The sequence below is a fragment of the Helianthus annuus genome, chromosome 13, assembly GCF_002127325.2.
Source record: "Helianthus annuus cultivar XRQ/B chromosome 13, HanXRQr2.0-SUNRISE, whole genome shotgun sequence".
Classification (NCBI taxonomy): Eukaryota; Viridiplantae; Streptophyta; class Magnoliopsida; order Asterales; family Asteraceae; genus Helianthus; species Helianthus annuus.
Window position 1 is genome coordinate 1,962,879 of NC_035445.2, and position 72,089 is coordinate 2,034,967.

The window sequence follows — 72,089 nt, forward strand, 5'->3', positions numbered from 1 at the left end:
ACGGGCACGGGGGCGTGTCCAGCGGACACGGGGCCGTGCCCAGCCTTCTGTTCAGCCTATAAATAGGAGTGCTTGGTTTCATTCCAATCTATCCCTTGGGACACCACCTCTCTCACACTTCATCCACCACCCACCACCACCATAACACCATCATCCACCACCATCATCCATTGTCCATCGTAGAGTGTGTGAGTCGTCTCGGGATCCAAGATTGATAGTAAGAGTTCTTGACAATCAAGGCCATGTTTGCCTAAGTCTCTTACATCACTTGGTGAAGACAAGTGTTTAGTATAATACTTTTTATTTTTAATCTTTTGCACTTTTTATTTGGTTTTGTATTAATGACTTTAATAACTAGTTGCTTATATTGAAGGTGATCTTTCCTTATCGTTTGTCCGTGGTGTCTTGGCATTATTTTACTGTCTATATAAAATAAAAGATTTTCACCATTCATATCTCCACGGTCTATATGGAGGTATGTTGGCTACCTGGTCGGGGGTTAAGGGAACGGTTTGGTAAGGGTCTTGCCCTTGTTCAGCATTTAGAGGTCCTGCTAGGGACCTGGGTCAAATTTAGTAGGATCTCTTTCAATGCCCATAGGTATTGGATGGCGGGGATCCAAACTCTTTGACCCCCTCATAAGTTAACTACTATTAATACTATAACCCGGCTATTTAGGACTGTATCCCTGCTGACTCAGACTACTTAGCCGAGGGAAACGTCACCGCCAAAAGCGGGGCCTACCATAATTTGCATTAATAACTTAATTCATTATCTTCCAATAATCCAACCCTTTAGGATTGTATCCTTGCTGACTCAAACTACTGGGTTGAGGGTAACGTCGCCTTCAAAAGAGGGGCCTGCTACAATAACTAAGATAATCTCTTAAACAAGTGCAAAAGTGCGAAAATAATCAAAGGTTATACTAATACACGTGTCGGAACCAAGTGATTCATCTTGTCTATCTGTTTTTATTTTATTTTTATTTTTCAGCATTTACTTAGTTTTTATTTTCTTTGTTTAAAAACATTTTTTCTAACTTTTTGATTTGATTAGACGTTAAGGATAAACCGGTACTAAAAGCTCTTGTGTCCTTGGACGACCTCGGTATCTTACCAACACTATACTACGTCCACGATGGGTGCACTTGCCCATATGTGTGTTTAGTTTTAGTGAATATCGTGTTTTATAAATTTAAAACTTGGCTAAAGGTGTAAAAAAAGGGCTTAATTATATATCTAAATTATATTACACTACACACGCATCAAATGCCATCGCTAGATTTGATTCATTGGGGGTCGAAGCAGACTGAAGGAGCTGTGGGGCTACTTCGATGGTTTGAAAAAGCTGAGTCAGTGTTCGCTATGTGTAACTGTCCTGTGGGGGACCGGGTGAAGTATGCTACTGGCAAGTTGGAGGATGGTGCCATAACCTGGTGGAATGCCCAAGTGCAGATGTTGGGTATCGAAATAGCTAATGCAACCACTTGGGATGACTTCAAGGAGTTGATGCGGGAGGAGTATTGTCCTCATGACGAGATTCAGAAACTTGAGAACGAATACTACAATCTGAAGATGGAGGGGTCCGAGATCGAGGCTTACACGAAATGATCTCATGAGCTAGCAAATATGTGCCCTAACTTGTCTCGACCCCCACCTCGACGAATTGAACTGTACATCAAGGGCTTAGCACCAGCAGTAAAGAGTTTGGTCACTGCTGCAAATCTTAAGAACCTACCTTAGATCATCCATCTAGCACACAAGATTACTGACCAGGAGGTCGAGCGTGGTTCGCTACCGCCACGTCTTTCAGCTACTACCCCTACTGCTACAGCTACCACACCTGCCAGCAATAACAAGCGTAATTGGAACGATGCTGACAAAGCGACCAGTGCAAGCCAATCGCAAAAAAGGCCTGACAACAGCAATAACCGTAGTTTCAGTCAGTCATCCTCAGTTAACCAAGGCTAGAACAGCAGTCAGAGCCAAGGCTCCTATGTTGGTAGGAAGCCAAAGTGCAATAAGTGTGGGTATCACCATCATGGACCGTGTGTTCGAGCTTGCCATAGGTGTGATAAGGTTGGCCATATGGCAAAAGACTGTAGAGCTCCGTTCCCAAAACAACATCAGCAGCAGAATTAGCAGCATCAGCAGCAGCAAAGGCAGCAGCCTCATCAGAATCAGGGCAATAGGAAGGGGTGTTTCCAGTGTGGGGACGAGGGCCACCTTAGACGGGATTGCCCTCAGCTGAATCAGAATGCCAACGATAACAACAACCGCCAGAACAACAATAACAATGCTGGGAACAACAATAACGACAGCAATGGGGGCAACGGTGCTCGTGGAAGGGTATTTACGATCGGTGCTGGTGATGCTAGGAATGACGGCAATGTCGTGACTGGTACGTTTTCTGTGAATAATCTCTTTGCTTCTGTGTTATTCGATTCCGGTGCCGATTGGAGCTATGTGTCCTTAGAGTTCAGTCGACAATTAGGGTTAACTCCAACACCTCTAGAAACTAAGCATGTAGTAGAATTAACTGATGGCAAAACGATTGAAGCTTCACATGTTCTTTCTGGGTGTAAACCAGATCTTGTGGGTCAAGTATTTGACATTGACCTCCTTCCTGTTACCCTCGGTAGTTTTGACGTGGTGGTTGGTATGGACTGGTTGTCCAAGCACTGTGCTGACATTCTTTGTAAAGAAAAAATTGTGCGTATTCGTCTCCCTAGCGGAGAGTCTTTATCGCTTCAAGGGCATTGCAGTGGTGCGATGGTTGGTATCATCTCAGCTATGAAAGCTCAGAAGTGTTTATGGAAGGGGTACCCTGCTATCTTAGCACTTGTTACTGATCCTCAGCCTGAAGAGAGGAAGATCGAAGACCTGCCAGTTGTTCGTGAATTTGCTGATGTGTTTCCTGAGGAGCTTCCTGTTTACCTCCTCACCGTTAACTGGAATTTCAGATTGATCTTACACCGGGAGCAGCCCCAATTGCTCGAGCTCCTTATCGTCTTGCACCTGGGGAGTTGCAAGAGTTATCCAATCAACTTCAAGAACTGTTGGATAAAGGTTTCATCCGACCCAGTTCTTCGCCTTGGGGAGCCCCAGTTCTGTTTGTGAAGAAGAAAGACGGGTCTTTCAGTATGTGTATTGATTATCGGGAACTCAACAAGGTGACTGTTAAGAACCGCTATCCTTTGCCACGCATCGACGATCTGTTTGACCAGTTGCAAGGGTCAATTTTTACTCGAAGATCGATTTAAGATCGGGCTATCATCAGATGAGGGTCCGAGAGGAGGATGTCCCAAAAACGGCTTTTCGAACGCGGTATGGACATTATGAGTTTCTGGTTATGCCGTTTGGGTTGACGAACGCACCAGCGGTCTTCATGGATCTCATGAACCGTGTATGCAAACCTTATCTTGACGATTTTGTTATCGTGTTTATCGACGATATTCTGATCTATTCAAAGAGCAAGGAGGATCACGAGCGACACCTGCGTCTTATCTTGGAGCTTCTGAGAAAGGAGCAACTTTACACGAAATTCTCTAAGTATGACTTCTGGATTCGAGAGGTACACTTCCTTGGCCACATTGTGAATGAATTGGGGATACACGTAGATCCTGCTAAGATTGATGCTATCAGAAATTGGGCGACACCAAAGAATCCTTCTGAGGTGCGGCAATTTCTTTGTCTCGTGGGATACTATCGCAGATTTATTAAAGACTACTCGAGGATTGCTCAACTTCTTACCTCGTTAACACAGAAAGGCGTTGCATACTCATGGGGAACGAAACAAGAGGATGTTTTCCAGTTACTAAAACAAAAACTCTGCAGTGCGCCGATTTTGTCTTTACCTCAAGGTACCGAAGATTTTGCGGTATATTGTGATGCTTCTATTCAAGGCCTCGGTTGCATGCTGATGCAACGCGAGAAAGTGATAGCTTACGCTTCTCGGTAGTTGAAGGTTCATGAGAAGAATTACACGACTCATGACTTGGAGTTGGGAGCCGTGGTATTTGCGCTCAAAATCTGGAGGCACTACTTGTACGGTACTAAATGCACTATTTATACCGACCACAAGAGCCTTCAGCATATCTTTGACCAGAAAGAAATGAATATGCGACAGCGTCGCTGGGTAGAACTCTTAAACGACTACGACTGTATAATCAAGTATCATCCGGGTAAGGCTAACGTTGTGGCTGATGACCTGAGTCGGAAGGAAACAAAACCCAAACGTGTTCGCGCCTTACAACTCACCATCCATTCTAACTTTCCTGACCAGATCCGTTCGGCTCAAACTGAGGCGTTGGAAGAGGAAAACATTGAAGCAGAGTACTTGCGGGGCATGGAAAACGACTTGTAGAGAGATCTGATGGTATTCTCTATTTCATGGAACGTGTATGGGTCCCTTTGTTTGGTAATCTTCGAGAGCTTGTGATGGACGAAGCGCACAAGTCTCGATACTCTGTCCATCCGGGTTCGGATAAGATGTACCAGGACCTCAAAGTTTTATACTGGTGGCCGAAGATGCAAGCTCACATCGTGACTTATGTGAGTAAGTGTATGAGTTGTGCTAAAGTTAGAGTGGAATATCAGAAACCGTCTGGATTGCTTCAACAACCAGAAATACCCATGTGGAAATGGGAGCAGATTGCCATGGATTTTGTCACTGGGCTACCTAGAACTCAAAACGGAAACGATACCATCTGGGTAATCGTTGACCATCTCAAGAAGTCATCGCATTTTCTAGCAATCAAGGAAACGGATAAGTTCTCACAACTTGCAGCTGTTTATCTGAAGGAAGTGGTTTCTAGGCACGGGGTGCCGACCTCTATTATCTCTGATCGTGACCCGCATTTCATTTCGTATTTATGGCAGTCGATGCACAAATCGTTTGGTTTGCGTCTCGACATGAGCACTGCTTATCACCCACATACGGATGGTCAAAGTGAACGAACCATCCAGACACTTGAAGACATGCTGCAAGCGTGCGTGATCGATTTTGGCAAGGGTTGGGAGAAGCACTTGCCTTTGATAGAGTTTTCTTATAACAATAGTTACCATACCATTATCCAGGTAGCTCCATTTGAAGCATTGTACAGGCGGAAATGTCGTTCACCTCTCTGTTGGGCTGAGGTGGGTGACAGCCAGATCACTGGCCCGAAACTTGTGCTTGAAACTTCAGAAAAGATTGTTCAGATCAGGAATCGTATGGCAGCACCGTCAGAAAAGCTACGCTGACAAGCGTAGGAAACCCTTGGAGTTCGTTGTAGGTGATCAAGTCATGTTGAAAGTTTCACCCTGGAAGGGTGTGGTACGGTTTGGGAAACGCGGTAAGCTTAATCCTCGTTATGTAGGGCCTTTCAGAATTCTGGAATGAATCGGTAAAGTTGCCTACAAGCTAGAGTTACCTGCTGAGTTGGGTAATGTTCATGATGTCTTCCACGTATCGCAACTAAAGAAGTGTTTGTCCGATGAAAATTGACGACAAGTTGAAGTTTGTCGAAGAACTTATCGAAATTATGGATCGGGAAGTCAAGGTCCGTAAACATAGTCGAATTCCGATCGTGAGAGTTCGTTGGAACTCAAGACGTGGACCGGAATTTACGTGGGAACGCGAAGATCAGATGAAGCTCAAGTATCCTCATCTTTTCCCAACTGAACAGTCTAGTCCTGATGCAACTGAGGAATTTCGGGAAGAAATTCCCTTTCAAGTTGGGGATGATGTGGCACCCGCGGAAAATATACAGTCATCCTAATCTAACACTGTGCTATTTTGAACTGCTTATCAAATTTCGGTGGGAAATTTCTTTCAAGTTGGAGATGATGTGACAATCTGAGATTTCAAGGTCCTTCCTTTACGCGATACTTCTTTTACAATTCGGTTTTCATGGTTAGTTTTGAGTTGTAACTTGTACATGATTAGTATCTAATTGAATAATTATGATGTGTGCTTGTTTATTGAATAAGTTAGGGATTGTTTATAATTCATAACCCCACAATTAAGGTTCTTCACCGGCAGTCCTTCGTCAAACAAAATCCCATGACGAAGTATAGTCTTCATCATCAATGGTGCGACGAACTTTGACTCTTCGTCGAGACGGTTCTTCGTCGAAGGGCATTCTTCGCCAAAACAGGCCTCCAGGCCAGGTGCTTTAAGGCCCAGCTCATGCACAACAAATGTGTACTCGTATACATTCGTTTTCTCATAGCATTAGTAACCCTAATCTCCTTTCAAACTCACACAAGCAACGGCAGTTTTCGAACGCGATAAACCTTTCTCCTTCGAAGCCCTTCCTTCGTAGCGATCCGAGTATTTGCAGTATATCTCGAGGTTAGTGTAATATAATAACTCTAAGTTAACTTGGTCTCTTGTTGTTGTTTGGTTTCGATTCCGTGATTTGAGGGCTTGATGATCTTGTGTTGTTAAAGTTCTGTGAATGATAATCTGAATTCACGAGTAATGCTTGGTACCTAGGGCCTTAATGACAAGTGCGACTTTATCTGATTAATATGAACCGAGGATCGTACAATGTAATGATTTGATGATTATTGTGTAGTACGATTATAACTACTATAATGATATTAATTAATTGATTGAATGATTAACGTGGACACGATTCGGCGATACAAAACAATGATGATTGATAATTGGTATGTTTGGTGATTATGGTAATTAGGGTTCTATAGCATGATTAGGATATGTTGTTTGATCTGACTTAGGAACTGTTAACTCATTAGAAACGGTTATCGTTTGGAATTAAGGAATTGTAATCATCTGCACTGCGTGGCGACGAAGTTCGTCCCCGACGAAGAATCTGGGTCGACGAAGGTTGGATCTTCGTCGACTGAAATGTGACGAACCACATGATCTTTCGTCGACTCTCCCATGACGAAGGTTATTCTTCGTCCACTAGAGTTCGACGAACCTCTCTTTGATCCTTCGTCGCATATATGAAATGAACGGGTTATGTGATTTATGATGTTGACACTGGTGTGTGTTACATGGTTATAATATTAACTGGAAATGAAGGTTTTGACTCGACAAATGTGAACAAGTCATCTGTTGAATGTTATCATATAGTATGCATATGAGTTGTGGACTTGTGTTGGATTGAGTAACTATTTTGTGAAATATGGCGATCCTTAATGCGTGAATGAACTGTGAAAATGTGTGGCTTAATTTGTTATGCAACTGACTTCATTTGGTAAACCACGGTAGGGTTGGTTGATTAACTGGAAATGGTAACTAACTAAACCGAGCAAATCTAAGGTGAGTTCACTGCTCTTCTTTTCCAAGCATGCGTTTCGGGGAGGGACACCTGGTAAACGTTCTGGGGAGGAATGTCGGGTAATTGGGTTTGACTGGAATGTTAAACCTGGGATGTCGGTTAATACACTCAATTCTATCATTAAGTCCCATCATATACCGATTGGTTGCCGGGGAGGCAACTGGGTTATTAGTTGATAGAGCTATTAGGTTTGGCACTCTCACACCGTACCGGGGAGGACGGTTGTGAACTAATTACCTTAACCGCTTGACCAATGTTTGATAGAGCATTGAGGTTTGGGCAAATAATCTGGAGCCATCTGCGGTAATCGAGTTATTAGCAACATCAATCTCTGAAATGTTTTAAACTCATATCTGGTAACTAAACGTGTTAACAAACTTTGAACTCACCAGCATTGTCTGACACACTTGTCTGCATGCTTGCAGGTCGTTAGATTCATGGATGGGACTTGCTATCTGGGAGTGCTGGAGTGGTCATGGGCCGTAGCTCTTCGATACCTGTTTATTGGTTTTGCTCAATTGTTTGAAATACATGAATAACTATTTACATTATGCTTCCGCTAAAGTTTTGGATTATGTTTTGGTTTGAAACTATATTTTGAAATAAATGGAATCTTTTGTTTAATATATTGCTATAGTCCAGTGTGATTGGTGGCTGATTCCTGGTACGTCACACGTCCCGCGGTGTTTCCGCATGTGGTATTTTGGGGGTGTGATAGGGGGAGGGGGGTTGCGGGGTAAAGAGCGGTGAACCCCTTTACCGTGCAGGGAGCATCGTCGCCGCTCCCCTTCACCGTGCACGGTGGGTGTAATTCAGTGACTCTTCACCGCGTACATGATATGACCGTTGGAGGATCCATATGACCATTAGGAGGGTAACGGCTTCATAGTCGTTTCATTTAAAAAAACAAATAAATACATTATATATATTACCATTTTACATTTCATTTTTCACCCAATTCACATACTCTCAAAGTAAACTATAAATAGACAAAACAAGGGTGATGGTAAGAAAAACGTTTCGGGTTCTGGTTCGAATGCGAGGGGGCGCGGCTCGCAAAGTAGACGAGACGGATCGAGTGGTCCAAGTGTTCCATTTCAATCACAACACGGTTATTCCCCACACTCTCAACCTCCATACTTTTACGCCCAAAATACACAACCAGGTTTTTACAACACCCAACCCCAACCCAATTATCCACCACAATTTTTTTCATTACCACAAGATCCCACGATGGTTGCACTGGGTGTGTACGAGTATCATATGGATACCCAAAACACTTTTGACCCGTTTACTTATCGGAGACTACCTGACTCAATCTTCAAGAGATAATGTTGAACATATGCTTCCAATATACGATGATGACGAAGATGAAGAATTTGTAGCCGAGACTCAAGACTTAGATGAAGACGAATATGAAGAAGCCGAAGAAGAGGAAGAACATAAAGTCGAAGAAGAAGCCGAAGATAAACCGAAAGGAAAGTGGGGTAAGGCGGATCCGCAAAGATGGACGAAAAAACAAGAAGAGGCGTTAGCGATGGCATATGTACATTGTAGTTTAAACAAGAAAAAGGTAATCAACAAAAATCAGAAGGTTTTCGGAAAAAAGTTCTCACACATTACAGTGCAACTGTTGGAGGAAGTTCCTCGACCGTTCATCAAGTCCGTCCAAAATATAAAGCTATGCAAGGAAAGCTGAACTTATTCAACGGCTTTTGGCATTAAACAGTATAATTTTTTATGTTTACATACTTTTTACTTTTTACCTTTATATATTGTTATTTTTTACCTTATATATTTTTATTATAGGATCGTTTATGTCCTAGCAGGAGTGACGATGTTCATGTTATGAAACAAGCGCTAAAAGATTACAAAAAAAACATCCGGGTGGCTTTCCTCACATTGAGGCGTGGGGGTAGTTAGAAAACATGAGAAATGAGCCCTGGTACCATTGTTGGGTGAGGAGAGTGATAGTTCGGGGCAAAAAAGAAAGTCATCGGATTTGGGTAACTACCAAGTGGGTACACCGAATACCGAATTCACTAGTGATATACCCGACATAAACATAGACCCCTCTCTAAGAAGGCAAAAAACGAAAGAGAAAAAAGATAAAGGACCTGCAAAGTCGACCGAAAAGTCAGTTGGTATGTCCGACAAGCTCCAAAATACAAATTTATGAAACAAGAGTTGGTGGACATTAAAAAGAAACGAGAGGAAAAATTTATGGCGTTGGCGTATGGACATTGAGAGACGTTGAGATCGATTAGGTTTGATAAGGATATTGAAACGTTTAACAGACCACACGACAATGTTCCACCGAAAATGTTGGAAATTACACTAGCCCAAAAACACGAGATCCCAAAAAGTATAATTGGCCATGTAGTTTTTAAATTTTTTATGGTTTTATTTTTTAGTAGGTTTAATTTTATGTATTTTCTTTTTTTTTTAAATTAGTTTAATGTAATTTTAGTTTGTTTAAAATAAAATAATATGTTTTTTTAATTTAATTTACCTTTATTCTATTAAAAATATATTTCATTTATTAATTAATAGTTTATAAAAAAAGGAAAAAAATTAATTTACCCCATCTCAAGAGTGGTGACCATCCCTTATGGTTAGGGCATGTGTAGTCATAAAGCCCTCAAAGGGGCGTTATGCGACATGTGGCATGCCACGTCAGCAAGGGGCTTTATGGAGCGTTATGCAATTTGAGGCCGTAGTCATAAAGCCCCTGTGTAATCATTACTCAATTAATTTAATTTTCAATTTTTTAAATAATTTAAAAGTTTTATAAAATAAAAAAAACATTACATTAAATAAAAAACACTACATTAAAATTAAAAAAAAAGTTACACTAAAAAAAAATTACACCTAAAAAATAAATTTATTCTTCGGTGTCATCTTCGTTCTCTCCTTCTTCCTCTTCGTTTTCTCCAGCATCCAAACCTACGTCTTCAAAGTTCCCGTCTTCGAATTCCTCAACCACTTCTTCCTCGGAATCTTCGTCGTGATCATTGTTGAATCGAATTGGGCGAATCGCCCAAGCATGCTCAACCAAATCCGCCTTCAATGTGTTATGTATTTCTCTAGATCGCAGTAGTTGAGCATTTGCGAGTCTCTCTTCCGTTGTCGCTTGGGCTACTTCGACCAAATCTTCGGGAATATAGTTTTGGCATATCGCTTTTCCATCATCCTCAATGATCATATTATGCAAAATGATGCAAGCATACATGGCCATTCGTATTTTATCCTTATGCCACATGCGACAAGGATTTCTGATAAAATGCCATCGTTGCTGTAGAACCCCAAAACACCTCTCGATGTCCTTTCTCGAAGACTCTTGTAATTTTTTAAAATACTTTCTTTTTTCATCGAAAGTTTCAGAAAACGTTTTAACAATAATCGAATACTCAGGGTAGATACCATCGGCCAAGTAGTAGCCATGCTCGTAATCGTTCCCGTTTGCATGGAAACCGGCCTTTGGTATAGTTCCAGAAATGTAGCCCTCTATTAATGGTGAAGCCTCTAACGTATTAATATCGTTAAAACACCCGGCTACACCAAAGAAGGCCGACCAAACCCAAAGGTCGTATGACGCAACACCTTGTAATACCAAAGTTGGCCCTTTTTGATCACCCCGTGTATGTTGACCTCGCCATGCGGTTGGACAATTATACCAACGCCATTGACGACAATCCAAGCTACCAATCATGCCGGGTATTCCATGCTTTTCTAGATGCACCTCATATATTTTTTGAAGGTCGTTCCAAGTGGGGTTTCTCAAATAACGTTTTCCATATAACTGGCATATTCCTAAAATATAATTTAATATACAAAAGTTTTACTAATAAGTTACGAAAAAATAAATATATAAAAGTAAATAAATAAAAGACAATAAAAATTACCATAGCAAAAATGTTCCAAGGTATCTCGGGTTGTTTTCTCCGCCATCTTCAAATACTCGTCGTTGATGTCGTACGTGTTTCCGTATGATAATACGCGTAAGGCGGATGTGACCTTTTGAATTGAGGTGAAGCCTAGATATCCTCGTGCGTCCATTCTTTGCTTAAAGAAATCATACGTATTTTCCAAGTCATTATTAATGCGCAAAAATAAACTTTGGCTCATCCGAAAACGTCGTCTAAAAACATTCGGTCCGTGGACCGGTGCCGCATCAAAATAGTCTTTCATCAAACGCTCGTTCGCGGCTTCACGATCTCGCAAGATATAGGTGCGTCGCAAGATGGGTCGTGGAGGGGGAGTAGGCCGAATGTGCTCAAATGCTTGTACCACAAAAGTACATGCACTCGTAACCGCTTCTTCCTCGGCCGCGTCTTCGTCGGGCGAAAAATATCTTCGGTAAATTTCGGTGAAAGACTCTTCCGACGGGGAACCCATTTTTTTATAAGGTGACACTAGGTTTTTTAAAAATATATAGAGAATGAGAATGAGAATGTATTGAGTTGTAAAAAAAAATGGAAGAATATGAGGGTATTTATAGTGTGAAAAGTAAAAAAAATTGATTTTTTTTTTTAATATATGACCGTTATCAAACGGTCAAAAATTCAAAATTAACATCTCCTCGCGCCGCGAAATTTTTAACGCCATTTGTTTTTTTTTTTGATCATAGCGCCGGGGGGGCGGTGTGGGCGGCGCCATAGCGGCGCTATGGCCCATGGTCGCGCCCCACTACGTTTAACCTTAGAGAGAGGAATTGAGATGCAAATAGATGATTGGGTGGATGAAAAATTTACCCCATCTCATGAGAGGAGCACCCTTTCATCTTTATGCATCTACGCATAACTTTTATTATTTTCACCATGGAACCATTAGTTTTACATGTTATATATTTGTATCCTCATGTTTTTATGACAATTTCTGAGTTTTGTAAAATTTGTTTATTTAATGAGTAATTGTCTTTTAAAATATTATGATGTACTTATTGATGTAAAAATAGAAGGAATCATTTTGTGTTTGCACACCGGGTTCTCGTGTTTTTTTTTCAAAGAAATGGCACAGATTGTTATAACATATTACAATTGTTTTTTCCGGCTCACTCATTTATCTATCTTTCAAGTGCCAAAGATAAAAATAAGCTATTGAACTTGACACAAATGATTTAAGTCTATGCATTAAACCAGGTTAGAACAATGATTTAAAACTTTAAATGTTTGATGCACCGTTTAATGAACTAATACACAATTATATATCAGTTCATTAGATTAGAACAAATTATAAAGTCACTCAGAGCATGCCATGAAGGAGTAGGAGGCGTGGTAACACAGCCGCAACCCCCATCACGGTAGTGGTGGTGATTTCTTTGGTGATTATCACGGTAGTGGTGAATGTCGTGCAACGGAAATATTACCGTTAAATGCTTTAAAAACAATTGTTTCCCCCCAAAATAATCCAACTTTTAACCATTTTTTCAAACACAAATTTTCTTTCTATACAACTGAAAGGGTATGGTCCATGATCTCGCGTCAGCATGACCGCGAGTGACCATTACCCTTATCAAAACCCCCACCAGCTAAAGACTTATCTGTGTCCGTGCGGGCACGCGCGGACACAGAGGTCGAATCCAATCTGCCCAATGATGGAAGAGGACTTACCTGGAGTATGAGAACGGTATAGAAATGCGGTATGGCACCGCATCTGGCGTATGAAAACGGTGTACACATAGCGATGCGGCCTAGCACCGCATCCTGTGAACACTTCTATCAATACAAGGGATCTGGGTAACAGCATCAGTCACCACAAGTGGCGATGCGGCCTGGCACCGCATCCCACAATCTTTGCCATAAGGACAACGCGGGAACAACGACAGTTACCGCAGGTAGCGATGCGGCGCGGCACCGCATCCGGACCACAAGGCAAGTGGGACTGTACAGTACAGAGCAAGTGGTACCAATAACTGTCGCCTGTCAGGCCATACGTAAGCAACAGACTGACACTGCAGTAGGACGTGGCTTCACCTCCACAACCGACAAGCCTAACACACCTGCATAAGGGCTGCACGTCGTCAGTCCGTCCTTTCGACTCCTCCTTCACTCCTCGGCTATAAATACCAACCCCAAACTAGGTTTGAGGTATCTCTTCACATCTCTCTCACTACTACTACTATCATACTTTACTTCCCAAGCAAATTACTGATTCTCACACTGGAGAGTGGCAACAAGGAGCACCCCCCACCCCATCCTCCTTGTTACGAGTCACGGCTTGTTTCTTTGTGCAGGAGATCAACCGGAGGACGATCCAGCTAGCGATCCTCGAGAGGAAGGGAGTAACCCTTCTTGACGAGACCAGTGAGTTAACCCTGACCGGTTAACCATTGTTTCATCATTGGCGCCCACCGTTACTCTTAGCACTTTTTTAACCATCCCTCTCACTCTCAAAAGATCATGTCTGATCGTCTAAACAACACTACCGGGGATAACCTAAACCTCGCAAACCCAGGGCCTGCGGGGACCACTCCTCCAGTCCCAAATCCTGGCCACATTGGCACATCAACGCAAGGGGGCGCATCCCTTACGTTTGGACACGATCTTTCACAGTACACATCTGTGATCCCTCCAGACATGAACCTTCGTGCCTGGTACAACCAGCAAACAGCTCTGCTGGCCGCAACATACAACAGAGCCTGCGGATGCGCAGGTACCGGTCGGTCCTACCCCGGCACCACATACCCCTGCGAGTCATATTTTACAATACGATGGCAGGGCTCACACACGCCCAACCTCCCGGAGAAGGCGTGAAGATCGCGAATCCTCTTACTGTGAGGTCCGCACAATCGATGAGGATGATTCCTCACATGGGTCCCGTGCCAGAGTCCTAGTACACAGCCGCCTAGGCCCTCAAGGCGAAAACAGGCGGGAATCCACAGCCCACCGCGGCTCCGGCATTCAAAGCCGGCTGGGACCGCAGTCCCATCACGAAGTATATGGCCGTAAAGAATCTCTTGAGTCGTTTTTCGTCCGCTTCAATAAAGAATGCCTGGAGATAGGTGGCGTGGCAGACCAAATGGCACGCAACCATTTCATCGTAGCCGTTAAAGATGAACAAATGTTATGACTATCTCCGGCGAAGAAGGCTTGCCGAAAAAATGGGAAGACGTCATGGCTGCAGTCAAGACGTACGCCCAGACTTAGCGGTCCCTCAAACCGCATATGGCAAAGGCACAGCCGCAAGCGGAAGGCCAGTCCTCCCGCCAAGAGCCTAAGCGCAATAACAAGCGCAACCGGAACACATGGAATCGCGACAGCGATCCCAAGCCATATGTCCCGCGTAACACCCAGCCCGATGCGAGGGCAACAATCAACGCCCAGCGTGAAAACCGGGCGTCAAAGAAAGAATCTCGAGACCGCAACTGGACCGAGATTACCCAGTCACCAAGCGACGTCCTCCTTACGGACGCGCAGTATCTGCGACCGGCCCAGGCGATGAAGTCCAAGAAAAACCAGGATCTCACACTCTATTGTGAGTACCACAAGGACTCGGGCCACACAAAAAACAACTGCATCAGTCTTCGGCTGGAGATTGAGTGGGCCTTAAAGGAGGGGAAGCTGCAATATTTGTTCCCCGGCGCGCAAAAGCCAACCAAGCGCATCACCCCCCACAACGAGGGCACCTCCACGTGTATGAGGACCATGTACGTGGCCTCAACACACATGATCAACGGAGGCAAAGGAAGGCCGCGTAAGGCGGCGAGAAGATCGGACAATGACTGGAAAGATGAGCAAGTCGTCTTTCCAAAAGTCCGAGGCGGTCCGCGCGACATGCGCGCCGTCGTTATTACAGGCCACCTGGCTCACTACTGCACCGAGCGATTATCATCGACCCGTGTAGTACTTCCGACATCATATACGAGCAGTGCTTCAACCAGTTCGATCAGGAAGACAAGGATCGGTTGCAAGCGGTGGACTACCCTTTGGCCGGATTCGCAGGGGAAACTGTTTTCCCCCTAGGCCAAATTACTTTTCCGGTGCGCCTCACCAACGGAAGGCACACAAGAACGGAGGAGGTGAACTTCATGGTTTTACCTCACGCCTCTAAATATGACGTGCTTCTCGGGAGGGAGTCCCAAGGCGACTTCAACATGATTACATCGGTACCCCACTCTGCGGTCGGTTTCCCAACCGAAACGGGGGTCGCGATAATCTATGCACGCAGAGAAGTCATGTCGTCGGACAAGCTGCGTCCGACCAAGATGGCAACGCCTACACTCAAAGCAAACGGTCACGTTGGGCCACGCCTTGTCACCCAACACCAGAGCGCACCTGAAGTAGCTACTCTTCAGGAACCAGGATATTTTCGCGTGGACGCCCGCAGACATGACAGGAATCCCACGCGAAATTGCGCAACATTTCTTGAATACCTTGTCAGGTATCAAACCAGTGATCCAAGGCCAACGCCACCTTGGATCCGCAAAAAATGAGGCGATGCATGAGTAGGTCAAGGAACTGCTCTTCGCAGGCATACTGCGGGAAGTCCAATACCAGACTTGGTTGTCCAACCCAGTCATGGTAGAAAAACCATCCGGGGGCTGGCGCATGTGCGTCGATTATAAAGATCTCAACAAAGCTTGCCCAAAGAATTGTTACACACTTCCAGAGAACGATGAAAAAGTCGATAACCTCACACCATTTCGATGGAAGTGTTTCCTCGATTGTTACAAAGGCTACCACCAGGTACAAATGGCAATTGAACACGAAGATAAAACGGCATTCCGCACACCCACCGGAAATTACTGCTACACAAAAATGTCGTTCGGGTTGCGCCTGCCAAAAATTGATGAATGACACTTTCCGCGGCCAAATCAGCAAAAGTGTCGAAATCTACATGGACGACCTGGTCGTCATGAGCATGGAGGAAGATACCATGCTCACCGATATTGAAAGAACATTCCAACCTCTGCGAAGTGTCAATATGAAGCTCAATTCAGGGAAATGCTTGTTTGTAATGGAGGAAGGCAAGTTCCTTGGATTCATCGTAGCAAAAGATGGAATCAGTGTGAACTCGAAAAAAGTTCAGGCGATCGAGCGCATGCCATCGCCTTCCACGATGAAAGAAATGCAGCGACTAGCTGGCAGGCTAGCCGCACTGAATAGGTTCTTAGCCAATCATGCAGCTAAGTCCTATCCTTTCATCAAGACCCTGCGAAACTGTTTAAAAAAGGAACAATTCCAATGGACCGCAGAGGCCGAAAACGCTTTCCGGGAAATGAAAGAGTGTTTGATATAACTCCCAACCCTAACCGCACCACGCAAGAAAGAACCACTTATCTTGTACCTATCCACCGCAGACAACGCGGTAGGCGCGGTACTCATAGTGGAGCTAGAGGGAGTTCAAACACCCAGCTACTACATCAGCAAAATGCTCAACGACCCAGAGACAAGATACTCCATCATGGAGAAGTTGGTGATACACGCGTCAAGACGGTTGCGACGTTACTTCGCAAACCACGTCATCACGGTGCTAACCAACTATAGGATCGGCACGATCCTATCAAAACCTAACATCTCTGGAAGATTAGCAAAATGGGCAATCGAACTGGGCGCACACACGCTGAACTATAAGCCGTGCCCCGCAATCAAAGGCCAAGTTCTGGCTGACTTCGTTGCCGAGGTACCGGCAAATCGCATCCAAGAATGCGAAGAAGAACAACACCCTGCACCACCACCATCCTCTTCAGAAACTTGGGCACTATATACCGATGGTGCATCCAACGAGGAAGGTGCAGGCGCGGGTCTGCGACTCGTCAGCCCAGACGGCCAAGAGCTTACCTATGCAATCCGCCTCGATTTCAAAAGCACAAATAACGAGGCAGAATATGAGGCTCTATTGGCAGGGCTACGTCTGGCAGTCAAGCTCGGCGTACAACATCTGGAAGCACACGTCGACTCCTTGTTAGTTGCAGGGCAGGTGCGCGGTGACTATGCCGCAAAAGGGGATATCATGATCCTCTACCTCGAGCAAGCCTTGCAACTGAAATCAAAATTCACTTCCTTCAATATCCGCCATATCAATAGAAGTGAAAACAAATCCGCGGATGCACTGTCAAAACTCGCATCCACCAGCTTCCAACACCTAGCAAAGGAGATACGCATTGAGATTCTGCAAAATCCCTCAGTACCCCTGCGCCAAGTCAATGTCATCTAGTACGGTACAACATCCTGGATGACACCAATCATTGCATACTTGCAATCAGGTGTTACTCCCGAAAGCAAGTCAGAGGCACGTAAGTTGCAATACAAAACGTGCCATTATCAAATGGGAGACGGTATCCTATACCGTAAATCATACCTGGGCCCACTCCTACGCTGCGTCGATCCCCAAGATGCTACATACCTTATCAGAGAGATACACGAGGGAATATGTGGCATACACGCGGGTCCACGCATGGTAGTGGCCAAGATTATGAATGTTGGGTATTACTGGCCCGGCATGCACCTGGATGCAGTCAAAGTCTTGCGCAAGTGTTTCAATTATCAGCAACATGCTCCCAAGACCTTGCGCCCTAAGAACAACTTGATCCCTGTCACCACCGCATGGCCCTTCCAGAAATGGGCAATTGACGTGGTAGGAATATTCCTAGACGCACCAGGTGCGGTGAAATTTATCATAGTGGCCGTCGATTACTTCACAAAATGGGTAGAGGCAAAACCACTCGCCTCAACCACCGCTATGATAACAAGGAAATTCATTTGAGAACACATCATCTGCCGTTTCGGTCTACAGATGTGCATCGTTACCGACAACAGCACCAACTTTGCTGCCGACGACTTTCAAAAATGGCTAGAAGAACTACACATTGAACACATATTCTCCTCAGTGGCACATCCGCAAGTGAATGGCTAAGTCGAGAATATCAATAAAAGTCTAGTAGAAGGCATCAAAGCACGATTGGGAACTGCCAGACGCGGCTGGGTCAATGAACTCCCGAGTATCTTATGGGCCCACAGGACAAGCCCAAAGACAAGTCACGGCGAGACACCCTTTAGCCTGGTTTATGGCTCAGAAACGGTGATCCCCGCGGAAGTAGGTCTTCCCTCACCCCGGATGTTGGATATCAACAAGATAGCCAACAATGAGGCACGCAGGCTTGACTTAGACCTCCTAGAAGAAAGGCGTGAAAACGCTGCCATCAACAAGGCCAAGTACAAAACCAAGCTTGAAAAGTATTACAATTCGCGCGTGCGCGTTTCTACCTTTAACCCGGGAGACTACGTCCTTCGCGATAATAAGCATCTAACGTTGAACGCCCAGGAAAACTTGCCCCCAAGTGGGAAGGACCCTACCTCATCCAGGAGGTCCTGGGCAAAGGCGCATATAAACTACAAACGTTAGAGGGCGAAACTATCGTACGCACATGGAATGCACAACAGCTTCGACGCTGTTATATGAAAGCCATGTTTTTACATTTTCCATGTAACCTATCGGGCCGCGGGCCACTTGCAAATAAATAAATGAGCGATTCAATGCAATATTGTTTATTACTACTATTACAAATGCGTGTTCCACTTTGCGGTATCTGCAAAAACAGATTGGCAAAATCTTCATTCGCGATACCCGCACAAAGTGGTGACCACACACAAATATTGTAATAGGCCAGCAAAGGCAAAACATTAAGTGTCTATCCGGCCGGATACACACATACGATTTTTACAAACCTACACATTTCCTAAACCCTAACGGGACAAAAACAGGAATTGACTAATACTCATACGACAAAGGTATATACTCAACAGCGCTTCACAGCGGGTAGAATTCATCATACTTGCATATCACCTAGATATGCAAAGGGCAAATTCAGACTTAGTGTTATTCACAGTGTTATTCACAATAACATTAACTTATACACGTTCAAACATGCAAGTAATAAAAACGCTTGTACAAATTGAACAAAAACGGTTAAACTTTATATTCAAAAAATTTCTACACCCACGCGGTGTACAAGAGATTTACATAAAATCTTAACATTTACATCAAGAAAACAAAAAAGGGCACGCATGCCAACCTAGTCCTTCTTTGTATTGCTGGTACCCGCGCCACCTTGGCCCTCACCAGCAGTCTCTTCCTTTTCCGACTCTTCAGCATCAGCATACAACATCCGTAAACGGTCTACATAGTCTTCCGCATCCAAACATTCGTCAAGCTTCTCAAGGGCGGGAATAGACATGTTATGGTATGCTGCAAGAGCAGCAGCAAAACGCCCTTCGGTATCCACGCCATGGAACCCAAACCTTTCATCGGTGTATTCGCCTTGGGCCAGAATATTCATACGGCTGATGCAGCGGCTGTAGCCAGCTTTGAAACCAGCATCCCGAGCACGCACCCTAATCAGATCTACACCCGTTGCGTTCTCAAGGGCGTCCAGGATAGCCTTAACAATCTGCAAAACACAAGCAACAAGGTTACCAAAGGCAAACCTATACAAAGGAAAGGGCACCGGATACTTACGTGCCCAATGTCGTGATCACGCATCCAATCGCGATCGTCCTTGAGCTGATTAAATGAAGAAACAAGGCTATCTCTAGCCTCGGCAACCTCCCTTGCCCGCGCTTCAGCTTCGGCCACGCGGGCAGTGACCTCAGCAATAATGGTCACCTGGTTCTACACTTCAGCCTTTCAACAAACAAAGAACACAAGCATATAAAGATAAACATACTTGTGAAAGCAATTTACAAATTCAACAGAAAAAGCAACTCATACTTGAAGGCCCACAATGGTCTGGTTTAAGTGGGTGCGATCAGCATTCGCTTCTTCAAGGGCCTTGGCAACACGAGCCCCCGCTTCTTTGGCCTCTTCAAGAGCTTTTGCAGTCTGGGCGTCCGCCTCCTTGGCCTTACCAGGAACCGCTTCAGTCGCGGCCTTCTCCTTGCCCAAAGTAGCATTCATTGCCTTGACATTAGTCAGCTCCTGACGAACACGAAACAGTGTTTCATTCTGTTTGGGCCAAGATTCTTTCCAGCTCTTGCGCTCATTAGAAATTATTTCTTTCCAACTCTTGCGCTCATCAGAAAGTAACTTGGCGAGAGTACGAACCTTTTTAAGGCCAGAAGTTACGGCCCACTCCTCGGTCTGCTTATGCTGCTCAAAGGCAGCCTTATCCCTTTCGAGCTGCTCCGCACCCTCACGAGCAGCCTTCACCAACTTTTCTGCCTCAGCCCGCAAGCGAGCAGTTTCCTCCTCTCTGCGCCCCAGCACCTTGTAATCTTCCATAATGGCATTCGCCACTATGGAACTCCCCACAAGCATGGAGGAGAGTTGGTTGATACGGAGCTCACGGGGCAAGGCACGGGCACGCTTAACTTCAAACAGAGTGCCCAAGCCACCCAAAATCTCCTTACAAGCAGAAGGATCACTTAAAATGTCATCCCCCTGCATAACACTCTAGGGGGGTCGGTGGTAGGTCGTACTCCGATCCTCCGTATAGGTGCGAAAATAAAACTCCAATTCAGACTCTCCAGGTTAAATAGGAGGTCCTTCATAACCCGCACCCCCAGACGCGGAACTAGAAGCCTTCTCGGTAGCAGGAGTCTTGTGCTTTTCAGCATCAGACTGTTGCTTCTCCCCATCAGCAAACTTAAGGTTCAGATCACCAGTATCCTCCGGGGAGATCAGATTGTCGAAGGAATCAACTGTGTCAAAAATCTGAGCCGCAGTCTTCTTCACAATATCCTCTGCCCGCGCAGAGGGCTCGCTTACCACCTTGACAAAAGGGCAGGTAAATTCTTTATTAACCTCCGCATCCGCAGCCGTGTCATGTGGGGGAGAAAGGGGAGCATCAAACAAAGAGGAGAAGTCTCCTTGTTGCGGTTCTGCAAACAAAAAAGCAATAACCATCAAAAAACAAGTTGCAATGGCAAATACTTTCAAAGGTTATAAATCACTTACCGGCCGCAACCACAGGCTTTGCTTGAGAAGAAGCAGTTGTCCGCTTGGTCTGTATCCGCGAACGCTTTTTTTCACCAACATCAACAACCTTCTCTGGTTTTCTCTTCCTCTCATTAGCAGGCTTGGAACCCGCAGAGGTCCCACTTACAGCCGCAGCACCACCTGGAACACCCAAACCCTCAAGGGTGTCAGATACTACCACGTAATCGGTATATCTGCGGTAACAAGAACGAGAGATACCTGCCGCATGCGACACCAAAGAAGGCACGACAGTAGCCTCAAGTTTTTTCTTCTGGCGACCCCGCACAAGTTTCTCTGCATGTTTCTTCTCCGCATGCTTCTTGGGGACGGTCTTCGCTTCAAACCTTCCCATAGCCCCAAGATTACATGCGTTTACACAACCAAGCATCAAATCACAAGGGGAACTTCTTTACAAAGCAGTTACGAAGGTTATGGATTATACCTTTGCCTTGCGGCAGGGGTGCATTCAACACATCACGCGTAAGAACGCGAAAGTTGCCAACAATGTCCAGATTAAAACCTTCACATTCCGCCCATGAAGTAACTCAACCTTGCATTTGAAGTCCGGATCAAACATCCTCCATAGGTCAGCATCCTCTGATGATACATTTGCATTTCAGTAACATACAAAGGAATAAGAAAACCCGAACAAAACAGAAAGTACTTACCACCACTCTTTTCCCGCACAACGGGCCTTGCCCTCCTATCAGGCCTGGTCAGCATCATCCGCAGCACCCACAGCTCATTGTTGTCTAGTTTTCTGAGTTCAATAGGTCTCAGCCTGGGAAACCAATCCACCGTCTTTGCGGTAGGAAGAGCAATATCCTCCGCAGGAATGCCCTCATTCACATTCCGCAAGGTCATGTTAGCATGGACCGCAACAGCTTTAACGTAGAAAAACTTCTTCTTCCACTTCGTGATACCCTTGGGAGGGGTCATCAGCTTGGTGCTCCCATACCGTTGATTGAAGGAAAAGAATCCGGTGTTCACCGTCAGCTGGTAGAACCGCCGGAAATTTTCAACAGAAATCTCCAAACCAAGAGCACGAAAGGTGTACTCAAAATTTCTGATCCGAAACATCCCGAACGGACTCAGTTGGGAGATATGAATATGATAGTACTCCAACACCTCAGCAACAAACACCGTCAATGGCAGTCGGAGGTTGCCATCATAGAAGAAGTCAGCCCACAGGGTGATGAATCCCGCCGGAGCATCAGCACCGGTGTCACCCTCTTGTGGGTATGAAGCCCCAAACTCTCTGGGCATTTGAATACTGGTCATCAGGGTCTCAAACTAACCCTTCGACCACTTCAGATCTGGTAGACCACCGTCGGATGCACCACCATCATCTTGATCTTCCTCTGCCGCCGCCGGCGATGAATGTTCGGGGTTTTCACCCTCCACATTATGAGGATTAGATGGTTTAGCCATAACACTGATATAAACAGAGAATAGAAAACGAGTTCTCGAAGAACTTGGAAATCTCAACGGAAACTTCAAGCAATTGATCGGAGAAGACGAAGGAACTTTCTTTCTCTCACCGGGAAATTTTTGAAATTTTGAACAAGTGAGGGGAAACCACGAACGGTTTCCCCTTATATACTCATCGCAATAAATGCGGAGGGGTAACTGAATCATCACGATCAAAAAGAACGAGTTACGCGGCGACACGTGTCTAGCGACAGTTCCGCTGACGGTTACCACACACGCGTGGCCGCCCACGCGCCTGACAAAGGAAACGTTTACACTCCTGCTACAGTGCATTAATGACCTTGGGCACTGCAAACGTCCTTTCGTTTCAGCACATGCAGAAAATACCACCAACTTTCTCCAACTCACACGTGCGTTCAGCCACGTATGCAACAAAAAAGCGACAACATTACCGAAATATAAGCGGCATGCGGTTTCTCTGGTATAACCGCGCCATAACCCAAACCGCATGTCGTTTTTTACATACCCCTCAAAAAAGGCAAAAAAAGTATATATCTCTACATATGTAAAGGGGTATAAATAATATCCTCACATTCCCATGAGCACACGTGGAATATGCGGAGATGACACACACGAGCCCGCACAGGTGTGTCAGATACTCAGAACCAGCGTTGTTCTTTGGACTGCGAGAACCGCATCTCAGGAACAGGTAAACCACATCACCTTGAAGTTCTTCAAGCTTCAAATCCCTCATGTCCGGTTCACAACCATAGAGGGTGCGCAAACAGTTTCTCCGTAGGGAAAAAGGATGGGAATGTACGCGACCGCACATCAGCAACCCTGACTCCTGATCCTTCAAGAGCTACATCAAAGAGAAACCTCCCTTCAAAGCGAGTATTCTGAAAGAAACCGCAGACACTCATGAGTCACTGTGGTCATATATCCAGCTACGCGAATGGTAGCTACTGAAGAGCCACAACTAAGTCATCACACAGATGAACGAACCTACTTCAAGGAAAACTGATTCCCATTGAAGCGTGAAGGAAAATGGCTACAAAACGAGCGCGAACGAGATATCCAATCATCTCGAGAGCCCTCGTTGTGCAACAAGCGAATAAATAGTGGTAACAAGTCCGCTTATGACTTTGTTTGCCCGCTTGTGAGATGGATAAAATAAACAATGGTGGGCATAACCATGCCTATGACCATGTTTATTTGACCATTATCCAGATTCAAATTGTTCGACCAAACATGGCCAACAACGACGCAAGTACCCCACATTGTTCGACCAAACATGGCCAACAATGCAAAGGAACGAGGTAACCGCAAAGGACGTGCGGTTACTTGAGAGCTAATTGGAAGAACATGAAAACCCCACAAAATAGGGATCATCATTACATGTCCAATTGCTGAACATAGAGCTTGAGCAAAGCCACTCAGAGCATTGCATCAGCTACCGCAAAGGTTACAACTAGAGTTGCGGCTGAGGGTATCCTCCGTCTCCGTTACAAAGGTTGGTTCGAAGCCTACTCTCTTCTTCATTCACCACCTCAAAGGTTGGTTTGAAGTTTGTGGACATCTTCTGCCACGATCTCAGAGGTTGGTTCGACACACCAACAGGTGGCACCCAACCCTGATGACATCAGAAACAGGTAGCCCACGCTACCAGATCAAAAGCCTCGGCTAAGAATTTCGCATCAGACGAAACTTGCTCACCGGTACGGAAGAGGCGTCACACGACTCTACCGGATCCCCGGCTTGATTTTTTAGAAGCAGGAGCCATCCTTATGGCCTAGAATCTTCTACAACATACGCACTACCTTCTAGACACCATAGTCCAGTACTCCTCCCACATGCAACTTGCTTACGGAAACAACACTAGACTGGGGGGACTTGAAGGGGTATGGTCCCAGATCTCGCGTCAGCATGACCGCGAGTGACCATTACCCTTATCAAAACCCCCACTAGCTAAAGACTTATCTGTGTCCGTGCGGGCACGCGCGAACACAGAGGTCGAATCCAATCTGCCCAATGATGGAAGAAGACTTACCTGGAGTATGAGAACGGTATAGAAATGCGGCATGGCACCGCATCTGGCGTATGAAGACGGTGTACACATAGCGATGCGGCCTAGCACCGCATCCTGTGAACACTTCTATCAATAAAAAGGATCTGGGTAACAACAACAGTCACCACAAGTGGAGATGCAGCCTGGCACCGCATCCCACAGTCTTTGCCATAAGGACAACGCGGGAACAACGACAGTTACTGCAGGTAGCAATGCGGCGCGACACCGCATCCTACCCACAAGGCATGTGGGACTGACAGTACAGAGCAAGTGGCACCAATGACGGTCGCCTGTCAGGTCATACGTAAGCAACAGACTGACACTGCAGTAGGACGTGGCTTCACCTCCACAACCGACAAGCCTGACACACCTGCATAAGGGCTGCACGTCGTCAGTCCGTTCTTTCGACTCCTCCTTCACTCCTCGGCTATAAATACCAACCCCAAACCAGGTTTGAGGTATCTCTTCACAACTCTCTCACTACTACTACTATCACACTTTGCTTCCCAAGCAAATTACTGATTCTCACGCCGGAGAGTGGTAACAAGGAGCACCCCCCACCCCATCCTCCTTGTTACGAGTCACGGCTTGTTTCCTTGTGCAGGAGATCAACCGGCGGATGATCCAGCCAGCGATCCTCGAGAGGAAGGGATTAACCCTTCTTGACGAGACCAGTGAGTTAACCCTGACCGGTTAACCATTGTTTCATCAACAAGCCGTGACTCGTAACAAGGAGGATGGGGTGGGGGTGCTATACAACACTCTTGACGAGACCAGTGAGTTAACCCTGACCGGTTAACCATTGTTTCATCAACAACACTTTTCAAACACAAATTTTCTTTCTATACAACACTCTATAACTTTAAAAAAAATACAAATTGAGGGTTCAATTACTTCATTTCTACCCGGCTTATCTAGTTCCTCCGACTCTTCCGGTTCTACTCTTCAATTTCTTGCAATGGTTACCGAAGCAGTTGAGGAACTTGAAGATATGCGACAATCAAAGGGAAAATTATGCGTCATGATAGGGAAGTGAGATCATGAAGTTCTAATGAATGATTACTTTGTCAAAAACCCAAAGTACAATGTTGAGACGTTTAGAGCGAGATTCCGATTATCGAAAGAGTTATTTTTAAAGAATGTGTGAGATATCGAATCTCTATTTGAATGGTTTCAAGAATGTTACGACGGCAGGTGCTAAAATAGTTTCACGCCGCTATAGAAATGTACATCTGTAATTCGTCATCTTGCAATTGCTAATGTTCCTGACGAATATGATAAATGTTGTGTCTGCTAGGACTTCAAGTGAATCTAACGAATATTTTAGCAATACAATTACTAAGTTATATGGTATAGAGTTTCTACGAAGACTGTCTAGACACGACCTTGCATGTTTGTACGACGTACATGAAGCTACATGGCATCTTCTAGGTATGCTTGGTAGCATTGATTGTACACATATTGATTGGATAAATTGTCTGGCGAGTTTGTGAGGCCATTTAATAAGAGGTGACCCAAAAAAAACCGATGACCATACTCAAATCGGCTGTGTCGAATAATTTATCGATTTGGCATGTGTATTTGCTATGCATTAATGTTCTACATCAATCACTGTTATTCAATAGCGAAATACATGAACTGCACCCGTGATGCCTATTTGTGGTCACAGGGAGACATTATGGATGTGAATACTATCTTGTTGATGTCATTTACCCGATGACGTGTTTTCAAGTGTACGGATTTTCAGTATATTTTTAAGTACTTTTACTCTTTTATCAAGTTCTAAAATTTATAAAAACACGATATAAAACTATCACTCTCTACAACACGCATGGGCAAGTTCACCCATCGTTGGCGTAGTATAGTGATGGTAAGATACCGAGGTCGTCCAAGGACACAAGAGCTTTTAATACCGGAATATCATCGACATCTAATCTAACCAAATTTTGAATAAAGATTTTTAAACAAGTAAAATAAAGAAAATAAATAAATAAAAGAACATATAGACAAGATAGAATCACTTGGTTCTGACTCGTCATTTATGTATCCTTTGATGATTTCCTTACTTAGGTTTTTTAAGGGATTATCTTAGTTATAGTGGCATGTCCCTCTTTTGGAGGCAACGCTACCCTCAGCCATATTGGTCTGAGTCAGAAGGGATACAGTCCCGCAAGCACGGATTATTGAAAGATAATTAAGTAAGTTATTAATGCAAAATGTGGCATGTCCCTCTTTTGGAGGCAACGCTGCCCTCGGCCATATTGGTCTGAGTCAGCAGGGATACAGTCCCGCAAGTCCGGTTTAAACTTTTAATAGTAGTTATTTATAAGGGATTCAAGTCGTTCTTACTTCCCCCGATTTGATGTTATCTGCCTCAAAGGAACTCCTAATAAGCTTGAATCTAGTTGTCGCAGGATCTATACACTGAATGAGGCAAAAACTTTACCCAAACCACCCTTCTAACCCCCTTCCAGACAGTTAACTTGCTTTACATAGTCCCTAAAGATACGAATGAGTGAATCAACAAAACGTAAAGAGATGATAGAATAAAGTTTACTTTCAATATAAAGAACTAGTTATTAAAGTCATTAATACATACCCAATTAAAAGTTTACCAAAGTGTGGAAATCAAAAGTAACACATAAATAACTTGTCTTCACCAAGTGATGTAAGAGATTAACCAAGCATGACCTTTGTTTGACAAAAACTCTTACTATCAATCTTGGATCCCGAAACTACTACACACACTCTAAGGATGGATGATGACTGAATGCGGTGGATGACAGTGGTATCATGGTGGTGGAGTGGTAGCAGGCGTGAGAGAAGTGGTTTTCCAAGGGATGAGTTGCAAGTGAACTAAGTACCTCTATTTATAGCCGAAAATAGTAGGTTTACACGACCCCGTTCCCAGTAGGTACGACCCCGTGCCCTTCTCCTTCTATGTCGTCATTTAATGCACTTGTCAGTCCAACTGCTCACACGGCCCCGTGTGTCAACAGCACGACCTCATGGCCCTTGTACTCGTTGTACGACCCCATATTTGCAAATCTGAGAGTTGATCACGGCCCGTGTCCATGAGACACAACCCCATGTCCCTTGTCGGCTTTTGTTTGTCTTTTTCTTTAGTGAATCTTGAGTGGGGCACGACTCCATTACCTGCAGGCACGACCCCGTGCTTAGGTTCTGATTAGTTGTTTTTGGTCTTGGGGTGAAGCTTGGAGGATTGGTATTGTCTATCAACTTCCATTATTTCGTATTTATGCTGGTTTTCACCATTAATTTATTCCTTTTGTACATTTAAGCTCTTATAATCCTGAAAATCAAAAGTAAACAAAGAAACACACTTTTTCCAACATTAATACTAAAAGTGGTTGTTTTTATTCCTTATTTGATAAAATTTAGATGTTGCATTTGGGGCATATCAAATACCCCCACACTTGAATCTTTGCTTGTCCTCAAGCAAAACTCTTTAATATTGCTTACACACCCAAATAGAATGGGTAGAAGAGAAGTTTTGGGTCTTCTTTGTAGAGTGTCGGGAATCCAAGTTTTTTTTATTCTTATTTTTATTTTATTTACAATCCTATTCGACATGATTTATTTATAACTTTTTAAGAAAAATAAATATTTTTAAGCATAACATATTTTTTTTAAATTTCATTTAGCTGTATATACATTCACATACCTCACAAGTGACCATTCAACACTCGGCCGAAGATGTATAAGTGAAATGCTCGGTCCCGGTACAGAACTTACTCCTACCATATGCTTGACAAGTAATCAAACCTCCTCCTTTTTAACTTAATCCTTGTAAATATCAAGAGAACTTTGAAAGGGTAGAGTTTTGGTTAAGGGTAGGGTAGTTTTATTTAAGAAGTGGTTAAAGGCGTAAAATGTCGGTTTAGTTTCGACTTTTGTTTTGTTTTGATCGGTTTTTATACATTTCAAGTTGTTATACCTCTAGTTCATTGCTTTCATATTTTATACCTCCATTTCATGTATTTATACATGCATTTCATGTATATACATCTCAATTTCATGTAATTCTAAGCAAAAGTTTTAGCTCAAGTTTGGTTTTGACTATTAACTGAAATTAAACGAACCTAATAAAAAACCATCAGTCTAACCAAACTGATTAACCGAAAATTGATTGTTAATAAAATAGACTAACCAATGATTTCGGTTCAGGATAGTAACTGTGTAACATCCGCCAATTTTAGAGCTGTAGGTTGTAACGCCCCTCCCGTATATACGGGTATTGTTAGGTTTAATCTATTAACTCTATTACCACCCTTTCGAGGGTTAGGCTATGTTAATTGCGTAACTATGGTTTGGACATGTGGATTTCATCGTTACGAGCATGACAGTTAATTGAATATCAGTTGTTCACATGGATTAGATTTGATAAACTATTAACTCTATTATGCTATATCAAACCTGTATACTCGCCAGCAATTATTTGTTGATTGTATTTTAAATGCATACTGCAGGTTGAGGATCCAAGAAAAACAAGAAAAGACTAGGATGGCTTAGAAACCCATCAACTATTTAAACTTCCAAATCTATGTTATGTATTTGAACTTTTCTATGTATTGTATGAAACTTATGATTATCAATGAAATAAACTTTAATTATTGTCACAATTAGTGTTATGATGTCTTTGAACAGTTTGTACGTCTCATCTCGATGTTTCCGCCATCGGTTGGGGTGTGACAGATTGGTATCAGAGCCATAACTATAGGGAATTAGGTAGAGTTGCTATACTTTTCCCTAGTCTATAGTAGGAGTACTCTGATACCAGATTGGTATCAGAGCCATAACTATAGGGAATTAGGATTGCCTTGCTTTACCTAGTCTATAGTTTAAGAGCTTTCTCATTTACTTGCTGTTAAAGACATTATCCTTTGCTTTCTTCTTTGCTTCTCTCTATTCTTTTGGACTTCTAATATACAAGCCTTTCCTAAGGCTAACACAATACACACTTGGAAGCTTTGAAGACACTCTTATAACACAATCGAAATGATTCATCAAGATAGGGGTGATTCCCACACTTGGTGATGATTTTCACTCAGCTATACTTTGATTTTGCACGAAATCTACCCTCAAGTTAGGAGTGATATCCAAATCTTGATGGGAGTTTTCCATTTCCTAATCTAGTGGACCCTCATCTTTGGATGGGTACTAACCACGTTAGGGTACGATGTTATCAAGTTAGAGGTGAAACTCGCATCTTGTTAACTAGTCCCATTCCTTGATTTTCGATCTCGCCAAAGTTTTGATTTACCCAATCGATTAAGGACGTGTAGTAACTGGAAGGACAAACATCGTTAGTCGCTCCTCGATGAGAATGTTTGTCTATTAGGCCAAAGCACGTTTCCTTAATTCGAAAAGGACTTCGATTCACTTTGGAATAGTCTATGTTACGTTCCGTGACACTCCATATTTATTGATAAAATCTCTTTTTATGCTATCTCAATTATCATGTGATTTATATTTGAGCGTTATCTTCAATTCAAATTTGGGAACACGAAGCACGTTATTATCGCAATCCAAAACAATTAATAACTACTCTCTTTTGTGAACAAACTAAATTTATATTGCTTTCATTATTCTATGTGAAACATCATTCTATGTGTAATACTATGTTAAACTATGTGAAACTATTTGGTGATCCATGTGAGAAACTATGTGCTATGTGATGCATACATGAAGTCAATTTTCCTAAACAAAAACATTATGATTAAAAGTCTCATCCATTTCTTGTTTTGAATTTCTAGATGTCATCATCTCGTCAGTACTCTCACTCTCCCAGAAAATCCAAGTTCCTTTTTATCAGATGTACACTTTATTATCTTCGATCTTTTATGATGAAACTCTTCCTTGTCAATTTTGAACCATTTTTAGGATTTCACTTTTGCGCATACATCATACGATTATACATCATTAGCATGCATAATTTCACTTAATTTTAATTACACTTTCGTAACAACGAGTGAAGACATATCATCGAGATAGGAGTGATTTCCTTACCTTGACGATTAACTTCGCTTCTTTTCTCATCTTACAACGACCTCACCAACGGATTTGGGGTGATTCCCTTACCTAGGTGATCGTTACCAATACTTTCTTTAATAGATTATATTGCGTAAACACGATCATGTTTATACCTAAATCATTTATCATGTATTTCAAAATGCTTCATTTATTTAGACGTATCTCCTATTCTATAATCTATTTTCACATCGCTCGCATACACAAAAATTTTCAATGTTACCAAAAACGCGTATTCCTCGATTTCAAAAATTTCACAAAATACTACTGTCACCCTAATCAGTTTAATAAATCTATTGCCCACAAAATTTCGTATTCCACGTAATTACTAAAACGCACTCATCTCGCATCACTATACTAAAGAATTCTAAATTTCCAATTGAGAATCAAACCAACTTTTCATACAGAATATTACAAATATTATCCGATCAGTTATCAAAACTCTTTTCAAGATCAACAAAAACATTTTATTAAGGACACCTTTCACGATCACCAGGTTCATATACCAAAATTCCTTTTCCTAAGGTTAAACCTTTTCACTAGAATCTGTAAACTTCGAAGTTAGTAATACAAAAAAAAAAAAAAAAAAAAAAAAAAAAAAAAACTTCTTAAAACGATGCAAACTTTTTAATTCGAAGAACTTTTCAAAACCTCGCTTGATACGTTAATTAAATTCAAAACACGTGGGCAAGGAAACTTTATAAGGACGACAAATTTTCAGCTATAAAATTTTTTTTTTTTAAAACCATAATAGCACTTCCATTCTTTTACAAAGTATCCTTTCGCATAATCAAAAGATGTTTTCCTTTATATTCTCTTTACAATTCACAAACTAGATTCTACATTCCTGACAACTCAATCTAATTTAACTTCACGTTTTGCACAGACAACTATATATGTATATCATTTACACGTTTTAGTCAATATCTCACAACAATCTCACGCGTGTCACTCGTTCTCTTTTTCCTTTCATATTCAAAACTTTAAACCTTTTATGCGCATAAACTCATGTATTTTAATTTTATATTATAAACAAAATCATTAATCCCTACGTCCATACTTATACATTTTATGCTTTCACTTATGTTCACACTTACGCATTTATGTTATACTCACGATTCAAAACTCATACGTTTTACGTTTATACACACACTCACAATTATACATTTACGTGATACTTAAATTCATATTCATACACCTTCGTTTTACTTATAATCATATACACATTCATACGTATGCAATTTGCGTATACGCTTATACCGCTATGTTTATACTTGTATTTATATTCAGACACATTCTCACGTCTGTTATGATCCTCGTATTTATATACTCATAACTACCACGACACGTTTCGTGTCTATACTTTGACTCATATTTACACACGTACTCCCCACAATACGTTCGTATGCTTACACTTGTACTCATATTTATACTCATAGTCGCAACAACATACTTGTACTTGTACTTATACGATCACGTTTACACTCATATATATATATATATATATATATATATATATACTCATACATTCCATTCGTACTTAAACATTCATGTTTTACACTTAATTTTCACATTTACAACCATACTCATGCATCTTATGTTTATACTCATATTTATACTCGTAATCACACTCGTACTTGTGTTCATACTCTCATTTATACGATTTATGTTATACTCGTACTTTTGTTGTACTCTCATTTATACGAATTTTGTCCATACTCACGTCATTCGTTTGTGCTCAAATTGTGCTCACATTTATGCTCATTTTAATACACGTTATGCTTATACTTTCGCTCACACTCCTGGCATGCGTTTTATGTTTATGCTCACGTGCGTGTTCAAATTTAAACTTATACTATGCTCATGCTTTTTACTCAAAATTTATACATTCGCACATGTACACGGGCGAAACCCGAAGGATTCGTTTACGTTAGTCTTATACTATTTGGAACGCGAACATGCTTACATGTTACATTTTTATACGCACACAATCTTATTTTCAAAATTTATGTATACCTTGATTCATACGCAAATTAGTACAAGCTATGCGGATCATGCGACGATTGGTATAATCGCGGGTGCACACGGGATTATAGTAATAAGCGCATGAGAACCATAGAGTGTACTACTGTGTATGGTAAGACATGGAACGTAACATGACACGAATAACGAAACGGACGTAACATGGTCAAAACATGGTGGATACACCGCTGGTACATCCTATATATAAGTGTTTTCACCACGTTACCAAACTTTCGTGAAACGCGCCATGAGAAATTCAGTGTTTTGCACACCTTTTTGGACCTAATGCAAACTTTAAACAACTTACAAACGCATTATGTCCGATTATCCAAGACGAAACTCCATTCTTACTACGCAACTTTTGTATATCCAATACTTATGCCATTCTTATACTTGCATCCACTTAGAGTCAATCGTTCACTTCCATACTCCCACTATTCTCTATTATTCAATGTCTTTGATATGACTCCCATTCACAATCAAGTTTCATCTATTCTCTCTGTGGAATCCTTGGATGCCATCTTTTCAATAGTCTTCCTCTTAGATTTCGAGGACGAAATCTCCTAAAGTAGGGGAGACTGTAACATTTCGTATTTTCAAACTTTCCATTTTTGGAAAGTCTACTTGTACTTTCTACTTTTGCAAGTTGTACCTTTGTTGTACTTGATTCAAATTCCAAAATTTTACTCGAGACTTGAAATCATAATGAAATTGCATGATTTTATCCATATTTTGTGTTTGAATACTATGAATCATTGAAACTATGAAACTATGTTAAACACGTTGAAACTATGTTAAACACGTTGAAACTATGTTAAACACGTTGAAACTATGTTAAAAACGTTGAAACTATGTTAAACACGTTGAAACTATGTTAAACACGTAAAAACAGAGGAATTCCATCTTAATTTCGACTCTTTAATTCATCGTTGCCAAGAGATTACCCTAAACCGTACAAAAATTGGGAATTTATACGCTAATTCGGTAAAAATATTGAAATTTGGGTTAAAATGGTTATTTTATTATTTTATTATTATAAAATAACAATTTAAATTAAATAAATAAGTATTTTATGAATTTTTATTGATTTTCAAGAATTTTCGTTAACGAATCTGACTCCGTTGGTGAAAACCGGGTTAAATCAGCCTAACCTGGTTAGTTTTATTAAAGGGCAGCACTAACTGAGTTAGAAAACTCAGTTAGTGGCTAACCCAGTTAGTTAGCCTGTTATATATAAAAAAGATGGGGGAAATGTGTATCGGACCGGATTCGAACCCGCGACCACAGGTTTCCAATCACACGCATTAACCATCTGGGCTATCCACATATTTGTTAAGGATTCTGACCCGTAATGTATTTAAGAACTCAATAAATGCGCAGAATTTAAATCAAAGTAACCGCCAACTGTTCACCTTCGTTGTCGTTTGAGTTGATGACCGGATTACCTCCGACTTTCCATCTCCATAACGGACCACCAACAACTTCTTTATAATCGCGACCAAACCTCCTTCCATCGTTCCTTTCCAACTCGATCAAACAATAACCGAAACAAACCGAAACCGTTAACCGTCGTTTCACGTCTTGTCGCCGGATCTGCACTCGCCGGAACTCCTCCGCTGCGGACCACCGTTGCCAGCCGCTGCCACCACGTCCGTCGCCGCCGTCCGTCGTCGGTACAGTTCCGATCCCGCTTTTCTTTTTCGATTGTTATTGCATGTATTATTATTATTATTATTATTATTATTATTATTATTATTATTATTATTATTATTATTATTATTATTATCCTTATTATTAATATTATTAGTATTAGATATTATTACTGAATCGGAATTTATAAAATCAGATATATTTATTTAGAAAACAAATATATTAATATAATTATTATTAAACAGAATTATTCATTTTAAATCTGAAATATTATTTTGAAATCAGATTTATATTTTAAAATCAGAAAATATGATTTTCAGAAATTATATTTTTATCAGAATTTAAATAGTTATCTAAATCGGAATTTTTTTACTATTTTCTGATTTATTTATTTAAATCAGAAATTTATAGTAAATCAGATTTATTCATATTAATCTAATATATTAAAACTATATATTTACTAAAATAATTCAGAATGATTATTATAAAATTCGATTTATTTATAAAAATCAGATTTATTATATTCAGAATTTATAATTATTATTTCAGAATTTTTATTGCTGATTTATTTAAACCAGAAATTATTATTATATATATATTTCAGAATTATTATTAAATTAAATCAGATTTATTGGTTTAATTTATTTAAATCAGAATTTTTATTTCTGTTTTCATTTAATTTCAGAATTTACATTTTATTTTAAATCAGAATTTTATTATTTCAGAATATTATATTTCAGAATTTTTATGTATTAAAATCAGAATTTTATTTCTATTATTTATAATCAGAATATTTGTATATATATTCAGGATTATTATTAATTAAATCAGAATTATTATTTTTGTTATTTATATAAATCAGAATTTCTATTTAAAAATCAGAATTATTTATAATCAGAATTGTTGTTATTATCTATATATTAAATCAGAATTTTTATATTTATAAAAACAGAATTTATATTGCATTTATTTATTAATTCCAGAAATTATTATTTAAATTTTTCAGATTTATTATCTTATTTTATATAACTAGAATTTTATAAATAAGTTCATTATTTATAGAATTGTTAATGTTAAATTATTTATTTTAGATTGTTAATCTAAAATAATTATATACATATTTAAATTTTTATTTATTTAATCCAACATTTTGGAAATTCTATTTGTGATGTTTTGGTAAGATTAGTATTTATTTTACCTATTTAATTGTCATATTATAATTCCCAAAATTCCCAATATTTAACAAAATCCTTCCAACTTAATAGGGTAATTCTCTTGTGCACATCCTCTTGGGAAAATCTATTATTCTTATCTTATTCCAAGAATACGCAACGCACTCTAAGGTGAGTATACTTGACCCATTTTCATTTTACACGTTTGGGTGTAGTATGCATTTCCTTATCAAAAACACAATGATAAACACTTTCATTGCACAATCTATCCATTTAAACATGAACATTTTCTTATGCAATGCACAAAATAATACATTATATATGAATACTTTGATACATCTTGATGCTTGTTAATACTCATATTCCCAAAAAAAAAAAAAAATGGAAACTTATCATCAAGATAGGGGTGATTCCCAAACCTTGATGATTAGCTCCACTCACTTTCTAACTTCACCAACGAGCTAGAGGTGATTCTCTTACCTCGGAGGTAGTTACCAACTTTTATTCGTTCTCAATGAAATTTTATGATTGAACGTTCCTTTTCAAAAATTTTAGAATTTATTCCACGTGCATGCTAATACGATATACTGGATTCGTGTTACTTGGGTTAAACTTTATGTGATAAACTTGTCATTAACTTCGTAAGAAGCCACACCTTAACATACTCGATGGGTTGACCTGTGTATTCACATGCCAGGGATACGTTAATCTTGTTAACTAAGTATGGCATGTGGAATGTTCTAAATTTTTATGAAATACGTTAATCTTAGATTTCGAGGACGAAATCTCCTAAAGTAGGGGAGACTGTAACATCCGCCAATTTTAGAGCTGTAGGTTGTAACGCCCCTCCCGTATATACGGGTATTGTTAGGTTTAATCTATTAACTCTATTACCACCCTTTCGAGGGTTAGGCTATGTTAATTGCGTAACTATGGTTTGGACATGTGGATTTCATCGTTACGAGCATGACAGTTAATTGAATATCAGTTGTTCACATGGATTAGATTTGATAAACTATTAACTCTATTATGCTATATCAAACCTGTATACTCGCCAGCAATTATTTGTTGATTGTATTTTAAATGCATACTGCAGGTTGAGGATCCAAGAAAAACAAGAAAAGACTAGGATGGCTTAGAAACCCATCAACTATTTAAACTTCCAAATCTATGTTATGTATTTGAACTTTTCTATGTATTGTATGAAACTTATGATTATCAATGAAATAAACTTTAATTATTGTCACAATTAGTGTTATGATGTCTTTGAACAGTTTGTACGTCTCATCTCGATGTTTCCGCCATCGGTTGGGGTGTGACAAACTGAACTTACTGAACCATGCACACCACAATGGAATTGAGTAGCCCATGACTTCATTTATTACGTATATCCATCACAATAATGTTAAAATAAATATTATACGAATAAAAAACTACAAAAACAAATACCGCAATAAAAATGTCACATCCGTTGTATCGCGCGAACAACTTGCTAGTTAAATTAAACTAGGGTTAAGACCCGCCCGTGTTGCGGCGCGGGTACATCGTAAACATTGAATGGATTAGTCCAAACGATATATGATGCCTTAACCATATAAAAACAGACATTTCGACGTATCCAGTTGAACTCAATGTAACCTGTATAAGCATTGTGATTGGATCAAACGTAAAGTAAATCAAATTCATATCGAACAATCATAACGTATTATATGTGACCCAACTCATACATAGAAAACGTAACGGGTATGAAGGAAAAAATGCACATGTAATCAAAATGGATTAATTAGAGCTTTCGAAAAAAGGGGAGAAAAAGAAACCATAATTTGACTCCACTCGGTTCAAAACAAACTTTACGAAACATACATAAAATAAACACGAAAACATATTATATTTGATCTGAATCATTTCCCAAAAAAATTTACGTCGAAACGTAGAACAACTTGAATTTATACAAAAACGTACATAAAAAAATGCACGTAAAAAATGGTTTCTTTAAACGAAAACGTATTATATTTGACCTGACTCGTATATAAAAAAAAGTTTACGTCGGAATGTAGAACAAATCATATTTATACATACCCATACATAAAATATGCATGTAAAAATAGTTTTTAAGTAAAGGAAGTATAGGGGTAAATTGAAACAAAATATTAGTAAAAAATTTAACAGGTTAAAAACGTTCGTAAAACCGTGCCAAGTAGCACCAATGCCACAACGACATCGACTCTCAACATCATAAAAAAGTAGATAAAATAGTAAAAATTACACTGAATGAAAAGCAGACTAAAATCGTTGAACCACGCACACCCGTTACAGTGTGTTAATGCGAAGAAATTAATCAGAAACGTAAAACGTAGAAAATAATAACTTAGTCGATCTAGGACCCGCCCGTTGCGATAAACTTTTCAAAAGGGAAAAAATGGACGCGTTGCGACGGGTTTGTCAAATATGGAAAAATAGAGCAAAAAACATTGAACCTCACATGCACGCTACGACATGTTAACTCGCAAAATGTAGAATGAAACGTAAAACGAGAAACTTGCGAAAGACAAAAAGTATGGGGGACCAAAGTTGTAAATAATAAAGTGTTGTGTTAAATTACAAAAGATGAAAAAGTTTGAGTTAAAAGTAAAAATTTGAAATGGGTTAAAATGTAAAAGAAAAAACTTTAAGGTTTAAAGTGGAAAATGAAGTTTTTTTTATTGAAAAAATTCCAAAGCATGATGTACAAGTGATGATACATAAGAAATTTGCTAATTTATATATGGAATAATACGCATCAGCAAACCAATGGGCTCTTCGACAACATTACAATTGACTTTAATTTATTATATTTCTGTCCTTGATCTATTTATAATTTATAATTGTTGAATAATAAACATAAAAATATGATTTAGAATAAGGATTGATTATTCTTAAAAAATACATAAAAACATTTTCAAAACAAATATTGACTCCTCACTAACTTTATTTTATCATAACTTCATAGCTTTACCATAGGAAAAATGCTACAGAAATTTCTCAAGATCCTTTTAACCAAGGTTGCAAGTTGTAACATTTACAACATGATTAGAATTCCTCAATTGTAATAACCGCCCTATTTCTAGTACTCAAATCACATGTATAATATTACTCGTCGCCCAAAATAGGTTATGCAACTAAATTCGTGCAACATTTAATCGAGGTAGTGAGAAACAGAGAAAGACATCCATCAAAGGTTAGGCAAAACCGTGGCGTACAATTGTACATTCTTAAGGGGGAAATTCTTAAGGGGGAAAGATAGGGGACCTCCGACAATGAGGGCAATTAGCTTTAGTGAAGAAGAGAGAATCCCACAATGTCTATAACTGGCCGGTGATTTGTTATCACTCACTATTTCTCGTTTGTGTCTTATACATAGTTTTTAATTTTAATTTTAATTTTAATACAACAATAACCAAAAAATAAGTTATATTCTTGATTTATATTTTAAAAGATATAATGAAATAGGTTCAACCTCAAAACCAGTGACGAAGCTTGAGATTTCCGACCGCGAGGTCGGAAGTCACCGGACCCTAAAATTATACCTAAAAAATTATAAAACTGTGGGGGTCAAAAACGTATATGTACCTAAAAAATTCTATACAAAAACTATATACCGGACACTACTGAGCGAAAAGTTCGTAAAGCGCCCCCTCCCCCAGCCCCAACTATGCTATGCTCATGCTCTGAACCAAAAAAGATGCCTAACTTTTTTCTTGATTTGATAGGTTAGCGTGATGGATGGAACTTAAGACATGATTAACAAACGAAGATAATCTTTCCTAGCTTTAATGATTGAAAATGATGTGATTAGATTTGGTGAATATAAGACTATGCAAAATGGTTTATCATGAAAAAAAAAAATGATTCTCTAATTCTTTTCACGTACGTAAGCCAAGCCGGAATTCTCACTAACTTTTCCATTAAAAGTGTGTAATGGTTTCATTAACATTAACTTATTATCTTCTTACTTCAAACTTAAAACGATTACAAACTAATGGCAAGTAGACGAGCAACAAGCTACGCCGCTACCCCTTTCTAAATAATAAACCCTACCCTGCTAAACACAAAATTCTGACATTAACTATTTTGTTAAAATAATATTTAAGAAAAACAAATAAAAATATATGTTAAGACAAAATGTTGTAATGTGTAAATATTTGATTTGATAAAACTATTAAATGGGAAAGATGGAGTGGTCATGGGGCGTTGCCGCGGTCATGCTTATGAACAAAAATGTGAGGGTGGTGCATGGGGTGTTATTAGGCTAACGTAGAGTGGGGCGTGAGCCCGCTACACACAATTAAAGTCTTTGTGTTATAGAGTTATACTCGTCCATCTATTTATTAGTGTCATCTTAGTGTCATATCGCGATCTCTTTCATCCTTCAACCTATTTATGCCCATCATTCATAGTTCACCCAGTTTCTGTATTTTTTAGAGTAAGATGGTATTTTTCGTCTCTGAGGTTTGGTTAGTTTGCGATTTTCGTCAAAATGTTTGTTTTTCCACATCTAGATCTAAAAGGTTTGAAATTTATCATTTTCATCTGACTCGTTAACTTCATCAACTTTTATCCGTTAAGTCAAATGTATTTTTGTCTTTTTTGCTAACCTAAAGTGTAATTAGGTCTTTTCACTTTATGTAAAGAAAGACCGAATAATTCTGAAAAAGACCGAATTGTCCTTTAAGTAACAAAAAAGACAAAAATACCTTTGACTTAATAGTGTGTGGGGTTCCCCGCTGATGCCATGTTCGTGCACTGCAAGCCTTCTCAAGGGTGTAACGATGCGGCTAATAGTTAATTTAAATTACTGTATTTACACGCATGTAAATAATATATGCTAGATGGGATTTTTATATTTATGGCAAACATAAAATATGGGTGGCTATGTTAAAGTTGGAAAAAGAATAAGAATTTTATAACGTAAAATTTCGTGTGGCTTTGATGTAGGGATCATTTGCTCCATGTTGTTCTTGTAGTTACAGTGTTATACTATGACATTACTCTTCTAGAAATGATGTATCTAAAATCTCCACATCAAATCAAGTGACGACTTTTCAAGTTAGAAAATTACCAAAGTGGCCGTTTGACCAAGCCATTTTCCAAAATAGCCATTTGACCGGGCATAATGCACCCTCCCATCAAAGTGAACTCCCATATTTATGCACCTTCAATCCAACCACCAGCTAGCCGACACGTGTCCCTGAAGCCTGAACCGGCTTTATGCCGCGTCGCCTGGCAGCCGAGCCGCTTCCCCCCCAAGCCAAGCCTCTTCACCGCCTGCCCACAAGTACAAGCCATGCCGCCTAATTTACAAGCCAAGCCGCGTAAAGTACAAGCCGAGCCGCGACAGTTGCATTTTTTAAAAAATATCAAAATATATAAAAAAACATCAAAAAAATATCAAAAAACATCAAAAAATATAAAAAAAATCCAAAAATATCAAAATACTCTTTCTCTCCATATATTTAATAACTCGGTTGAATATTGTGAATAATAGAATTCATTTTTTATCTCTTTTCTCTTTATTTTTTATCAATTATTAATTTAATAATTTAATATTTTATTAAATTAAATAAACTAATATTTTAATAAATTATTTTTTGGTTAACAAGGTTAGTAGAAAACTAACCTAGTTAGTAGATCCTTTAATACATTCAAAATAACCTAGTTAGTCCAAGTAGGTTAGTTTTTATAAAAGAAACCACTAACTGAGTTAGAAAACTCAGTTACTTCAGTTAAGAGTCAAAAAAAAAGAAACAAAAAGGGGGTCCTTCTGTTCGGACCGGCCCTATGCGTGACTCGAACCCGCGCCGCTATGTTACAATCAAAGTGTCTTAGCCAGTTTTTCCTCCAGGCAGGAGCTGATAGGATACCTAAGTTAATTCCTTTTATATGTTAATTGAAACTTTTAGAATAGCTAGTTATCGGAAATTTATATCGGAAATTTGTATATATTTTTATCGATAAGAGTTGAATTAGAAATAATAAACATTATACTTAAATCAATATTATACAAAACGGGCTTATAAATTCTAAAAATATTACAATATTAAATCCTAAAAATATTACAATATTACACAACCTACTTATTAAATCCTAACAATATTACACAATCTACTTATTAAATCCTAAAAATATAAAACTACATAGCATTAAAAAAAAAAAACTACAAAGTAAGATAAATATTAAAGTGGTCAACCAACTTAAAATCCGTATTCTCTTCGTGCCTAAACTCGACCCTCGCGATATATACCCGATCATCGTGGCTCAACCCAGCCGCCGGGACACGGTTGTAGTAACGTTTAAACCGATCCAACTTCGGTTTAAGATCACGCCATTTGTGTTGACACGCGTTTAAGTTGTGTCGCGCGTTGCCGACGTGCTGTTGATAGTGTTGAAACGCTTGCCCCCAGTACGCGGTTTGTCCGCGTTGTAAATTTCGTTTAGCGTCAACGATAGCTGTTACTAATGCTAGTTCTTCTTCTTCTGTCCAATTAACCATCTTGTGTTTTTTTTAAGTAACAAACTTAATTAATGTTGGTGGTGAATGGTTTTTTTACTATGTTGGGAGACTAATGAATTGTGGCTATTTATAGCCAACATTGGCCACCCCACACCGCTACCCCACACCCCCCCCCCCCACACCGCTACCCCACACCCACCCGCCCCCACACCGCTACCCCACACCCACCCCCACCCCACCCCCCCCACCCCCAACCGCGGTAATAGCTATCCCCCACCAAAGAATTGTGGCTATTTAAGGTTTTTTTATGTTTTTAAATATTAAAACTTAATAGGTTAGTTAAATTAAAGGGGTATTGATAGTTAATAAATAAACTAAAATAGAAACTACGAGTGACGAAAAACTCGGTGCAAACTCGGAATTGAACTATTTATTTAATTTTAATTAGAATATTTAACTCTAATGAACAACATAATACAAGACGAAAAAAACCCAGCTAAATAGTAACAACATCTTCACGCGTGTATACTTCACCGCCATTGTTAACGCTTCGTCGTGAAGATGCCTAATTTCACTTGCTTGATTTGCAACGGTCACATGTTGTTGTTCATGCATGAAATGTCGAAATACATCAATAGCTCTTTGGCACGAGGGCCCCTCTGCCCAATCCACAAACCCACAGCCTCCTCGTCGACTGATGCAGCAATAGAATTTTCTTCCCGGGTTTGTAGCGGTCCAGGAAGTTTTTATAATAGTTTGCGATCCACAATTCCTGCATAGCACCATTTTGCTAAGTGTAGTTGATTTTTGGGTATTTTGGGGGGGGGGTATATATAGGTGGTGGTAGGTGTAATAAGGGACTATTATTAATTTTTTTTTTGGTATTATATTATATTATAGCAAAAATAGTAGAATAACATATTTTAAACTTTTTTTTAATTCAAATACATAACAAATCTAATGAAACGGTGTCGTTACATCACTATTACGTTCAACACTCTGAATTATTTTTTCAACACTCGACTCTCCTTCTAATTTTGAATCATAGAAAAGCATAGCAAGGTGCCGCCTCATATTGCTAGCCGTTACGTTGGGGTCTTCACCGTCATTAATCCGCTTCCCGTTAATTAGCTTTTCCAGGAAAATGCAAACCCATACCCCACAATCTCCTAAAGGCCCTGTTTGTTGAGGCACGTTGTGTGCAAAAGTAACATGAAAGGGGTAAGTCAGCGGTATGGGCATTGTGGTGTAGTAACCGTGCCTACGTAGCCAATTGTCAAAGACAAAATTAATATGAGTGAGCACTTGGTCTCTTCCCCGGTCCAGAAATGGCGATTCTGCAAGGCTACAAAATATAAACATAAAACATATTAGATAATGACAAAGTAAAAAAGAAATGTTACAATTAATAAATTTTTAACTAAAAACACAAACGAAAAAGAATAGTACCTGTCGTAAACAGTCAGAGTACGGTTAACCAGGTTGAAAACCCCCAGAAACCAGTGTGTTTGCGGTATAAGCAAAGGTACATACACCTATATTTTATTTTTTAAAATTAATAAACTTTTACGGAACTATGTAAATAAAATTAAAATTAAATTAGAAAGAACCTCATCAACTGTAGTAATTGCTGGAAAAGGTTCCACGACCCCGGTGTAATAACCCTTGTATGTTTGTTCAGGGAGAGTCGTTCCATAAAAATACATTTGGAAATATGGTGGTAAAATACTCCAACGGGCATTACGATCTCTCGATTCATACAAGTGGATCATCCAACCAAAGATATGCTGTTTAGCAAAAAATCAAATAATATTTTACTTTTGTTAGTAAACAGATAATATATCTAAAATTCCTTACATCATCGCTCAACCACCCCTCGTTATCGTCACCTAGCAGTGCTGACCAGAATGACGGACCTACGAATCCACCTGTCGTTAATCGGAGCTGGACATCGCCACTACTAGGATACCAACTCCTAATTTCAGCGATCTTTTGATCATCTGTTTTTCGCTTCCTTGTTTGCCCTTTTTTCAAATGTTTAAAAACAACAAATGGTGATAGCACACAGGATGAGGGCTTGACAAGCCGTTCAGATCGCCTCAAATTGACCAACTCCGGATCAGCATTCTACGAGAAAAAAAATATATAAGACTAGACAGTTGAAAAAATTATATTTTAAAAAATTTCATTAGTTTATAACTTACAATATCTTCTTGCATTAAGTTGAAGCTCGGCACACGATAACTATTATCGTACACTTCAAACTGGTCGGCTACACCCTGAAATTATAAATTTTAAAAAATGTCATCAGTTTATAAATTATTAATTATTATGAAAAATTTATAAAAATAATAAATTAAAAAAATTCAAGTATTACCTTATCACTAAAGTTAACTTCTGGCATGGAAAATGGAGTACTAGCAGGAACCGGCCGAACACCATGTAAACCCGCAGAACTTAACATGGCAGTTAACTTGTGGTTGTTTTCATCCATCATCAAACTTAACTTGTGGTTGTTTTCATCCATCAGCAACTTAAATTTTTCAATAAGTTCGTCATTAGAACCAACCCCATAAGAAAATTGACCGGGACCAAAATTTTGTTGTGGAATTTCTGTTCGGTCTGGTGCCGGGGAAAACGGTTGTTTCGGCTCATTTAAACCGAAAATATTATTATACACCTCATTTAGATCTTCAGGCCGTACTTGAGCTGTCATATGTGACCGTACATCAGACGACGTGTCAAAACCATACAGTTGACGTTGGGTATCCAAATAATCTGAACTGGCAACAAACCATTCAGTTCGCATCTCAGCATCGGTGGGTAGTATGCACATAAGAGGTTGGAATTCAGATTTCTATATTTTGCGATACAAAAAATTATAAGAACAGTTACCTAAAGTAAATAAATATGTTTTATAATTGTAAATTTAGTGAAAATACCTTAATAGCATTACGGAGATATTTCTCCACACCTTGCTTCTGGTACTTAGTTCCGGCTCCCCAACCTAAAAATCTTGGAATCGTCTGTACTTGAAATAATTCGGGTTCTGCTCGAAATTCTGGAAAAATCTCCATGATCCACATCTGCACATAAATGGGTATAATCTGTAATAATTAATTAATCAACATATAACTGTAATAATTAATAAGATGAAAGTGCTACCTTGAAGGGCCAGACGAAGCCTGTTAAAGAAAAACCAGCTGTATCTTTTTTTTGTCGAATGTACATATTATAAACATTCGTAACCGTGTTTTCCCAAAAATAGTTCCCCCATGGATACTGTCTAAATACCACCAGATCGTCTACAAGGTGTATCAATCTATCATCAAAAACATTAGTTCGTTGAAGTCCCAAAAAACCTAACCCTAACAACATCAAAAGACAAATCCTCGTTTGATCATCTGGATCTAATATCCGGAGAACAGCGAATTTTTCTTCAACCATTGCCATGTTAACACGCTTTTTGACATTGAACATTCTCCGTTTGAAGGAATCTTCGTGATCCTTTGGTGTCCACTCTGTGGGCCCAAACTCTAACCCGGTAATTAGACAGAAATTTTTAGGGGTAAACAGTAGGGTTCTTCCGGCAAGCTTATAAGGAATACCAAGATGCGGTGTAGGTGTATTTTCTTGAAGACTTGCAACTCCGACTAAAAGCTTGCTATCACATACTCTACTTTTTATATCTAAATAATTACCAAAACAAGTTTCTCTGATATATGATACGGTTTGTTCGGACATGGCATCCTTCAATCGATCTATAACCGACCATTTCTGTCTAACTTTGATTTGGACTTTCTAGTAATTTTAGATAAAAAAAATGTCATAATATTATCAAATAAACTAAAAATGTCATAAAAGGGAAAACATATATACTTACCTTTACAGGTGGAGGCGATTGGTATACTAGATCTTGCATCATCTGATCTTGTTGCATGTTACCTGGTCGGGTCGGGCCCTGGTAAAACTGGTCCATGGTCCATGGTCCCCTACTGTAAAACTGGTCCATGGTCCATGGTGGTGGTGGGCCTATGCGGCGGCTGGAATGGTGGTCCCAACTGTTCTTGGACTGTGGTCCCCTTGTAAATCTTTGGTTCTTCAAAACGGGTGCACGTGTGTCGGGTTCAAAAAAGACAAGAGAATTTATGACTTGGAAAGTGGGAAGTCTTTGTTTTTTTTCGTATTAAGAAGATTGTTCGGACACGTGTCAACACTGGGTGAACCGAGTAAGTGAAACGGCATATTTGTAGAGGTGAAGCGGCATTTTTAATGGCGTAGCGGCTTGGGGGTAGCGGTGTACCGGCATAAATACAGCGGTAGCGGCTTGGCGACAGGTTACGCGGCATAAATACAGCGAAGCGGCTTGGGGGTAGCGGTGTACCGGCATATTTGTAGGTAAACCGGCATATTGGCAGGTGTACCGGCTTGGGCATAGCGGTAGCGGCATAATGGGCATAGCGGTAGCGGCATATTGGCAGGTGTACCGGCTTGGGCAGGTGTAGCGGCATAATGGGCAGCGGTCATGTCACATCATCTTGGAAAGGGAAAGACATAGGTGTAGCGGCATAACCGTCAGGTATAGCGGCATATCAGACATGTAGCGGCATATCCGACAGCTATAGCGGCATATCTAGCGTAATTTATATTTTTTAATTTTTTTTTATTTTACTAACATGGTAAGTTAATAAACAAAATAATTTATGTTTATACTTATAAGTAATTAATTCTAAGACTTGGAGTATAAATACAACACACAAAAAAACCACTTTCTCTCATATAGTTGGAAAAAATGTCTAATAAAAACACTCAACCCGTTAACAAATCATCAAGTTGGATTCTTAGCAAATTGAGGAAGCCAAAAAACAAGAGTGAAAGTTCGTCCTCTGAATCTTCAAATGCACAAAATGCTGAAGACAACCAGTTTGTACAGAACCGTGAAAGCTTACACCTCCATAGAACAGGTAGATGGGCAATTCTAGATGACGAAACGGAGAATTGGTCGAAAGATGTGGTCACATTTTACAATAATGGAGACGCTCCATTCTGCTACTCGGCTGTTTTCTCAAGATCAATTGAGTTAGACCAAAATTTTTGGGGCACTCTGTTGGGATATCGTAGTAACGGCTACCTAACGGCTTTAGTAAATTTCGTTTAAATCTTTGTACAATATGTTGTTTTTTTGATGTTAACATATCTAAAAATTAATAAATGATGCTTCTACAGCATATTGAAGGTTGGGTTGGAAGACTGATGGCTTGGAGGAGTAGAAAACTTCAAACGGAGACAATGCTAAACTTGCGTTGGACTATTCTACCACCACAATTCTATGAGAATTTATTAGACTCTGTTACTAAAAACGTGGCTATGTATGGTAATGGTAAATTAAACCCATTTCCTTCTTTCATCGACGTTGATTACGTTTTTTTCCCACTGCCGCTGGAAAACAGAGAATGGGTGCTGCTTCGACTTGAGTTGGTAACTCAGGAATTAGTTATATACGCATGTGCAGACATATGTGTTGGTGAAAAGTACAGAAATGTTATTCACCCACAGTTGACTAAGATCGCACTTTATTTCGGAGCTTTGTTGGTGCATTTGCGGTTTTGGAAAAAGACGGGCAAACCGGAAAAACGCATGATTTTCGAGCTTAATGAAGAATACATGGTGTCTAACAGGTCACTCTCAGGAAATGAGGGAGTCTATCTATGTATGCTTATGGAGCATTTAGTAGCAGACAAACCAATTATTCGATCCGGACAAACAATTCAAAATTTTTTAGCATACAGACGTTTCATGGCAGATAAACTGTATTTTTGGCGATGTTTACCACGCCCAAATCTTGTTTAATGATATTTATTTTAAATGTTTAATTATTTATATAGAATTATGATGACTTCGTTCTATTATATAAACCCCCCAACATCCACACACACCATTACACCTTCAAAATAAACACAACTCACTATGAACACAAACATGGGTGTAGGTAACTAAGATCCTATCGAACCAGTGGTTTCCGCAACACGTCGGCGATCCACTCGACGTCGACCGAACCCTCCTCCTTCGAACCAACTACTTCCCGCACCTGGGAGATTAACACGACGTCGTCTGAACCAAGAAACTACAAACCCACCACCTTCAATTAACTCAGAAAACCAAGAAACTACAAACCCACCACTAGAAAACGAAAACATTGTTTATGAATATTACCAGCAAGAACATCCAGACGATTTAACAGATCAAGAGTTGAACTTGGCATACGATTTAGCAATGAGCACACTTCAAATTGCATCGCCAAACACTAATCAACCTAACCAGATGCTTGAGCATGGAAGACCGGAAGGCTATGAAACGGACCCGGGAGAGGAGTATGTAGAATGGTGGGGGGAGGAGGACACTCGATGCCCAACACCGGAGAGCCCACGTCGTACATGTTGGTACTCGCCAAGATCTGACGGTCGAGACAGTGATCGTTCGGTCTCGCCGCCCCCATTCTTCTTGGGTGATTGGCCTTAGAAATAATCTATTTTTTATTTCTTAGATTTATAGTTTAATCGTACGTTTATATAAATGCTTGTCCGTTTGTTTCCTATTCTATCTTAATAAATAAAGTCTTGTGCATTTTTTTAAGTAATTGTTAGAAAAAAAATAAATTAAAAAAACATACATATTTGGATGGAGGTGGCTATATATACACATCTTTATGCTTCCTCTTTCCAACATACTGAGGAACTAATAATGTCCAAAAGGAGGTCTTGCTCAACCATTCCTCATCCAGTACAGAACACGCGTTGGATCATTGAAGATGATCGATATGACAATTGGTCTCCAAATGTTCTTGAGTTTTACTACGATGGTGATACACCAACTTGCTATTCGACATACATGGGCGTTACACCGTTAGGAAAAGACTGGTGGGGCGGACTTCTTGGGTTTTGTGGCAATGGTTTTATACAAGAAACGGTATTTAAAAATGTAAACATACGAACTATATATGTTTTTTTTTAATATTTTAAAATTAGTTTTGCCCTTTAATTTCCAGCACATAAATGCATGGTGTAACAAGCTAATGTATTTACGGGAAACTCAAAGCGAGACACGGCCATGCCAGTCTAATGATTATCGTTGGACAATTATGCCCCCTCATTTTTTCAACATGGTAGTTGAACAGAATCATGATGCTTACAGCTATGCAGATGGGTCTAGACAAAAATTTCCTGCATTTTGGAATGTGGATACGGTAAAAGTTGTTTATTATTTTATTAATTTCATCCAAAAATAATTTGATCCGGCCATTTAAATATCGACATTTTGTAGGTCTACATGCCAGTTTCACACAAGGATCAACACTGGTTAATCTTACAGATAAACATGTTGTCACTAAAAGTTAAAGTTTATTTCCCAAATAATTGTAATGTAATGCATTGTGGAGAGTCGTTTTGCATACATAAAAAAATACATCAAATTCTACTTGAATTTGAGTCTCCATTCTTATGGTTTTTGGGTCGCATATCGTACTGGCAACGTTCTGGAATAAACGAGACAGATACCTTGGAGTGTGCGGGGGATGATGTGTGGCCAGATAACGGGGATCATACAGGTCGAAATTCAGGTGTAATTATTTGTATGTTAATGGAAAAACTTGTTCAAAACTTTGCATTGACATGGGAAGAGGAAAATCTACAGGATGCTTGTGTCAGATACAGACGGTACATGGCGGATGAACTCTACGCTGGCCGATTCACACCTACAAAAAACTGATGTTTGTATCTATGCATGTTAAAATAATTCAAATTAAAATATAAATATATTTTTCAAGTACAAGGATTTCAACAGAATGTTGTGCATAAAAAAAAATTCCAAAATACTACACTAAAACTAAAAATCTCCCAAGTTATAAGACGGAAAATAATTATCAGACGGATTATTTCCTGGGTCTTCGTGAGCAACGGTTTCCTTGCCTTTACGCGAACGTTGTTGCGATGGGATTGGGGCTGAACAAACGTCACGATGGTGTCCGTGTGACTTACACCTACCACAATATAGAGGCGTGGGTTCTTCCCCTCGAGACAAGATTCTGTTGTTTGCTCGCGGACGGCCCGACTGACGTTTTGTCATATGCGGGGGGCGAACATTTATAAGACCTTCTGGTATCTCCCATTCAGATTTATGAGGAAGAGGATTAATCGCTTCCTCGTATGTTTTTTTATACACTTCATTGGAATAACATCGGAAAGCATAATGACTGCAGTCAGTTTCACCTAAGAATTTGGATACAACAATCACGTGCCCACAGGGTAGTCCAGAAACTTGCCAAACACGGCAACTACATGTTCGATCGTAAAAATTTACAAAACCACGTTTTTTCCTGTCGTCAACATCAAAAGTGTTCAACCCTACACCAGCGGCAGTCCAAGTTCTAGACCCATCAATTTTCTTTGCAATTTTTTTTTGAGCCCACTGGGTAAGCTCATGTCTTTCCTTAATTCCCTCCAGCCGACGATCATAGAACCATTTTTGAACAGATTGACGGAAAAATTCAATAAGTTGGGTTACTGGCAATTTACGATAGTCTTTAGACAAAGCGTTAATTGACTCTGCACTGTTAGATGTCATATAATGATATCGATTGCCGGGACAATGCGCTCTTGCCCACCGTCCAAACCCGATACTTATTAAAGTGTTCCGTATTCTAGGAACTGCAAGACATAGAGTGTGGAAAGACTCATTAAAATCAGACAACCGGTAAGATTTACAGGTCTTCCACCAGAGGCTCTCGTATTCCTTTTTTTTATTCGACGGTAAACTTAAGTTCACCATTAAATGTCGACAGCAGAGACCATGATAAGCATGTGGAAACACGTTGCTTACAGCTAAATGTATTGAATTGGCCCTATCCGATATGACCGCCATATCTGGAATTTCACCAACACAACCTTTAAGCATTGAGAGGAACCATGTCCAAGAAGCACCATCCTCTGATTTGCCTATTCCATAGGCAATTGGTAAAATCTGGTTATTTCCGTCCATGCCAACTGCTAAAAACAATGTTCCTTTAAATTCACCCTTCAAATGGGCAGCGTCTATAATAATAACAGGTCTTAAATTACGCATAAAACTACGAACCTGAAAAAAAAATCAGTGAATGACCATCATATTTTAAGATAAAAAAAATATTATTAAGGTCCATGCCGACTTACCGCTGCACCAATAGCCACAAATACCATTTCAAACCGACTCTCGTCGTCAACCCAAATGTGAGTCACGGTTCCCGGATTCGCCCGCTCCAAATTGTAACAATAGATTGGGAGTTCGGCAAAAGAATCTCTGCTTGTACCTTGCAAGAGTTCTAAAGCATGACATTTTCCACGCCATGCTTGCATGTAACTAATATCAATTCCTAAATTTTGTTTAAAATCGGACTTTATCTCGTTTCCGCGATAAATTCGACCACCGTCTTTTAATTGAGGCACTAAATAATGACCCACAACTTGGGGGTTTGCCTGACGAAAATGTGGGTGTGTGAGCGTCTTTGAACAAGTGTGTTTATCGTTAAAATATTTAACGTAAAATGCGCTATCACCAGCAAAGCTGTATGCCCTAAAACGCCACTCACAACCATCAACACAACATGACACTTCGTACCGTGATTTAGACGATCTATCAACTTTAAACTCAAATCGTTCTATCAAACATTTTTTACCCAATTCAAGTTTCATTTCCTCTTTGCTATTAAAAATGTGGCCTGGCTCAAACACAATAGAAGATATGCCTTGGGTATTACTCGGTAAATATAATTGGGTACAGTTTTCATTAATTTTTTTTATCACTATCATCAAAAGATAAATTCAAATCAGGAACTTTGAAATTGTTTAAAAATGCGCAATCAGAAGACTCAACACCGGGTTCTTGAATGACATATAACTGAAATAATTCAAATGGTTTACTATTAGCCAAATTAAAGAAAAAAACAACATCATTATCATTCATTATATCTATCGGATCTGTAAACGAAGACATCCGGTAGGATATCCGAGTAATATTTTGAATATCACACATCTTTCGAATATAACTTAAAAAAGTGATGTAGGAAAAAGTAGTTTCAACTTCTAAACCACGTCTAGTAATACAATCATGACCGGCAACATACTCGATGTTCCCGTTAACAACCTCCCACTTACCCCCGGTGTATATCACACACTTAACACCCATGAGTTATACTAAACGTGACCAAACAATGTATTACTACAAAGATAACGAGAAGACAAAACACAGATGTGTGTAAAAGACAAAAAACAGATGTATATTTATACATACGAAATTATAAATAAAAAAACATGTCTAGCGGCTTGGAATTGGAATGAAACGGCTTGACCAAGGTGAAACGGCTTGGCGGGAAGCTGAAGCGGCTCGTTTGCAGGGTGTAGCGGCTTGGAACTTTGATGAAGCGGCTTGGAACAGGTTATAGCGGCTTGGAGGTGTAGCGGCTTGGAAGTCTGATGAAGCGGCTTGGAATGGGGTAAAGCGGCTCGGCTTTAACATGAAGCGGCTCGGCGAGGCAGTCCTCATAGCGGCATAAATCAGGTGTTCTGCGAAGCGGCTTGGCTTGGGGGGGAAGCGGCTCGGCTGCCAGGCGACGCGGCATAAAGCCGGTTCAGGCTTCAGGGACACGTGTCGGCTAGCTGGTGGTTGGATTGAAGGTGCATAAATATGGGAGTTCACTTTGATGGGAGGGTGCATTATGCCCGGTCAAATGGCTATTTTGGAAAATGGCTTGGTCAAACGGCCACTTTGGTAATTTTCCTATTTTTTCTTGTCTCACTATTGATATCTCCCTATGACAATATCCTTTTTTTTTACTAACTCATCATTTTCTATGATGAACATATTGAATTCTTTCCTTTTTTTATCCTTACATAAAACTTATTTTAAACTAGTCTTAACCCTCCCCCCCCCCCCGCATTGCGGGTTAGGGAGCGTAAAACTGTGCTACCAGCGTGGGGGTGGGGGGGCATAAAACCGTGATAACCAAACGAAGACTAAAAGCGGGAAAAACGTAAAACGAAAACACGAATTTCTAACACCAAGTGACTAATGTTACGTAAAACGTAAACGAAGTCAAATAATGACAGAGTATAGGAGGTGTAAATAAAAATCCGCTGACAAAGTACTAAATGATAACCGAGTAAACTACAGGAGGAGAAACAAAAATTGACACTAAAAACAAAATAAACTACAAGATAAAATAGTAACTATTCATTCATATGTTGTAAATGTAAATTAACTAGTTGATGCCCCGCCCGCGTTGCGGGGCGATGGCCGAATAATTCTCAATCAATTAAAAACACTATTATAGTTTTGTTAGGAAAGAAAAAAACTAAAACGATGACAAGACCGTAGTTCTGAGCTCAGGGCAAAACTGTAGTTTATCAGGATTAATGAGCGAGTGTTAGGCAGCTCCTTCACATGGAAAAAAATTAAATCCAGACAACAATTAAAAAAAAAACACTCTTATAGTTTTGCTAAAAAAACTAAAACGATAGCAATATTGTAATTTGAACTGAGGGCAAAAATTGTATTTGTTGAGTTGGGTAAAATCATAATACTATAAAAGTTAAAGTGATGGCAATACTATAAATTTGAACCGGAGACAAAATCGTAATATAACTTTGCACTAATGACAAAATCGTAATTTTAAGCTGGGGACAAAACTACATTTTTAATTTGAACTGGGGCAAAATCGTAATTTTGAATTGGGTGGCAAAAGCATACTTTTATTTTGAACCGGGCAAAAAACTGAAGACGAAATCATAATTTTTGAAACGGGGCGAAAATGCAAAATCGTCATTTTTAGTTTGGGGCATAAGCAAAAATTTATTTTGACCTGGGGCCAAAATTGTAATTGTAATTGTAATATGGGGATAAAAGCATAATTTTGAGCCGAGGGCAAAATAGTAATTTTGAGCGGAGGACAAAAACATAATTTTATTTTGAAGTTGGGGTAAAAACGTAATTTTATGTTAAATTAAAGACGAAAACGTAATTTTAAAACGAATATAAAAAAGTAAAACGGTTGGTCCAATGAGGTAGCGCCACGCAGCTGCGTGGCACTATTCCTCAAACTTCTTTTTGTATATGTTACAAATAGGGGTGTTCAAAAAAATCCGGATCCGAAACCGAACCCGAAATATCCGAAAATCCGTATCCGAAATATCCGAAATTTCGGATATCCGAAAATTCGGATATCCGAATTTCGGATAATCCGAATTTTCGGATTCGGATTCGGATATGGATTTTCAAAAAATTCGGATAATCGGATTATCCGATATCCGAAAATTAAAAAAAACATTAAAAATAAATTTAATAGATGTACGTGTATACGAGTATTACCCACTAACTTGGGATTTGTGAACCCTTGCCATTCAAAACAAAGATGCGTGAACCCTATCTCTTCCAGCCGTCGCCTGCAACTCAACCTCCCTCCTCCCGCCGGCCACCGGCGACTTACCTCTTCACTGGACCCTTCATGATTGCTGGTTAGGGTCGTTCTTCCGATTGCAAGCGAACCAACCCCATCACCATCACAGATTCCTTCTTTTTCCCAACAATCTTCACAGATTCTTCAAGATAAATGATATTTATTTGCAAGTTTTTATTAGATTTTGTTAAAGAAGAATTTAGCTTATTAATTCCAAAGTACGATTTCTAGTTACTGCCATTTGATTTTTGACAGTGGGTTGTTAACTTCTATAGCTAATTAATATATGTGGATCTTGATTTATTGTGTGATTGTTTGTTGTTGTACAGGGTAGCTTGTTTCAAATTCAATGGAAACAATTTCTTTAGTTTTCTTTTTTCATTTCGGATATCCGTTTAAATATCCGAATCCGTATTCGAATTTTCGGATATCCGAAAATCGGGTATCCGAAAATTCGGATACGGATTCGGATATTGATATTCACTATCCGAAATTTTCGGATATCCGAAAATCGGATATCCGAAAACCGGATAATCCGATCTTGAACACCCCTAGTTACAAACTAGATGATGCCCCGCCCGCTTGTGGGGCGATGGCCGAATAATTCTCAAACAATTAAAAAAACAGTACTATAGTTTTGCTATAAATAAAAAGAAAAAAGAGTGTTAGGCAGCTCTTTGACACAATTTTTAGCTGGGGCAAAGTCATATTGGGGGAAAATCAATTTTTTCCCGAGGATAAAATCCTAATTTTTAGCTAGGGAAAACCATTATTTTGCACTGGTGACAAAAACGTAATTTTGAATTGAGGGTGATATCGTAATTTTGAACCGAGGGGAAATTCGTAAATTTTAGCTGGGGGCAAAAGAATAAATTTAATTTGAACTCGGGGCAAATACGTAAATTTAAATTGTGGGCAAAACCGTAATTTTATAGTAGGTAAAAAATAATAAACTGGTGTAAATTCGTAATTTTGAGCCGGGGGGAAAAACCAATTTTTTTTGAACTGGGGCGAAAACGTAATTTTGGCTGAGGGTAAAAGCGTAATTTTTTACCGAGGGCGACGTATTTTTTAGCTCGGGGCAAAAGGGTAAACGTATTTTGAAATTGAGACAAAACCGTATTTTTTAACCGGGGGCAAAAACGTAATTTTAAAATGGATATAAAATAATAAACTGGTTTGTCCAATGGGTATTGCTCGCCGCCCATTTGAACCAATGGCAGGGTGATACTTCCCGCCCGCGTTGCAGGGCGATGGCCGAATAGTTCTCAATCAATTAAAAGAATACTACTATAATTTTCATTGGAAAAAAAAAACTAAAACGATGATAAGACCGTAATTTTGGGATCTGGGCAAAACTATAAATTTTCAGGACTAATGTGCGAGTGTTAGGCGGCTCCTTTAGACGAAAAAAAAATTAAATCGAGTCAACCAATTGAAAAAAAAAAAAAAACCTTTTATAGTTTTGCTAGAAAAATTAAAACGATGGGGAAAACGTAACTTTGAACTGAGGGGAAAATCATAATTTTTTTAGGGATATATCATAAATTAAATAGACCAATGGGGTTGAGGGCAAAATCGTAACTTCGATGTGTGACAAAAAAACTAATGGCAAAACTGTAAATTTAAACGGGGCAAATTCGTAATTTTGAACCAGGGGCAAATTCGTAATTTTGAACCGAGGGCAAAATTGAAATTTTTAGCTGGGAGCAAAAGCGTAAATTTATTTTTTAATGAGCGTAAAAACATAATTTTGAACAGATGGCAAAATCGTTATTATAAGGAAAAAACCTAATGGCAAAACTGTAAATTTAAACGGGGCAAAATCGTAATCTTGAACCGAGGGTAAAATTGTAAATTTTTAACTGGGAGCAAAAGCGTAGATTTATTTTTAAGCGAGGGTAAAAGCATAATTTTAAACTGATGGTAAAATCGTAATTTTAAAACGGGATAAAATCATAAATTTGTTGGGCCAAAAAGGGAGTGCCATACATGACTATAAATATAAACGGGGCAAAATCGTAATTTGACAAAAAAAAATTAGGTGTGACATGTGGCCGCCCAAGTCAACCAATACAATTAAACTACTACTGCCGCCAACACTTAGTTTTGTTGTAGTTGAAAATATATATATAATATATAATAGAGTAAACTGTCATTTTGGTCCCTGAGATTTGGGCAGTTTTGCCACTTTAGTCTAAATTTAAAACATTTTGCATCTGGGTCCATGTGGTTTCAATTTTGTTGCCATTTTGGTCCAAAAGCAAAGTCAGCTCAAATTTATAAATTTTTTTTTATTTTTTGTCCTTTTCCTGGGTTTAGTGAAGAGCATTTTAGTCATTACAAAAAAAAAAAAAACCTACTCCAACTTTTTTCCATCTTCGTCTCTCATCTCTCTGCACCTCCACCTCCGCCAAGCACCTCCACCTCCACCTCCATCAAGTAAATTTTCATGCTTACCAGTTACCTCATGTGTTAACTTCACTTGCACTCATATAAACATACACTAAACATTATAAAAACACCTTTAAAGTTAAAAAAAATGTAAATATCATAACATGATTGTTCTTCATCTCAGCTAAATGCTACTCGAAGATATCTCTACAACAATATAGCGTTCTCCCCCGAAATATCCTGTTCGCAAACAATTCACACAACATTAAGTCAACTAATTTTTCGATTTCACCGGATAAAAAACTTATACTCCGCACATATATCATATTAACATGTACTTTCAATAGCAAATTAACATGTACTTTCAATTTTCCTTCAACACTTAAAATACTTAAAATGAACAAACATTTTATCATAATTCATCCAAATAAATAACCTAAATCAGTAAATCCTCATTTTCAACTAAATACCACTGATTAATATCCATGTACCTTCAAAACCTACAAAATTGACCTAAATTTCACCTCCGCCATCACCAAGAACATATTTTTGAAGGGGATTCCTGGTGATGATGTCGTTTGAAGGGGGTTCATCACCGGCATGTGTACTCCGATTTTGTTGATCAAAACAAATAATAATTGTTTCAAATTGTACCATCCGAACCCTAATCGTTCAAATTAAAGTTCGCCCCTTTTATCATCCGCCACCGCCATCGTCTCCACCATTATCATGCGCCACCGTATCCACCATTAACATCCACCACCGCCATCGTCTCCACCATTAACATCCACCACCGCCATCGTCTCCACCATTATCATCCACCACCGCCATCGTCTCCACCATTAACATCCACCACCGCCATCGTCTCTACCATTATCATCTGTCTCCACCATTGAGCTTGTGATAGAGAGAGAGAGAGAAGAGAGAAAGAGAAGAGATAGAGAGAGACAAAGGGGTGTTTATAGAGAGAGAGAGAGAGAGCAGAGTTTGAGATGGGAGAGAAAGAAAAATATATTATATAAATTTTCTACATAATGACCATTTTGCCCCTGAGGAAAATGACAAAATAGCAGGATTTTATAAGACAAATATGACCTGATTTCACTTTTGGACCAAAATAGCAATAAAACTGAAACCACAGGGACTCAGATGCAAAAGATTTGAGTTTTAGACTAAAGTGGCAAAGTGACCAAACCTCAGGGACCAAATAATAGTAATAATATAATTATATTAAATGAAAAACAATAATAGTGGGGGGTTACGTGACAAGTGGCAATTTTATAAGAAAAGGGGGTTATGTGGCTTTATATAACTTGAGTGTTTAGTGGGGTTATATATGTATGAGGCTTTATATATATGAATGTATATATATGTGTGTGAGTGGGGAAGGAATGATAAAACCGTGATATACATAGCGGGGAGGCAAAAGACTTACCCCATAACGTCAGCCATAACGATGTAACCGGGCGCTGTGGGACGCCATAGATGATGGCTCCGGTGTGATATGCAGCTCACTGCGGAGGGCCTTAGAAAGAAGAAACAAAGAAGCAAAAGTATGTTATTAATTAAGACAAAAGTAATAAATGGTTTATAGAGAGGGAGGGGTCATGATGTCTAGATAAAGTGCAACAAAGACAACAGGTTCTCAAACTCTCAGAATCAAGCTTTGCTATATTCTTTCACTCCCAACACTCCCACATGCCTTTGCTTGTCTACTCCAATTGGTCAACTCAAAGCAAACAACATATTTGACTAACTAAACATTTTTAAATTTGGTATTATTTTTGGATAAGATTGTTATCAAAATAATTAAAGTGTGTGTGAAGTATATGCTTTAGATAGATCATAAAGGCTAGTTGAGGCACAAGGATATTATTCTTAATCAACATTATATCTTTGAAAATGTTTTGTTGTTGCAACTTTTATGTATTTATTTATATGACAATTCTCCAATATGAATCAAATTAATTATTTAGTTGTCTATTGTTAATTTTCTTGTGAAGGTTTGTTGCCTTCTTTCTCATTTGATCGATCTTTCCTAGTCTCCATCTCAACAATCGAGCCTTCTTCTTTCTTGATTGCACATTAGCGATCGGGTATGATGATGGAACCCTAAGGCACAACTTTATTGCATAGCAACCGTTAAAACCTTAGTTTCAATCACTAATTATATCTCTAATCCTCTCTCCTTTTATCGTGGTCGTTGTCCTTTGTTCCTTGTGATCTCATTGACACGCAATGCTTACATTTTCTTCAAGCTTCAAAGATGTTTTCAACTCTTTTGCTTGTTTTTAGCATTAACACTTGAAAAACTTTACCTTTGCAGACTTCATTTCGCATAAGTAAAAAACTGTAAAATAATAAAACCACTCTTTACTACTTTTCTATAAGCAAAACCACAATGCTTTTTGTGAAAATATTAATCATGTTGTTTTTCATTGATAAAGATATGTGGAAGAAATGAATAACAAAGAATACATCAGGTTATTTATCATATTGCGGGACAGAAAATATTTATGTCACCTCTTAAAAATGAAAAAAAAAAAAAGTAAAGGAAAGAAATACCCTTATTACAACAAAATATTTTTATATGATTTTATATACATATCAAACGTGAGGACTAAATATAAAGAGGCATGCATATCGTACCCTATAAATACACACCCATTCATTCCTACCACACCACCTTTCTCGTCATAAACTCAATCTCTCTCTCTCTCTCTCTCTCTCTCTCTCTCTACAAGAAGTAGAGTCACATTTAAATTCCCAAAATGGCCTTCAAGAAGTCATCAAACAACAAGCTCTCACAAGCAGCACTTATCAAACATATTTTAAAGAGGTGTTCAAGCCTAGGAAGGAAACAACAACAACATTACGATGACGTACCCAAGGGCCATTTCGTTGTTTACGTTGGTGAAAACCGAAGCCGATATGTCATTCCCATTTCCTTCTTGTCACGCCCCGAGTTCCAAACCTTGCTCCACCAAGCCGAAGAAGAGTTCGGGTTTAATCATGACATGGGTCTAATCATTCCTTGTGAAGAACAAACCTTTGAGTCACTAACTTCATTGCTTCGGTTTTGAGACCACACATGATCAACTAGCTATTACGATTATTTTCCCCTTTTATTGCTTCTTGAATGTCATTTTGCCTTTGACACATTTGGCTCTCTAGTGCTAGAAGCTATCCAATTCCTGACCAGGGTCCAACGGGTCATCTACAACAATTGTTCAGCCTCAGGGAGCAGAATTTTGTCTTTGATAGATTAGGGTTTGCAATTCAGAAAGGGGTGACGACGCAGCTTGTTACCAGTTTACCTTTTGTTTTGATATAACTTGGCAAGTATTGATGATCATATAAAATTCATATAAAAAAATTTAAATTTGATCTAGCCATGCATAAAATAGTATTTTAATTAAAACCCCACAACTTGGAATGGGTTTCTTTAGTTGATTGTAAATTTTAAAGATTTTTCTCTCATGATGTATGTGTTTGTTGTTTTCTATTCTTGTTTACTAGTTCGTTTGAATTACTCGTTTAGGATAAATTGCATTTTACGTCCTTTAAGTTTTATCAAAATTTCAGTCATTGTCTTTAACTAACGAAATTACATAGATGTCATTTATGATTTAATTTATTTATAGCAGATTTCTTTTATGTTTTAGTTTCTTTACAACAGAGTTCTTTATTTTTTTTTATCTTTTCTGGGAGAAATAACATCGTCTGTAAAGAGATCAGAACATAAAGGACATCTGCTTTAATTTTATTAGTTAAACGACCACGTCTAAAATTTTACTGAAACTTAAAAAACGTAAAATGCAATTTACTCTTTAAATAATATAAATGAATGGATGGTAGATTTTACTCCGCTGGCTTTTATAAAATAATTTATTTGTTAAATTTGTGTTCACGATTCATTTGCTTTTTTAGAGTGCACGGGGCGTTCTCGGTGACCCCATGCGGGGACCTCCTCTACCGAAGAGGGGTGGTGCTGCCATTCAATCGGTGACCAACATGGGGGACCAAAATCGGTGGGAATTCACCGAAGAGAGGGAGGAGAGAGGGAGGAGTGGGCCAATGAAAAATTTCCCCTTTTTTTTAATAAAAAACCAAGTCACCTAAGAGGGGAGTGCCGCCATCAATTTAGGGATTAGGGGAGTTTAAGAGAGGAGTTGACGTGGCACACGAGGATTGGTTATGCGTAAGAGAGGGGACCCCCCTCTTAGGGCATGTGTAGTCATAAAGCCCTAAAAGGGGCGTTATGCGCCATGTGGCATGCCACGTCAGCAAGGGGCTTTATGGGGCTTTATGCAATTTGAGGCCGTAGTCATAAAGCCCCTGTGTAATCATTACTCAATTAATTTAATTTTCAATTTTTTAAATAATTTATAAGTTTTATAAAATAAAAAAACATTTCATTAAATAAAAAACACTACATTAAAATTAAAAAAAAAGTTACACTAGGTTTTTTTAAAAATATCTTCGGTGAATTTCGGTGAAAGACTCTTCCGACGGGGAACCCATTTTTTTATAAGGTGACACTAGGTTTTTTAAAAATATATAGAGAATGAGAATGAGAATGTATTGAGTTGTAAAAAAAATGGAAGAATGTGAGGGTATTTATAGTGTGAAAAGTAAAAAAAACTGATTTTTTTTTTTAATATATGACCGTTATCAAACGGTCAAAAATAATAAATTTCCAAATTCTCGCGCCGCGAAATTTTTCACGCTTTTGTTTTTTTTTTTGGTCATGGCGCCGGGGGGGGGGGGGGGGGCGGTGTGGGCGGCGCCATAGCGGCGCTATGGCCCTTGGTCGCGCCCCACTACGTATTGCCTTAGGGGAGTGCCCCTTACACCCTTATGAATTAGTATGTGTAATCATTTTCTTAAAAGTTATGTTGGTCGACTAGAAGTCTTCCCTAAGCTACACGGAAAGGGAGTTATACGTTGACGAATGATGATGTAGTTGACTCGCACGACCTCTCATCGAGTTTTTGTCAAGTTATTTTAAACTCCAACTTCAGTTGAGCTTATTTAAGGCGTCTTTTATCGAGTTCAAAGAAAAAAAATCAACTTTGAAACCGTAAAAATTGATTTAACCATCATATAATTACAAATATTGTGAAAGTAAATTGCTCTAAGGTCATCTCCAATTGGGGCTACAGGTTATACCTGTCCCAATTTCATCTATTTTTCACGAACTTGATGGGTGCCGCTCTCATAGTCTTTAGGATGGCGTCCTTATGGACGGGCGCACCCCTTCCCTCTATCTTCACTTTAATTGCCACATCCTCTACGTCGTTTCATAGACGCCCACCGCTGCCAGGTCGAGGATGGTCTAACAATTGTATATATACTCACGATGCTTGTTGTAATAAATAGGATGACATGTTATAAACTACATCGAGTTTGAGGAGTCGGTTACATTTTCATAATGGAGTAACGAATGTGTTTACCGAACAAATTTCATTTGACTCTTAGAGATGTAAATAACACATGAAAAAACGAGTATCGTATACTGTATAAATATATAAAAAACAACTTTTACTCATGCATGCAACCAAGGCTGGCTCAACAATTTTAGGGGCTTAAAGCAAAATAAAATTTAGGGCCTTTTTTCGAATCAAGTGCTCAACTATTTGGGTATAAGACCACCCGTAATGGTTGCCCAAAGGGGCGTTTTTTGTGCTCAATCACGCCCAATCTCGCCCCCTAGCCACTACGCATGGTCTAAGAAAGCTTTTAATAAAATCAAGTGTTCACTATTCTCATACTATAAATTAGTAACATGTTGGTGCCTCATGAATTTGTACTTTAAGCATAGGGGTTTTTCAAAAAAAAAAAAAAAAAAAAAAAAAGATTTTTTCACTTCATTTTAAAGGTTTTCATTTTTATGTATTTTACCTCTTTGATATTTTTTGCTTTTACCCAAACATTTTTGCAACTTTTATAAGTTAACCTCCAATACTTTTTTTTTCAACTTTGATCCCCCACACTTTTCATCTTTTGTAAATTTTTCGTTTTACGTTTCGTTCTAAATTTTGCGGGTGAATACGCCGAAACATGCATGTGAGTTCAATGTTTTTTCGTCTATCTTTTTCCATTTGACAGGCCTGTCACAATGCGTCTTTATTTCCCTATTTGACAGGTTCGTCGCAACGAGCGTGGTCCTAGATCGACTTCGTTATTCTTTTCTATGTTTTATGTTTTAGTCTAATTTTTTCTTATTAACACGACACGACGGGCATGCATGGACATGGTTCAACGATTTTACTAATATGCTTTTCATTCGATGTTATTTTTCATTTTTTGTTATTTTGGTTTTACCCATTTTTTTGATTTTGCTGGTCGCTGGCAGTGATATAACATATTGGTGCTACTTGGCACGGTTTACGACCCCCGCCGTAACCGCGGGGGGGGGGGGGGGGGCTTAATACTAGTTATTTATTAATGTTTAACAAAATTTGAGGCAGAAATAATCACCCAAAATCAATAGTCAAGTAAATTAAGTAATATAATAAACAAGTAAATTAGCCCAAACCAAATATAATAAGCAAAAATAAACAAAAATAAGCTTAATTCTAACAGACCAAACTCTTTTTTTTGCTTTCCTTCATATTTAGTATATAAAACTAGGCCCTAAAGCCTAAAGCAGATATTTTATTTAGCTTGCCCTTAAGCCGGGCCTGCATGCAACGTGACATTGATATAGTATGAAACAATGAAAACACTCGATTATGTTTGCCAAACTGGAATCTTTTGGTGTTGGAAGGTTCTTTATATTGTTGCACGATATTTTCATTCATACTTGATATTTTCTTCTTGTTTTTGCCAAAAAAAAAAAAAAAAAAACAAAAAAAAAACAAAAAACAAAAAAAAGAAAATTGGTTGGGTTTTCCCCTTATATAGGAAAAACATTCAATGCATATCTTGATATTTTAAACATTTGCGACGGAGTTGTACTCTTTGTGGGGGTGGGTTATGATTTTTTTTTTTTTTTTTTGCAACAGTTATTAGGCTCGTCAAATCAATGTGCTACACTCAAATAAATTTTGTCCACTTAAAAGTAAATTGATAGTTTTGAGCAATCCATTATGACAATTTGCACAATCTATTATGTATATTAAAACAATACATTTTGGTGCCACTTGGCATAATTTTAATCCACTAATTGCCACCTAGCATCTTATTATTCTATTCTGAATCAATTTGAGCGCTAAAACAAAAACACACTCTCATATTTCGTATTCACAATTCACAAACCCTAATATACTGCCTCCGCTCTTTTTTTCATCCGCTTCCTTTAAACCCTAATTTCAGTTTCATATTACCATTGATTGGTGCTCCGTTTCTTCTTCTTATGACAGACTAAGTTTTATGAGAGACAATCAAGTTTCTACTCTTCAAAGCCTAATTGGTTCAGCAGCGTCTTCCTCTGCAATAATCATATCGACAAAACCAAGAGCGCTATCCAAATCATAAAAGGTTAGGAATCAATCTGCCTATTGTTCATTTATTCTTCCTGATTTTATTAGTTCGCATTTAGGGTTATTTTTTTCTTTCACAATTTAGGTGAAATTCAGATCTGTATTGCAATTTTGTAGGTAGAGATCATTGCTTTGGTTTCAGATGGCTAAAACCCTCTTGGAATCGGTCAGTCACAACTAGAGTTAAGGCGATCTATCTTCATCCTGTATCTGATTCTCTCTTTTTTTTTTTTGCATTTGTTTCCGTTTATATCAACATAACTTGCAGAGTTATTGTTTCAATTAGGGTTTCATGCAATTGAAACTAATTGTGTTACATATTGATATGCAGAAGATGATTTATTCTAATATTTGATGATGCAAATTGTTTTTGAAACGTATTTGAGCTTATGTTAAGAGATACGATTCAGGTTTTTAGAATTAAACCCTATATCTCTCATATGTGATATTTTTTTTGAATCACCTCTTCCATTCTTGGTCCCTATTAACGCTTTCTTATTGTGTGCCATCACTGAAACATACCACGTCAAGCAAGGGTGTTAATGTCTCTGAAGTTATCAGCCTCCGGCTTCTTTGACCGGTATTTTTTCTCTGTTTTTTCTTTAATTCAATGTGTTTTCTATACCAGATTGTTTAATTTGATAGATTGTTTGATTTAGGATTATTATCATGAATCAATTATTGAAGAACATCTTATTTTAGGTGACTGATACGATTGAGATGCTGGTTCGTATGTGACATAAAGGTGTTTGTGGATGTGACACGGGCACCAGCAATGGTAAAGGTAAGAAGTTCTCCATTTTATAAACTATATGGCTTTTTATAATCTAATTTTCTTTGTAATCAGCTCTGCTAATTGCGTACCATTACTTCTTTCCTATGTGTTGATCAAGATTTTTGTTTTGTGTGTGTGTTCAAGAAATAGCCACCAATGTGTATTTTGATTATCTATCCTTCCCCTCAGGTAGCTTCAACTACATTTTGATCTAGATATTTGTTGTGTGTTGTTCTTATTTTTATTAAAACAATATGTATGTATGATTATTATTATTGACATATGGAATGTAAGAACTATTAGGGTTTCTTTAAAGATATTTTTGTTGTTTGTTTTGTTGAAGATGGGTTTGATTAGATAGATATTTGTTGTTTGTTTGGGTATGGAGTTTGTGCGCCCACCTGCATCAGCACAACCATTTGAATCATATATGTTATGTAAATAGATGTTTTGGATTTAGTCTTCGCCGCCTGTTAATTGAGCTTTTGCGATTGAGGTACGAAATTCTCTGATGTTTTACTTTGATTATTTGTGTGGTTTGGCATCATTGTTTGAATCGATTTTTGATTTCGTTTGACTGGTTTTGTGTATTTGAAAGGAAAGTACATCCATTGTATGACTGCCAATACATGTGTCCCAACACATATAGAAATTGTTAGCTTTAGAAAAAAAAAAGTACTTTTACCCTCCTATGGAAGTTCCATTGTAATTGATTGCTATAATCGATTGAAATATTTTTAGACAACAAGAAATTATTTAATGTTTAAAACAAAAACCTGCCTGCAGTGGTGGAGGAAATCAAGCTTAACTCTTTCTGGTGGATGCAGAGGAGGTCTCGAGCTGCAGGGATTGATCTTGATGGATGTTATAAGTTTGCGGGGCTTGGTATAAGTTAATGTAGTTCTGGTTGTGTACGGCTGTATGTGTATTGTCTTCCTTTTGGTGTAACTTTGGGCCTGTTAGTTTCTTGCTAAGATGTCCTTTATTTGGTAACGAAATTTTCCTTCAGGCCACAAAAAAGACAGCTATCTTTTCTTAACATCTTTCTTTTCTCATTGAAGATTGTTGCAACTGTTGCGTTCAGAATGGGGTTGATAAAGTGACATTGGAGCTGTAAGAACAACTATTTAGTATTCAAGATCTTTAAAAAAGCTCACATAAATACGCTGATTCTTTTTTTGGCATTTTACAGGTAATTCACTACAGTTTACCTGAAAGTTTCGAAGAGTATGTTTAGGTTTGTACAATTATTCACCACAGGTGGCAAATTTGACCCATTTATTTATGAATTGGTGACTTGGATTGTTTTATCTCAAATGGGTTAAATATTAAATTTAGCTAAAAAGGCTGACAGCTCAAATGGGCTACAACTTCCTAAATGGTTTTTATTGAAGATATAGATTATAGTTGTAATGATATAATTCAGCGAGAAAAAAACTTATTAGTTCTTTTTTAGAAGGACAGAACAATATTTACTGGTCAACCCAGCCTGCCCAGCTCTGTTTTGACTTGCACTAAAACTCACCCGCTTCAACCTGAACTAATCTATCCAAAATTCAACCCTTTTTGGCTCACCAATCTTGCCACGTCTGTTATCCACCAGGTTGTTTCCATGTTGATTATTATATCACTCAATTTAAAGTATGTTATATTTTATAGAAAATTGGACGTGCTGGGCGCGATGAGCGAGTATCTTATTGCCATTTTTTATGCACTGCATACTTTAAGCTCTTTAAGCTCTGAAGTCTTATGTACAGGTAACTAAGGGCAAACTGCAAGAAATGGAAACTAATTTTTACCATTCTTTATTTTAGCAATCTAACTTAATTAAGGTGCAAAATAGAATCCAACTCCCAGTTGTCTTTTCTTGCTTCCTAAATATATTTGACCATCCATATGTTCTTTAAGCAATATATCATTATCTTGTGCCAGTTCTGCTAAATTTATGTATTTTTAAATATATCAGTATCCCGTGTCAGTGCTGCTAAATTTAGGTAGTTTTATAGTTTTATTGGTTGAATTTTTGTATAACTAATTGTAATTTACTGGAGTTCTTTCTCATATGATTGAAATGAAATGGATAATATATGGTATTTTCATGGATTTTATGTTACAAAGAAAGTTTAACATTGTATCCAGCTTACATATTGCTGGAATCTGTATATTATGATGTAGAGTGATCTAAGGGGGAGTCTTTGTAATGAAAGTATGCGGCGATTGAGCAAATTAGATTGAGAAACGACATCTTGATACTATAGAATCCATATTGTTGAGTGCCCCACTTCACGAGCCTATAGAATCCATTGTTGCCTACTGATAACATTCATCTTTTGAATGATGTTAACTTTGATTATATTCAGGAGCTTAATAAGGTGGCGGTGTTACAAATATCCGTGCCATTAAATGCTACAAAAAGCAATTGTTCGAACAACAATAGGAGCCACTTTATATGCTCTTCCGAACACGACTCGCTTATATGGAGAGTAGACCATTCCCGGGTAACAAGGTACAAAAGTAGTCATGAATACGTTGAAATTGTATAAATTCTTCTTTTATTCTCATAACACTATTCGACCTTCACAAATTGAAAGAGTACAAGTTATGGGCCGAATTCGAACTCCCAAGTGTCGCTTAAGATAGGAAATCATTTGTAGATCTTACAACTTCTGCCACATCTTGAAGACAGGATGATTCTTTCAGCATATTGAAAGGATTCGTTGTTAACCAGGTACAATTTTCTCCACTTCACCAATGATCTAAGCATCTAAGGATTGGCAGCCATTAATAACGGGTCATGTGGGTTAGAACAGATAAAATACAGCTAATTTTACTACTGATCAAATATATATCAAAGTGTCTCTTTAAGCATACAATTTTCTCAAGGTTTTGGATCATCTTTTTTCAGTATATTTTTGTAACTATATTTAACACACTAAATATTTAAAAAAGTAAGTTCAAAAATCTGGAAATAAAGGGTTTCATCCAACTCTACCTGACCTGTAAATCACTTACATGTTTAGACTCTTAAGTGTTTTGAGCCATACCCGCCCCGCCCCACCTTGCTCATTTTCTCACATATAAATCTTGGCATTAGATTGTTAGAATGGAGTAAGTTCATGGAACATGTTAATAGATTTAATAGCATAGCACTTGACACTAGGCTTTCAAAGTCTTAACTGCTATTTGTTTAATCATAGCTCAAGTTTAGTTTTGAATATAACCTACCATTACCTTTTCTGATTTGATCATTTGAGTAAGAATTGAATAGGATAAGCTATTATCTATTTCTATTATCTATTATATATAATAACTGAAAAAAAATTGGTATAGGTGTCACTTGATTAGAGCCTCTTTGGTTCCATGTTGGCGCAATTTACTTTGGGTTATCGTTCTCATTAGTGAAGCCCCATTTGACTAACCCGGTCACATGTTATCATCCATGAAGGCTCCGAAGAAGAATATCCCGGTAGCAACAAAGAAGAAAATGGTAATTTTTCTTATTGTGTTTGTAGAAAGATCCAATCTTTTCTGAATACTATACAATCATTACTATCTGATTCAAGGTAACCCACAAATCGTCATGACATTCAATGAGGCTTTCATGTTCAACACCATGAGTAGAACCTTTTCTGAACATGATATTGAGGAGGTCCACGCCTATCATCCATCGTCATTAAACAAGCCTGGTATGCTTTTTTGTTATTATTTTTTTTGTAAGTGTATTTTGTCTTGATTACAATTACCTTAGTGAGTTATTGAATCCATCATTGAACTTTTTTCTGTTTGTCATTTTAATTTTTGATTATTGTGAATGTGATATCATTTGTATTCATATTCCTAATCTAAACACCAATTATTTTTAGATAGTTAGTTGTAACTGTGCATTTTCAAGAGTTTTAGTTTAGATGGCAATTTCGACCCGTATTTCTAACCAGTCACACAAATAAAATAAAAAATATTTACGTTAAACCTTCTTCTAAAAGTAGCCATGGAAGCATTAAAGAGAATCGAACATGAGATCTAGGTTTAAAGAGAACTGAATTATTGTTGTTCGATATACGCCTTTTCCTAGATTATTAAGCCACCCGCGAAACTCGCGGGATCTTAGGTTAGTGGAATAATATAGTAAGAGTGTTGCTACTGAAAGGTGTTATCAAGCTAAACCAAACCCGAGCTCGGCTAAACTTGAAGCATAATTTGACTTTTGTTGTCAAATTACGCTTCAAGTTTAGCCGAGCTTTATATACTCATTTTTATCCTCATGCTTAATAATATATTGATTTCATATGGTATTCAACTTGACAAGTTGTTTATGTCACACTTATCTTTAATTAACATCATTCGGGAATAGTTTCGAGCAATGTTTTAAAAATCGATTTTTAAATCGTACCGGGTTAGCCTTAGAAATGATTCAATCAGTTAAACCGGGTGGTTCAACCGGGTTGACCAATTAACCCTATAAATCCATAAAATACAATTTTTACTCAACAAATAAATCCAAAACTATATCATTTCATAATAAAAAAAAATTCCAAACGTTAATCCATAAAATAAAAAAGAATCCAAAAATTCACTATTGGTACCTTTTTAGGCACTAGGTTTTAATGTTTTCCTAAAAAGGTAAATTGTCACCTTTTGGGCCCATAAAAGATTAAAAGTCCAAATTTTAACCTTTGACTCAGTACCGGTATACCGGTTTAAACCAGTATTGTAACGCTTCGTTTTTTCATAACCTTCCTAAATTAGAAAGCGTGTCTTGTAAATCTATTTTTTGAAACTTGTCTCTTTCGAAATCGTAATTCGTTGCGTCGTCATAAATCCAAGACTTTAAATCCGAGATTTGGATCATTCGTATTTTTTTCTTTCATTCACGCTATACACTTTTATACATGTTTATACGTTCGAATCTATTAAACATATGATACTTTACTCACAATTTGTGCAAAATACGTCAAACTTGCATACGCGTGATTATACGCTCAATCTATGCGAATACGACCCTTAGTCTCGACAAGTATACTTGTTTAAACTTGTTTCATATTAGTTTTATGATTTGAATACATTACATACCTTAACATATAGTTCTTATACTTAAAACACCTTGATTACATCTTAAAACATCGAAACTTGGAAGCTTAGGGACCAAAAATGACTAAATCAAACAATTCTCACGGGTTCGGTCCCTAGCGGCCCGCGACAAAATCACACAACTCCCTCGCGGCCCGCGAGGGAGGTCGATCCACAGAACCATCATTCAGCCGCAGGTATTGGCTCCTTTTTTGTGTTTCTTGAGTGTTTCTTACATTTATTACTCACCTAATCAACCGTAATCCATCCCCTATAAAACCCAAGCCATCTCCAAGCATTTTTCACTTTCCAAACACCTCAAACTCACTCTCAAACACTCTCAATTAGCTGGAACTCGCAAGGTTGGACAGATTCATCACAAGTTGCTAAAACAAACATAACTCACTCATTTCTTAACCTTTTTCCTTGATTCTTCTTCCTACTTGATTGGAACAACCTTAGGTATGTTTCCAACAGGTTTTCCATGGAAAACCAAGGCTGGAACATCACCAAATAAGGCTCCAAACTTTCTGTTTTAATCTAAACTTTGTTAATCTTGCTTAAACTTGAACTATCTCATCTCAAACCTATGTCCTTATGCTCATAATCAATTTAATGGTTAGTTGGGCTTAAAAACAAGGTTGAGACATGTAAAATCAGAGGCTAAAACCTCATAAACTTTCTGTTTTATTTAGGATTTTACCCACAAGTAGTGTTCAAGCTTAAAACTTGATGTATGTGTGATTATAGGACAAGCTTGGGCTATCCTACTTGAAAATTCACACATTAATTGATGTTTTCCATAGATTAGTTGTTCTATTCCTTTCTTATTTGTAAGTTCATGACCCTCCTTGATTGTTCATAACAACAAGTGTAGTGGTGAACAAAGAGGTACCTAAATGGAAGACTTGTTCTTCCTACCTTATGCATGATTTATATGATACAAAAGAGGTTCCTAAATGGAGGATACATCCTCCTACCTCATGCTTGAACTATTGGACATATTGATATATTACATAACCTATATATTACCTAAGTAATCAAATCTTTGATGATGAACTAGTGGTCACTTGTCAAAGTGTTTTGGTTACATCATCTAAAACCATTATGTGTTAAAAGATGATTACTTTTCATATGTTTATTTTCATGTCCTCAAACTCCAAATCCTTCAACCACATGTAAACATCTATTAAACTCCAAATCGAACACATTCAACTTTTTAGTCTCAACAACTTCGTCATATTGGATAATCGGAAGACTTAGCAATTTTGTGAGTATACTTGATCCATTTTACCGTTTTCACACTTTTGGGGTGTAACATGTTTTTATATACAAAACACACTTAGTATACATATTCTTACGCAAATACATAAACAAACAGTCCAATACATGCTTACTATTTGTTATGCTTGATTCGTGTTTTCTGGGTGATTCTTATGTGATGAACTTATCATTAGCTTCGTACGAGCCTCCACTTAACATGTATAGCGCTATAGGAGTAACGCACCGCCCGTGAACGAGAGGTCATGTTAGGTTTATTCATTCATACTTGCGTAAACAGAGGGTTGACTTGTAAATCGCATACCAGTTTATACGTTAATCTTGATAACTAGGTTTGCCATGCGGATTGTTCCTTATCATTTTTATACTTATATGCTACTACACAAAACTTGTATACTCGCCAATACTTTTGTATTGAACTACACTTTTAAAACATATTGTAGGTTTGAGATGATGTTGATGATGCATGGAACATAGTAGGATGCTTAGATACACATTTAAAATTTTGT

At 38.7% G+C, this 72,089-nt stretch overlaps 2 protein-coding genes and 2 long non-coding RNA genes across 24 annotated transcripts; 2 read left to right on the top strand and 2 right to left on the bottom strand.

The window, feature by feature from the left end:
* Positions 1-43,547: 43,547 nt before the first annotated feature.
* On the bottom strand, positions 43,548-44,019 carry LOC110920401. The gene is made up of 3 exons (XR_004875952.1): positions 43,953-44,019; positions 43,706-43,882; positions 43,548-43,630 (listed from the first exon to the last, which is right to left on the bottom strand). It is a non-coding gene; the product is annotated as an uncharacterized LOC110920401 (long non-coding RNA).
* A 5,957-nt stretch (positions 44,020-49,976) lies between these two features.
* LOC110920402 lies at positions 49,977-51,817 on the bottom strand. The gene is made up of 2 exons (XM_022164614.2): positions 51,299-51,817; positions 49,977-51,224 (listed from the first exon to the last, which is right to left on the bottom strand). The coding sequence occupies exons 1-2, from the start codon at positions 51,815-51,817 to the stop codon at positions 49,977-49,979; spliced, it is 1,767 nt and encodes a 588-aa protein (XP_022020306.2).
* A 7,843-nt stretch (positions 51,818-59,660) lies between these two features.
* On the top strand, positions 59,661-60,450 carry LOC110918230 (auxin-responsive protein SAUR50). Its single transcript, XM_022162568.2, has one exon. It carries the CDS (start codon positions 59,742-59,744, stop codon positions 60,051-60,053), a length of 312 nt encoding a protein of 103 aa, XP_022018260.1. The 5' UTR covers positions 59,661-59,741; the 3' UTR covers positions 60,054-60,450.
* A 3,737-nt stretch (positions 60,451-64,187) lies between these two features.
* LOC110915521 lies at positions 64,188-69,060 on the top strand. Of its 21 annotated transcripts, none has more exons than XR_004875967.1 (13): positions 64,191-64,455; positions 64,575-64,663; positions 64,789-64,867; positions 64,989-65,037; positions 65,160-65,241; positions 66,019-66,221; positions 66,294-66,345; positions 66,425-66,469; positions 66,892-66,989; positions 67,593-67,738; positions 67,824-67,960; positions 68,563-68,719; positions 68,796-69,060. It is a non-coding gene; the product is annotated as an uncharacterized LOC110915521 (long non-coding RNA). The 21 variants fall into 21 exon arrangements; XR_004875966.1 differs by having other exon boundaries at positions 64,993-65,037; XR_004875969.1 differs by having other exon boundaries at positions 64,575-64,639; positions 64,792-64,867.
* Positions 69,061-72,089: the final 3,029 nt, after the last annotated feature.

Coding starts and splice junctions, on each gene's coding strand:
- LOC110920402 (XM_022164614.2), bottom strand. CDS start 51,817: ATGAAACTTGAATTGGGTAAAAAATGTTTGATAGAACGATTTGAGTTT. Junction 51,225..51,298: donor TTGTGGCTATTGGTGCAGCG/GTAAGTCGGCAT, acceptor TTTTTTTTTCAG/GTTCGTAGTTTTATGCGTAA.
- LOC110918230 (XM_022162568.2), top strand. CDS start 59,742: ATGGCCTTCAAGAAGTCATCAAACAACAAGCTCTCACAAGCAGCACTT.